Raw genomic sequence first — 72,089 nt, forward strand, 5'->3', positions numbered from 1 at the left:
ACAATTTGGCAAAGAGAATCAAAATGCCTAGGAATCCCAGCTTGCAAAGGGATGTGAGGACTCTTCAGGACAACTACAAACCCTGCTCAATTATATAGAAATAAAGGACACAAACAAATGGAAGAACATACCATGCTCATGGATAGGAAGAATTAATACTCGTGAAAAGTATTACATACTGCCCAAGTTTATTTATAGATTCAATACCATCCCCATCAAGCTACCAATGGCTTTCTTCACAGAATTGGAAAAACTGCTACTTGTTCATATGGAACCAAAAAGAGCCCATCTCCACAAGACAATCCTAAGTCAAAGAACAAAGCTGGAGGCATCAAGCTGCCTGACTTCAGAAAACTATACTACAAAGGCTACAAAGTAACCAAAACAGCATGGGACTGGGTACAAAAAGGAATTCAGACCAATACTGGAACGGAACAAGTCCTCAGAAACAATACCACATCTACAGCCATCCAGTCACATGGAGCCACAGAGAGAGAGCAAGAAATGAGGAAAGGATTCCCTATTTAATAAATGGATTGCTGGGAAAATTGGCTATTAATACATAAGTAAGCTAGAGCGTTCCTTTTTCCCTTACTCCTTATATCACGAAGAAATTAATTCAAGATGGATTAGAGACTTAAATATTAGACCCTAATACCATAAAATCCTAGAGAATTCTAGGTAAGTACCATTTCAGGACATAGGCATGGGCAAAGACTGCATGTCTAAAACACCAAAAGCAACAGCAAAGCCAAAATTGACAAATGGGATCATTAAACTTCCAGAAACTGCACAGCAAAAGAAACTACCATCCAAGTGAACAGGCAGCCCTACAGAATGGGAAAGAATTTTTGCAATCTACTCACATCTGACAAAGGCTAATATCCAGAACCTACCAAAGAACTCAGAAGCATTTACAAAGAAAAATAAACCAACCCCCATCATTGGGCAGGATATGAACAGACATTTCTAAAAGAAGACATTCATACAGCCAACAGACACATGAAAATGCTCATCATCCTGCTGTGCATCCAAGGAGAATGCAAATCAAAGATCACAATGGAATACCATCTCACCCAGTTAGAATAACTGAGAAATCATTAAAAGTCAGGAAACAACAGGTGCTGGAAGGATGTGGAAATAGGAACACTTTTACACTGTTGGTGGGATTACCAAGCCTAAGGTTCCAACCATTATGGAAAACAGTGTAAGCTGATTCCTCAGGATCCTAAAATTAGATGCTTACCATATGACCCAGCCATCTGACTACTGAGAGGATATGCAAAGGATTATAAATTATGCTGCTATAAAGACACATGCACCGTATATGTTTGTTGCAGCACTATTCCTAATAGCAAAGACTTGGAGATCAACCCAAATGTCCATCAGTGACAGATTGGATTAGAGAAAATGTGGCACATATACACCATGAAATAATATACATTACAAAAGAGTGGTTTGTGTCCTTTGTAGGGACATGTGGATGCAGCTGGAAACCATCATTCTTAGGCATAGACAGAAGAGCCAAACACGCGTATTTCTCACTCCTTGGAGTGGGAACTGAACAATGAGATCACTTGGACTCCAGGAAGGGAACATCCCCACACACGGGGCCTATCATGGGGAGGGAGGGGGAGGATTGCATTGGGAGTTATACCTGATGTAAATGGCCAGTTGATAGATTTTTTGACAGCACACCAACTTGTAAGCAAGTATACACTTATGTAACAAACCGGCCACGTTATGCACATGTACTTCTAACTTAAAATTATAATAATAATAAATAAATTAAAATATATATTTGTTTATGGATGAATGAAAAATACATGAAACCGTGACAGAAAGGCCAGATTAACATGTGCTGAGAAGTAAATGCGATGTAAAGAAGCAGAGACAGCCTTATTAAGCAAGCTCTGTAGTTATTATCTTTACATCCTGTTGCCTAACACAAACCATGTTACATGGTACTTATTTAGTATTTAACTATTTGAGTAATTAACTAATAAGAAGAGTGGACATCAACAACTTTTTCTATCATAGTTAATGTTGAAAATAGAACATAATGTAGTTTATCATAAATATGAAGTCTATTGCTTAGTTTTATATTTAAGTGCCACTTAACAATAGTGATACATTCTGAGAAATACATCCTTTGGAAATTTCATCTTTGTGAGAACATCATAGAGTGTACTTACACAAACCTAGATGGTATAACCTACTATACATCTAGGTTATATGGTATCGCCTATTGTTGCTAGGCTATAAATCTGTATAGCGTGTGATTGACAATACTTAATATCGTGGGCAATTGTAACACAATAGTATTTGTGTATCTAAACATACTTAAACAAATCATTGATCAAAATTTTGTTATATGGCATATGACTGCATTTTCACAGCCAGAAAGAGAAAAAAGTACAGCTCTGCAAATGATATACATTAGACATATTATATTACTAGGCATTCCTTTTCTAAATATTTGTATTTCTCTAGCAGTTTTAATGATCCTCTCTCTCTCTCTAATCTCCCAAACATGCATTTTTGCACCCATCTTTTTCACACACCCATTTTAGAGGAATCAGCTTAGTCATTCCCAGAGGTCTCTCTAACTGAAAATCTAAAATACAGCCAGTGACCCAGGTTGTGATGAGGTTAACCAGCAGACAAGGAAACTGAAAAAGGCTTAAGCCTCAGTCTCATCCTATTCTGACTATATTTGCTTTCCCAAACTTCTCTTTAGGTGTGAACTCCTCATCATACTGCTAAGTAAAATTCAAATTATCTTTTCAGAGCTGTTACATACAAGCTACTGATTTGGGGTTAACTATCTCATTAATGATTTGTTAGCAAATGATCACCATGTTTAACTCAGAGGCTGAACTGGGCAGTGGCCTGGGTAGTGGTGAGAATTTCCTTGTCCCCACCTGGTCAGGTTCAGGCCTCAAACCCTGTAATACGGTTGGTAACAGGAGAAAAACTGAAGTATTTTGTACTCACTCAGAAATAAGGGGTTAGAATTATAGTTGGTAAAGAACAACCTAGACTGTCATTTAATTTCTACCTTAAGTCCAGCATTGACTGGATTTTTTTGTAATGATTTTTACATGCTTTTGGCTAGGTCCCATTGGAACAATAACCAGGCTGGAAGGATTGGTAAGGAAGTAATAAATTTCTCTCCTGGGCAATACCTTCGAGAAAACCAATTTTCTCTTTCTGTTTGGGTTTCTGTGTAATATTGGCAGGTAAATCATGATGATTTTCCTAAGCTGATTCCCCGGAACACAATTTTGGCTCAGGTATGGGCTTTAATGAAATCATGCTTAGACAGTTTTAAAATACAAACACATGTGACAGCTTAAGACCAAGACAAATGACTCATTTTCATTAAGGGGATAATACATTTTTAAGGTACACAAAAGTCAAGTATGCTTCTATTTTGAAAGACTAGTATTTTCATCCAGAGCTGTGCCTTCTGCAAAGAAAATCAAATTTTGTTTCTTAGCACTGAATCAACTGGTAGAATTTACTTAGACTACTAGTTACTGGTTAAACTACCAGTTTCATCATATTTGTTTCATCCATTGACTTCCAATCTACTGGCAATGTAGCGATCAATAAATTAACTCTTTTAATTTTGCTCCTGTGTTAGGAAGACTGTTTACCTAAGAAAAATATAGAAGTTTGTTACCTTAACCCTCTCTGCAAATTTATTTATTATTATTATACTTTAGTTGTAGGGTACATGTGCACCAACATACGGGTTTGTTACATATATGTACTTATTGCCATGTTAGTCTGCACCTCAACTGTCCATTTTACATCGGAACAACTCCCAATGCAATCCTCCCCCTCCCCCACCTCCCATGATAGGTTGTGTGATGCGTGGTGAGAACATCGCGATTGTTTGGTTTTCTGTTCTTCCAATAGTTTGCTTCTAAGAATGATGGTTTCCAGCTGCATCCATGTCCCTACAAGGTATAACTCATCCTTTTTTATGAAAACATAGTATTCCATGGTGTATGTATTGCCACATTTTTCTTATCAATCTGTCACTGATGGACCATTTGGGTTGAGGATTCCAAGTCTTTGCTTCTGTAGCGAATAGTGCCTGCAATAAGCATAAGTGTGCATGTCTTTATAGCAGCAATTATAATCTTTAATTATATCCCCGAATGGGATGGCCAGTCCATAGTACATCTAGTTCTAGATCGCCAGAGAATAAGCCATACTATTTTCCATAATGGTTGAACTAGTTTAATCCCACCAACAGTGTAAAAGTGTTCCTATTTCTCACATCCTCTCCAGCACCTGTTGTTTCCGACTTTTTAATGATGATCGCCATTCTAACTGATTTATTGAGATGGTATCTCATTGTGGTTTGATTTGCATTTCTCTGATGGCCAGTGATGATGAGCATTTTTTCATATGTCTGTTGGCTGTATGAATGTCTTCTTTTGAAATGTCTGTTACATATCCTTTGTACTTTTGATGGGTTGTTGTTTTCTTGTAAATGTTGGAAGGTTCTTTGTAGTTCTGGATATTAGCCCTTTGTCAGGTGAGTAGATTGCAAAAATTTTTCTCCTACTGTAGTGCCTGTTCACTCGATGGTAGTTTCTTTGCTGTGCAGAAGCTGCTAGTTTAATTAGATCCCATTTGTCAATTTTAACTTTTGCTGCGTTGCTTTTGGTGTTTTAGACATGAAGTCTTTGCCCATGCCTATGTCCTGAATGGTACTACCTAGGTTTTTCCTCTAGGATTTTTTATGGTATTAGATCTAACATTTTAAGTCTCTGGCTCCATCTTGAATTATTTTCATTATAGAATCAGGAAAGGATCCAGTTTCAGCTTTCTACTTATGGCTAGCCAATTTTCCCAGCACCATTTATTAAAATGGGAATCCTTTCCCCATTTCTTGTTTTTCTCAGGTTTGTCAAAGATCAGATGGCTGTGGAGTAATATTATTATTATTTACAAGGAGACTCTGTTCTATTCGGTGGTCTATATCTCTGTTTTGGTACCAGTACCAGCACTGTTTTGGTTGCTGTAGTATAGTTTGAAGTCAAGGTAGCGTGATGCCTCCAGCTTTACTGATGCTGACAAGTTGCTTGAATCTTCCTGGTTTAGTCTTGGAGAATTAAGCAAGTGTCAGAAATTATCCATTTCTTCTAGGTTTTCCAGTTTATTTAAGTAGAGGTGTTTATAGTATTCTGCTCTGATGTTAGTTTGTATTTCTGTATAGGGTGGTGGTATCCTTTATCATTTTTAATTCGCGTCGTTGATTCTTCTCTCTTTCTTCTTTAGTAGATCTTGCTAGTGGTCTGTCAATTTTGTTGATCTTTTAAAACCAACTCCTGGATTCATTGATTTTTTGGAGGGTTTGTGTCTCTATCTCCTTCAGTTTACCAGATCTTATTTCTTGCGCCGCTAGCTTTTGGAATATGTTTGCTCTTGCTTCTCTAGTTCTTTTAATTGCGATCAATGTTAGAGTGTCAATTTTGATCTTTCTACTTTCTCTTGTAGGCATTTAGTGCTATAAATTTCCCTCTGCACACTGCTTCAAATGTGTCCCAGGGTATGTTGTATCTTTGTTCTCATTGGTCTTGCTCTGTGCCCCAGGCTGGGTGCTGGCGGGATCTCAGCTGCCACCCAGCTCCATGCCTCCCGGGTTCCCGCCATTCCTCCTTTTCCAGATAGCTGGGACTACAGAAGCCATGCACCTAGCCCGGCTAGTTTTTGTATTTTTTTAGTAGAGGCGGGTTTCGTGTTAGCCAGGATGGTCTCGATCTCTCCTGACCCTGCATTTGATCCGCCGATCTCGGCCTCCCAAAGTGCTGGGATTTGGAAAGGCAGGCCACGGCCCGGCCCTCTGCTGGTTTTAACCGACAGATAAATGGGGATGGTCTTGCTATTCTTAAGTCCTACTTAATTGAGAGTCAAATATATAGCAATACTGAGATTAGCCTGCTGTGACACCAATTCTCTGACACCAACTGTGTGCCCTATAATTCAGTTGAATTCTGACACTAACTACCCAGATTTAATGCAGAGCCCACAGGAGCAAGTCCTTCACAAGACCACTACCACCTCAGATGCCAGCTGCAAGTTTCAGATGTGCCCAAGCCAATTACACTTCTCCTTTGTAGTCTACAAATTTAGGGCTTTCTGTAACCTCCTTGGGTTAAATAATTCACTAAAATTACTCACAGAACTCTTGAAAGTGCCACACTGTGATTACCATTTTATTATAAGTAATAAAAATGAACAGCTATATAGGGCAAGGCCAGGAAGTATCCTTAGTGCAGGAGCTTCTGTCTCAGTGGAGACATAGTGTGCCAATCTCCTGGTATATTAATATGTTCACCAACCAGGAAGCTCCTCTGAGCCTTGATGTCCAAGATTTTATCTGGGTTTTATTATGTAGGCATGATTGATTAAATGACTGGACATGTGATTGAACTCAATCTCCAGCCTGGACAAATTTGCTAATCACATTGTTGGACTTTCTGGTGACTAGCCCCCATCCGGAAGCTATCTAGCTGCCCTCTTTCCCTTGAGTTACTTCTTTAGCATAACAAATACACTGTTATCACTCAGGAAATTCAAAGGGTTTTTTAAATTCTATGCAGAGAACTATGAGCAAAGACCAGACATATTCTTTATTATGCCACAGAAACACAAGGAGGTACATATGACACAAAAAAAGTTGAACATATTTCCTCTTAGATATGATTTGAATGGCACCTGAAAATTTTGTAAGACCTTAGGTTAGCACCATGAATCTGAACTGTTATTGTATGCTATGAACCATAAGCTATCAATTGATGTAGCATTTCATAAAAGGAGTGCTGGATAACAGATTTCTGCTTGTTTAGATTTATTATCTATGTATGCATTCAACATACATTTTTTTGTATGTTTACTATGTTGCAGGTAGTGGGCTAGGCATTGCAGACACAAAATGAACAAATCCAATATTCAAGTGGGGCAGACATACAATAAACAAATTTTAAAAATAATTACAAATGAAAAGTCATGAGGGAAAAATTCAAGGTAATGTATTAGAAGTAAACTTGTGCCTCTAGGGGTGGGGAACTCTTTAGCTAGGGTGTCAACTTTGAGAACTGAAGGACTTTTAAAACTGAAGGAAGAGACAAGACAGCTATTGGAAGAACATTCTAGGCAGAGGGAGCAGTTACTGTAAAACACTTTTGAAGTGATTTTAATTCCTTTGAGCAATTAAGTTTGGGGGCAGTGCTATGCTGTATATCTGAGTTGACTCATCCATAGGAGGTTAGAAAGGGAGTGTTGCCTCCTCTCTGGGGACAGAGCAAAGAAAGCATAGGTGGGACACCGACCAATGCAATCATTCCATATGTCCTTGTCTTTGATTTCCCAGCTTGCTGATATTAAACCTTGTTCATACACTGCCAGGGCACCACTGTCATCATATTTTCTAGAGGCTACTACTCTTTTTGCTGTAAGTATAGGTGATATTGGATGGTTTGGATAACCAAACAGGGGAGAAAAGGTGTGGCTTTATTAGAGGAAAGTGGTGGTTTTAAAAAATGGAATGAACATACTAAGGTCTACTGGAGTTTGCAGTTTAGATGGCATCTTTAGGGCAAATGACATTGCTGGTGCCTTTGACATCCCTAGAATGATAGGGACACACTCTGTCCCCATATTTGTTCTTCATTTCTTCCATAATAAAGTAATATCTAATAGCATATGGCCACCTGAATAATGACTATAATTTCTAACCTCCCTTGCAGTTTGGCAGGGCTACATAGCTGATTTTTAGCTAGTAGTTTGCAAGCAGAAAGAATATTCACAATTTCTTGTCATCCACTTAAAGGGAAGAGGCATGCCTCCTTTTCCCCATTTCTCAGTCATACTAGCTACAATGTCCATGTGATAAGATATGATTAAAAGAAAACTTTACACAAATTAAATTTATCAGAGTTTGAACAAAGAGCAATTTGTGAATTGGGCAGCACTCAGAAACAGAAGACGTTTAGGGAGTTTTGCTTTAGTAGTGTGAGTAGCAAGCTTTTATAGGTTGAATGTGGAAGCAAGGTAAAGAAATCACTTGATTGGCTACAGATAGGAATTTGCTTTATTTGAGGTTGAAAGTCCCTAGTTATAGGGTTTTGGCAGTTTCTGATTGGTTAAGTTTAAACTTCATTTTGCTGTTACATTGAGCTTCACTTTGCTTATGTAGGAGCCCAAGACACTAGAGCCATTTCTGCATAAGGATCTCTCATTTATTTATTTATTTATTTTAATTTTCAAAAATGTTTGTAGATGGCCAGTCGTGGTGGCTCACGCCTGTAATCCCAGCACTTTGGGAGGTCAAGGCAGGTGGATCATGAGGTCAGGAGATCGAGACCATCCTGACCAACATGGTGAAATCCCATATCTACTAAAAATACAAAAATTAGCTGGGTGTGGTGGCATGCCCCTGTAGTCCCAGCTGCTCAGGAGGCTGAGGCAGGAAAATCGTTTGAACCTGTGAGACAGAGCTTGCAGTGAGCTGAGATCATGCCACTGCACTCCAGCCTGGTGACAGAGCAAAACTTCATCTCAAAAAATATACATATATATGTTTGTAGGTACACAGCAGGTGTATATTTTTATGTGGCACATGAGATGTTTTGATACAGGCATGGTATGTGAAATAAGCACATCATGGAGAATGGGGTTTCCATCCCCCCAGGCATTTATCCTTTGAGTTACAAACAATCCAATTACACTATATAAGTAATTTTTAAATCTACAATTAAGTTATTGTTGACTATAGTCACACTGTTGTGCAATCAGATAGTAGGTCTTATTCATTCTGTTTTTTTTTTTTTTTGTACCCATTAACTATCCCCACCCTCCCCAACACCACCCCCATCACACTTCCCTGCCTCTGGTAACCATTCTTCTACTCTCAATGTCTATGTGCTCAACTGTTTTGATTTTTAGATCCCACAAATAAGTGAGAATATATGATGTCTGTCTTTATGTGCCTGGCTTATTTCACTATAATGATCTCCATTTTCATCTATGTTGTTGCAAATGGCAGAACCACATTCTTTTTATGCTGAATTTTACTCCATTGTGTTTATGTACCACATTTTTATTATCCATCCATCTATCGATGGACACTTAGGTTGTTTCCAAATCTTAGCTATTTGTAAACAGTGTGCTGCAACAAACATAGGAGTGCAGATATCTGTTTGATAAATTGATGACCTTTCTTTCAGTTATATACCCAGCAGTGGGATTGCTGGATTTTATGGTAGCTCAAGTTTTGCTTTTTTGAGGAACCTCCAAACTCTTCTCCATAGTGGTTGTACTAACACCACTATGTACATTCCCACCAACAGTGTATGAAGGTTGCCTTTTCTCCACATCCTTGCTAGCATTTGTTATTGCCACTCTTTAAGGAAAAAAAAACCTCATTTTAACTGGGGTGAGATAATATCTACTCATAGTTTTGATTTACATTTCTCTGATGATCAGTGATGTTGAGGACATTTTCATATGACTGTTTGTCACTTGTATGTCTTCTTTTGAGAAATGTCTATTCAAAATTTTTGCCCATTTTTGAATCAGATTATTAGATTTTTTACTATAAGGTTGTTTGAGCTCCTTATATATTATGGTTATTAATCCATTGTCAAATGGGTAGTTTGCAAATATTTTCTCTCATTCTGCGTGTTGTCTCTTCACTTTGATGATTATATTCTTTGCTGTGCAGAAATATTTTAACTTGATGTGATCCCCCAATTAATTTTTTAAACAGTATCTTGCACCATTTAGATTAGAAGAATACCCAAGAAATGTTGGTGTTACAGTACAGAAGTCTATGTCCAAAACATCTTGCAAAGAAAAGCCACCATGCTGGCTAATACTTTTCCATGAAAGAGAAATATATTTGTATGTAGTTTAAGCTACATTTCTGTTAACCACAGTTGAATTCATAGCCTAACTAATCCATTCTTGTCAGAAGAAATTGAAAGGTAGAAAATGTGTAATGCTTGAGGGAAACTTTATAGAAGTCTACCCACCTATCTATGAGCAGTATTCACAGAGTACAAATAACTATCGCATAAGCTTCAGAAACATTGCAGAGTGTACATTTACATAGATGCATTCTAATACTACTCTATGAGTATTGTTTAGTGGACCATTTTTACTACAGTGTGGAAATGTAGTCTGTTAACGTTGGTATTTTTATATTCAGTGGAGCTAAGTCTACTGGACTCCTTCTCATGGGAGCCATAATTTGGACCAAGGAGACCCTGAACTGAATTCAACATTAGTCTTCATTACATTTCTGCAGTAGAAGAAACACCTACCTAAAAAAAAAAAAAAAAAAAAAAAAAAAAAAAAGACTCAGGTTAATAAATGATATTTTCTGAGTTTAAACTTGATCAGATTAATCAAAGGGAAATTCTTCTACTTTTCGGAATTTAGTGTTTGATGTAATTACTGAATACATCTAAAATCAGTTTTATTCCTCGGCACCTTTTGATCATGCATTAAACAGTTCATTTAAATGATACTGTGACTTACTACAGTATTCATAGATTAAATTATATAAGGGAAATGCACTTTAATATAATCTGGAATAGGGGATTGGATGCAGACATAGAAGAAAGAAGACTGGGCCATGTGTTGATATTGCTTGAATTTCAATAATGGGAGTTCATTGTATTTATTGTTCTTCTTATGAAGATGTTTGAAGTTTCTCATAGTAAAAAGTTTACCGAATTACTTTTTTCATAGTATTATCTCCTTATATACATTTTAGTGAAAACGTTAAACTCGTTTAATGACAGAGGGCAGTAATGTGATTTCAGAACATTTTTAAGCTGTTATTATGGGTTTTACTTTATGCAAAGATGGTGTGGGTAATTTATAGTATGACTGCTTTCTCTATGCTTCCACGCCAGTGACATAACTTGAACCATCATTTCTTCAAACTATTTTTGTTTATTTTTGTCCTTTTATTAGAGTAGCATTTTAAAAGATAATGAATGCTACAAGTCTTCTTACAAGTTGTAGATACTCAACATTGCTTAGAAATGTCTGAAAAATCTCACTATTATGGGCCAGAATCAAACTTCAAGAACTCTTGCTTAAAAGTAAATGCTGGAGTCAGAAGGGGAGGCCTAATGACAGCCTTTCCTATGGAGCAGTTGTTCTATTATTCTTTGAAGAGATACAAGAAGGCAAGTGGAAGGCGTTGAATAGGGCTATGCCTGTAGCTGAATCAGAAGATATGCATTGCAGTAAGAAGTAGGATGAAGATAATTATTCAACAAACGATAGAAACAATATAGTATTGGCATATTTATATTACTTGAATTATTTGGCAAAATCAAGTAGTGGTTAAGGCTGAAGAAGTTCTGAAGAAGAGGAAATGGTCTGTGAAGTTCAGTAAAATTACAATTTGCTCTCCCCATCCCCATACCACATCCTTTAATAACTAAGAAATAAGCAAGTGAAAATAGCCACATTTACTTGAGAGTTTATCTCATACGCCTTCCTCCCCTACCTCCACCACTCCATCAAAATATGGTGGCAAAGACAGTGAAGTTGTTTCTGGACAGACTTCAGGAGGGCACAGAAGAGGTCTCTATAAAATGTGAGGGCATTTGAAGCATGGGGCATGTCTGGTATCTATATCCCATTATTTTATTCAGGTTTACCAAAGCATCAAAAATTCTTCCTTGGGAAACCCTTCGCCACTTCCTAGGAAAATATTTTTGCAACAGCCAAAATGTGTAATTCCTAAAAATTTGGTTATTATAGAAGATATTTGGGGTCTTGGAAGTGCTAGGGATATAGGCGAGATGATGAGGGAGTTACTGAAGTAGAAGAAAGAGAGCCAGGCTGAGGAAAGGGTCAGAGACAATTTTCCTGACTTTACACATTTTTTTTGTTTAAGTAGATTTGTTTTGAGAAGAGCACGGGGGGACAGTAGAGGATGAGATTTTATTTTCCCCTGACAATCCAGGGGAAAAACTCTGACTGCCACATCTTAACAACCCTTAAGACTAAGAAGAAAATATTCTCTCTGTTCCATCATTACAAATGTATTGCTTTAAGTAGTTCTCAAAAACTTGGTCCACAGTGAAGATGGGGAATAATTTTTAGCAGAATATGAATATAAAACGTCTATCTATGGACGGATTGAGTGGCAAGAGTGGGATAAAGTTGGGGATGTGGCTTATCTTTCCTTTCAAGAATAGACTGCACCTCTAAAAGAGAGAAAAAGCGAGAATAGAGTCTTAGGGAACTTTTATCCATGCATGTGAGAACACTAACAAAGATCATCAAGTCTATCAGTGTGTTGAAAGATGTGACTAAGTACACATTGACTTCTGGACGCAGAAAATTTCTATGTAATTACAAAGACAATCTTTATTATTAAAATGAATATTATAAGTTATAGCCATAAATAAATTCCAAGTGCAACATTTTCACAGTATCTTGGGAATAAAATCAAAATGGGACATAAAATGTAAGTTGCGCAAGAGTTCCACAGATGCACCCTCTCAGCCCAAGGCAGCTTGTTCTGTTGATCCTGGGGCAGATGGCTTCTCTTTGTGGAATTATCAGTTAATAGAATTGGCTGCTTAACTGAGTGACAATGAAAACATATAAACCATTTGAATTCAATAATAATAATAATAATAATGACAATATTTTTACATAGACATCACTACATATTCAAAGTTTTTCTTATTGGAATACTTATGCATTTTTGAATCAAAATTCAACAACTTTATATAGGAAATGTGGAATTATTTATCTTGAAGTATACGTTACTATGGTTGAGGGTGTTTTCTCTCTGCACCACAATTTCATGGAACCCAGAGAGTGATAAATGAGAAGTCTGGAGGAAAGATAAGCCATGGAATGGAGAAGCTCAGAGAAGAGGCTGCTGTCTGGATCGTAGCTGCAGCAGTACTCCTAAATTAGTAAGCTACTAGTTTAGACTTTCCCCTGAAAGTCAGGCCCAGTATAGGAAAGGAGAGTGGCAAAATAAAAAGAGGATGAGCAGACATCTGAGAAACTGATAGCCATGTTCATGGATACATTTCTTAATTTCTTAAAAGTCAGCATTCTCATTATGGCAAGCAAAGTAGGTGTTTGCTTACTATATACAATATGAAAGGCAGTGCTGTAGGACCCACTTTCTTCAAAATATCTTTCCCTCCAGTCTGTCTGCTTCAGTAGGTATTAGCCCTCCATTGAAAGTCACCACTTTGGTTTAATGTGTAGTCCTAAAGCCTGGAATTCAGATATTTCTGGGTAAATTAATATTAAGCTAACATTAGCTATTAGCACCATGGTGTGAATGAATTGATCAGGTTGCTGCCTGGGAGAGCAAGGGAATCAAGCAGAAGACAAAACATATTGATGGGATCGGGGGTGAATAAAGTAAATCAGAGCACTGAATACAAACTTAGATGAGCAGACCTGGGGAAAAAGGGTGTCCTCAGCTCAGCAGCATAAGAACACTGAATACTTGTTCTTTTTTGGAATGATGTAAATGGGCTGCCTAACAAATGGGTCCTACCCTCAACCATTCTTCTAAGAAGGTCAATCATCTCCTGAAAATATTTCCCTTCCTCTTTAAAAAATATGTAATCAAAGTGAAATCAATATGTTAGTCAAATCAAATCAATCATCTTCCAAAGTGACCTTAAGAAGTGTAATTCATGCTAATCGAGACAATAGTAAGCACAAATGGTGTAGATGAGACTCTCACATTACAAGTACCCAGTTATTTCACAATTCCACAAAATTGTTACTTGCAATCCTATTACAACACTAAATTATACTAAAAAAAGACACTTTAAAGCAAAGAGACAAGACACAGTTATAGTTACGCTATTTAAAATACAATTTAACACTTACTGAAAACTTATTTAACACATCAAAACATATACCTTACAATGAATTGTTAGAAGACACATAGATACACTTGCTAGCAGCACAAAGTCAGTTTTCTAATAGGGTATTATCTTAATAACAACATATGTGTAAAATCAACACTTGTCCAAAGAAAACTTTAGAAAACCTTCCATCAGTCTAGATATTAGAATTCATTTTGATGTCACCAGTTTTCCCCTGATGTATTAGTATCATAACTGTATGCCTGAAACAACCCCTTTCCTCTAAATATGATAACGCCTTTGATTGGGTTCTACATTCCTTCTGTGAGACATAGAAGTTATCTTCATTATATAGCACACAGATTTTAAGTAGAACTTTCTTAAAGTTACAGCTTTTTGCCAAAACATGTTTCAAAATATTATCATACTTACAACCTAAGATTTAATTATGACTAATATCCTGGGTCTGTTTCCCGCAAAACAGTACCAAACAGGTAGTAGGCAAGTCATTGGCCATTGGTTGCCCAAGGCTGACCAAATTAATCTTCTATACATTTTTCAAAAGGTAAAATAATTGCCTTCCCTAGCTGCTAAGAGCTAGACTTTGGAGGCTTTAGAATGGTATGTCTGGGGCAAAGCTAGACCAAAAAAAATCAATGTGGATTCTAGGGTCCATGTGACTGACCGCAATATGTATGCAATGATGGGGCAGAGAGACTTACTCTGGCTTGGGTAAGTAACTTGGCAGTCTAAGCTAAGTGTCCTTATATTAGAGTAAGAAATAAAATGTGATGAGAATTTTAAAAGGATTAGCCAACTTTGCTTCATCTTTTCATTCTGACCTAGGTTTAATGATTCATTAGTGCACTACTTCTTCCATAGGCTCAGAAAGTGCAGGAACCTGTCAACATTACCTCAATGTATCTCTAGAAGCATGATTAAAAACTTCCTCTACTAGGCAGGTCCATACATCTCCAGAAATGTTCTTTAGAAAAAGTGTAAGAGAGCCAGAACTGTGATTGTCACCTTTCTGCTTTCTCCTGGGCTTAGAGGCCATTTGAGTCACCTTGTGTGGACTTTGACAAACTACCTGTCCTAGGTAGATGCAACACGGCATCTTTTATAGTCACAGAGGGTTATCATAGGTAAATATGTATATTGTTCTTAGTTTAAATATGCCAGAGGCCTGAGTTCAGATTTTCATTCTGTGAACAGGTGTGACAAATAATGTTTCATGTTGACACAAAAATGAAGAAAATAGCTATTTTAGTCTTCAAACTCTGAAACGTAATCACACTTGAGAGATAAAAATGATCAAATGTTGTAAACATTTTCTTTACACAGGGTAATATATCATCCATCCCACTAAAATATAACCAAACATACGAAAATGGCATGTAAACTGTGATTACTAATATAAAAAGACAACTACATCTCCTCTGAATATAAAGACTCAGTATCTGCTGTAACAAAACTAAATGCTTATGGTGGCTCCAAGCTAATACTCTTTTTGTGCCTGAGGGTCACAGGTAAAAGTACTGACTAGAGTTGAGAGCATATGTTTGTAGGATGTCACAGAAATTTGATATTTTAAGATTTACAGACTTGATGAAAAATTACTACACGGATATGTCAACATCAATAATGGTGGATCATAATGCTCCACATAGGTCCTGCTTTGAAGAAGTGAATTCCCCACAGCAGTAAGATAGAGCAGAACTGAAAAGCTGTGGTTTTTTTTTTGCGAGTTCTTCCCCGTGGCTTGGGTATTGCAGATATGTTCTGAGGTACTTGCATTTCAGGTCATATTCAGCTTGGTTTTTCTTTTAGCATAATTCAGTTGTCACAGTGGAAGCTGTATGGTTACTCACAAAGGATTTTGCATGGAGTTGAATGCTGTCATGCAAATCTTGTCTTGAAAGCCGTCTTCGGAACTCATTAGTGGAAAAGTAGTATATGACTGGGTCAAGACACGAATTCAGACTAGCAAGACACAATGCCACAGAATGAAATATTAGAATCACCCTTCTGGCTAGGCAGCTTTTAATTTCATTGGACTTCACCAGGAAATCTAAAGGAAAACTGAAATGATAAGGTGCAAAGCAAATTAGGAATACCCCCGCACAGGTTAGAATCATCTTCAAGGCTTTCTGTTTCTCTCCAAGATCTTGGGCCATGGGATATTTATCTTGCAGTGATAAAACCGTCTTCCAGGTACAATACAGGACAATCAGAAGCGGAGTTACAAACCCAATCAACTCGCCAATGGTCATCATAACAACGGACTGGGCCAGGTTGACATTCCTGGTAGGAAGATCCACAAAGCATTTGGTCCTATTGCCAGGGGTATCATCACTGGTTCTGAGGAGTGGGAAGAGTACACATGCAAGGCAGATGATCAGCCAGCCAGCAATGCTGATGTACAGGTCATATTTCTGTTTGCAGTCATGGAAGCGAAAGGGATACATGAGAAACCAAAATCGTCGCACACTGATGCAGACCAAGAAGTAGATGCTTGCATACATGTTGACATACTTCAGGTAGAAACAGAACATGCAGAGACCAGGCCCAAATGGCCAGTCATGATTCAAGTAGTAAAAGATCCTCAGTGGCAAGGAAAGAACTTGTAGTAAGTCAGCAATGGCTAAGTTTATCATAAATATCACAGCTCGTTTTGTTTCTTTCATATAACCATAGAATACCCACAGGGCTAATATATTCCCTATGAGACCTGGCACAAGAATGACAGTGTATGTCACTGCATAAATAAAGTAACGAAAATCTGTATTGTCTCCATCTGGCCCGGTACATGTGTAATTAGCAGGCATGATTCTCTCTAGAGAAACTATCTTTGCCTAATGGTGGTTCAAAACCTAAATTCACAATCAACTGCTGTTCGTTCCAAAAGATTGCTTGCCAGTGGGTTGGAGATACCAAGTATAAAATAACCTTCCTTTTTTTACCACGTCAGCCTCAGTCTCTACATATTATTCGAGGATTTTTCAAAGAACTATCTGCATTTTTTATTTAGATTTCTCTAGAGTAACTACATGAAAGTCTAGTGTACAAGCACAGATGACAAGCTGTTACAATTTCCCTCTTGTTTATTTTAAGGCCCTCTGGGACATCATGAGAGCTGATTCTCTCCCATTTGGAAAAGGAATGTACCATATAGCAGCTCCTCAAATTCCTATATGATGATAGCCTTCTCTTTACAGGTGTCTGGCAGGCCGGTTTTCTTTTTTTGGCTCACATAGAAGAAAGGATTGCTTTAGTGCATAATGAGTCCGCCACTCTTCAGGGATGATTAACTTGGAAAGATCAGCTTTCTGGGACTTTTTCAGCTATATGTCAAAATCTAAAAAGTAGGAAACAAAGGCAGAGCTGCAAGCAAAATAAAATAAGTCAATTATTTCCTGGCCCAGCTTTGAAAAAAAAGAAAAGCCTATGTTCAGAAAAATATTCTAGTTTGAATGAAAAATTCTTATGTAAGGGAAGGGTATATGGTGCAGTTTCTACAAGGCACTTTATAATCACAGAAAAATATAGCTTGAAAGAACATGAGAAGTAATCTAGCCCCTTGTTTTATATAAATAGATATATAATTTATATAAATATAAATTAATTTATATTAGTAATATAAATCAAAATACATGAACGAATGACACTTAGGAGCTTGTTACAAATTCAAAATCTCAGGCGTCACCCTGGACCTGATGCCTCAAGATCTGTGTTTTAACAATGAACTCAGATGATTCTTCTGCGTGTTAACATTTGAGAAACTATGATTTGGATTACTGCTTTACTAACCTTACTGATTATCTGAATCATCTGGGGAAGGTTAAAAAATAAAATAAAAGCTTCTGGGTGTTTCCTCCAGAGATTCTGATTGAGTACTCGTGGGGTACAGTATGCCATTTGTATCTTTTCAAAGCTCTCCATTTGGTTTTGATATAGTGAGCCCAGCATTTGTCCTTGAACCATCATTTGATCAAAATCATTCCTATATGTCTAAAAATAAGTGGACAACCAGCTTCTCTTTAAATAATCCCATTTACTGGAGTCATTTAGTCACCTCTTAATTACCTGAGACAGCAGATGTAGCCCCAGAACAGAGAATCAAAATCCATAGAAAGTTGACTCAGTTGGGTCTATGACCCTTGTTCTGAGGTAAATAAATTTTAGCTTAGGTGACTGGATAGTTGCCTCAAGGCTACTGAAATCTAGGAGGACTTAACTAACTTTAAAGATATGTGTGGGAAGAACAAAAATGAAATGGGAATTATGAAACATCCTGCTTTGAATGATCAAATCCATGTGGTTTGAAGTGTGCTTCATTGAGCCCCCGAACAAATTATTATTGTTATTTTACTTCAATTTCATGGTAAGTGAAACAGCACATTTTGTTTACATTTTAGGTTGTGAAGCCCTGTCCAGAAACCATCCCATCACAGGTAACAAGCAACCACTTGCTCAAAATTCAACTATATATTACAGTCTGGTTAGGTGCACACTTTATTAAGCCCAGAAAAAGCAGACCTAGTGTGCTGCAAGTGACTGCAAATGATGTGAAACTGAATAGCTCTGTGCACGTATATCAGAGGAAATTGTACCATTATGACACATGAGTAATCACAAGTTCTGGACAGAAGAGAACAGAACAATTTCCTCCTAATTCTGATCAGCACACAGGCAAATCTCAGGGCTTCATTTTTATTTTTGAAAATCTTCAAAGTAATAAAATGCTTTGAAAAGTATTTGCCTCGTTAGTTCTCCTAGGAAATTCACCAGTTTTGCCCTACTGAGTATTCTATCACTTTTTAAAAAAAATCAGTTTTAAAGAGAGGTGCTCCTGGATGTCACTTCAAACCAGGCTCCCAATTTATCTTAGCTTCAACATCTACAAGTTCCCCCAGGTCAATTTCATGAAGAGAGGAAACACATATGTGTAGACAGACAATACAGTTATTGTGAACATTGCCTTTTTGCCAGGAAGTTATTTTACTTAGCTAAGTCTAAATTTCTCTGCTGAGATCTGAAAGCCATTTCCTCTTAATCAGACTGCATTCTGTGTCTCTGCTCTGAGAAGTACTCTTTTAATTACTTGGAGACAGCAAGAAGGTTGTCACTCAGCCTTACATCACCAGTCATATTGCCTTTTCTCATATATCTTAATTTGTGATCATTTCATATTCTGGAGAATAGGGAAACCAACTGGTATTGAGGACCCCACAGGCTATTCAACCTGTACGAAAATTAACAAGACCTTTAGCTACTATTCGCTTCCCTGCCCCTACCATCCATTGGGGAAAAAAAAAAAAAAAAAAAAGTTAGGCTGTGTATTCTTACACTGCTTTTACCTCTCAGGGTCTATTTTTATTCTTCCCCTTTTACTTAGGCAGGGTTTTTCAACATTTGGCACCTAGGCTAACTGGAGTGCTTATTAAAGATGTGCATTCCCAGATGGATGACTGAATCTTATTTGTCAAAGAGTAGAGCCAAAGGATCTACATTTTAACAAGCGTCACAGATAACCAAATTGGACAGCCTTAAAATCCGAGAATCTTCATTGAGTGATAAAGTGCAATACCAAAACCAGTTCAGTTATTTTGTTAAGCTACATAACCAAACTGAAGTTTTTGCGGGAATTCACTGTTTTCCTATCTTCATTGCCTGTGTTTTTGACTTTCTCTCTGCTTAAATTGCTCTATACCATCCTTACCTGTTGAAATCCTGTCTGTCCTCCAAGGCCACTATCTTAAAATGCTGCCTTCTTCATGAGACTTTTGTGATATCTTGCCTAGTTGTGATCATATCTACCTGTGAACTCCCAAAGCACTTTGTGTCAGAAATATGTCCCTTTCTTATTCATTCCACAAAATTGTGAACAGCTTGCCAGCAAAGACAGTGTTTTCATGACCATTATAATCTTTCACCTCCAAAGTGCACAGCTACTTTACATGTAGAAGAAACTCAATTAGATTCAACTAAATTTAGGTCTAAGTTTAGATCTAAACCAGAGCCTAATGTAATAAGAAAAACCCCTTAGGCCGGGCACAGTGGCTCACACCTGTAATCCCAGCACTTTGGGAGGCCGCATCTGGCGGATCACAGGATCAGGATAGAGACCATCCTGGCCAACGTGGTGAAACCCCGTCTCTACTAAAAATACAAAAATTAACTGGGTGTGGTGGCGCGTGCCTGTAATCCCAGCTACTTGGGACACTGAAGCAGGAGAATCGCTTGAACCCGGGAGGCAGAGATTTCAATGAGCTGAGATCTAGCCACTGCACTCTAGCCTGGCAACAGAGCGAGACTCATCTCAAAAAAAAAAAAAAAAAAGAAAGAAAGAAAGAAAAAGATCCCTTTAAGTCTATACATACTATGGTCTTTTGCAAACAATATTATACAGCCCCATTTTGTTGACTACTGTTTAACTTGTGATTCATAGTGGTTCGCAAACCTTGTTTATCTATACACGGTTAAAAGACTAGTGAAAATATTAAATCACTTATGATGGATACTATGAAACACTGAGCAGACAGTTTAGGATTACATGTAGCCAAATATCTGGTTGGCTATCAGTGTCTTCTGTTTTTAGTACTCCAGGTGTGTATACTCCAGCTCTTAAGAGACAAGTCACAATTTTACAAAGTTCCATTTTACACATTAAATTTCAAATATTTCCACTTAGTTGAAGTGATGAGAAGATCACAAGTTAATATGTTACAGTGGGAAAGCTGTATGTTTCCTGTTCTCCGTGCTGACAGGGCTGTGGGGATTTTCCTCCAGCTTTTCTGAATGTTCACCTTGTGTCTCAGAGAAAACATGAACATTTGGACAAGAAACAGGATTTTTAAAGGAAAGTTATGGGCTTCCAAGCTTACATAAAATAAACTAAGGTCCAAGATAATCAGATTCTTCTGGCCCCTTTCACTTTTTTGCAGTCCTCTTGCAATTTTCTCCTTGAGAGTGTGCCCTATCCACTATTCCACACAATTAATAGCCTGTGAAAAGGGAGGAGTAAACCAACCTTATGGGGTCTGGTAGAAAGACCAAGCATGGAATGGAAAATGAAACCAGTTATCAAGGTCTCACTCCAGGCTCTGGCCAGAATTGTTGGTATAGGTAGCTACCCCATATGGTGTGATTTTAAGGGACTGAAAATCCCTATTTTAAGAAGAAGGAGGGTAAACATTCTTTCCTACTTGGTTTGGGCCCAATTTCCTTTTTGCTTGAGGATAAGCCTTTTGTCCTAGAGAGTTTAGGCTGCAAATGCCAGACTCACACCTTTAAAGATGGGGCCCAGGAACTTAAACCTGGCAAGCTTTCCCTGGAAATGTCAGTGCTTCACACAAACTAAGAATTTCTGGAGCATGTACAATATATCCCAGTAGATCCCAGAGCTTTTGCATCCTTGGCCTCTGTGCTCAGTTACTATATCAGCTTTTTTTTTCTTTTTGTCTTAGTGCTTAGTTTTATTCCTCCACGTTTACTTGTTCTTTACTTATATTCGGGAGTCATTTTCTTCACAATATATTATCCAATATATTATTTTAAATTTCATTTTAAAGAACAAAAAAAAATACAGAAGTCTCTAAGCAGACATTAGGGTTTTCAGAAACTTTTAGAAATAATCCTTATTAAAATGATTTAAAATTTTAAATTTAAATATTAAAATACAAGTGACAAAAACGAATTGTTGGCCTCTCAGTAATTACTCTATAAAGTGCACACGGAGCTTTCAGAAAATACACACAAAAATATGCCCATGAAACATTTTGTGTATCAATAACTACACAATTAATTTAAAATATGGGTATCTCATTCTTACATTTTAAATGACAGACACTAGATTCTGTCCTTAGATTAAGTTTTGAGGAAGGTATGGATGAGAGGTGCAAAACATTGACCACTATTATTACAGATGATTGAAAATAAGCCTCCCTTAGTGGCACAGTTTTATCTTTTGCTAGACTTGTATTAATTTTCTGGATCTTGGTAGCATGTTTCCTCTGCTACTCCTACTAAACAGGATTATGGTTCGTTGTTTCTCAATTTTCTACCATTTTTCCTATACTTTTGATTGAAAAATCAAAAAATTGATTTTTCCTATCATCAATTAGGCAAGACTTTGGAAGAATTCACTTTATCCCTCAATTCAGAAAATAAGCCTCCTTTGTCATTGAGCAGTAACGACATGCAAGGAACCAGTATTGTGGGCCTATATTTCTCCTTCCCGTGTCATAATCCTCCTGATTAGTAGAAACAAACCAAACATTTTGGCAACTTGTGACTCTCAGAACTATCCTTCTGATTAGTAACACTGGAGTGTCATTAAAAATAAAGATGTCTGGAGTCTTTAAGTAATCTTCCACCAGTGATGACAACTCTATGTCTGGCACAAGCCACCTGGCTTTGGTGGAAGCAGAAGGTGACACATAATTTCTAATGCATCTCCTACATGGTCTTTTTCTTTTGTAAACTACTACAGTTGAGAACAGAGCTATAATTGTAAAATGTTAGAGTAGTAGGAGGTACCCTGGAACTATCTCCAAAGGAAGGTATAGGGGTGTGGTGGGGGCGGGGAGAGATTCCTAGATTAACCTTAAAGACTTGTGGTAAATCTATTGTACCCATAATCCAAGTGCCCAGGTAATAACATATTCATTTGGAGCTCACTCTACTACAAGTCTATAATAAGGATGCTCCAAGTATGAAATATCAAAATCAAATAATAATGTAGGTCCTCATTAGAACTGTTGTCACATTTTTCTCAGATAGCATCATATATATTGATTGGAAGGGAGTGGTGAAAACCATTCATATGGGACTATTTCATATGACTCCCTCTGTTCTTCCCACAATAATCTTTTAGGTACTAGATTCACAAAGGCCCACACATTTTGCTCTCCTGTACGAGATGTATAAAGTGTCCTAAATGATAGCAGACTTCATCCCAAGTCTTGCCTGAGATCATGTGGGGCCCTAGAGCTTAATGTATGGACAATATTTGAATGGAATGGTATATATTTGTGTCCGCTGCACAATATTCTGTTACTAAATAAATTTTCAGTAATTTACATTATTTGCAATATTTGGTTCATTTTTGGAGACTCCTTATTTCATAGGATAAAAAGTAATACAATTTGATGTTGGGATCTAATGAAGGAGGACTGGCAGGTCAATGTTGTCTGCTTTTGTTTTTTGGCTTTAAAAACAGAAATATATTATCTCTTCTTTTCTTGTAGTCTACAGTTTTAGTTAAAAAGTATCTAGGAAACTTGAGAAAAATCCCTTCTTCCCAATCTTTCCAGATGTTCTTGCAGAAAGACAATGGACCTCCATTCTGGATTAACTCAAAGGACACAGTGTTGTCTCCTACCTAAAAGTAATAGACTAGTAAATATCCTGCTGGCAAAAGTAAACTTTCTGTACCTTTTTAGCATAATATCAGTAACACTCAGCAGTATTTCAGAAGGCAAAAACAAATTCACGTTTTCTCTTTTTATAAAATTTTGACAAGAGCAATCGCCCTACTTACTTTTTAATACGTTAAATAGCAAGATTTTCTTATTTTAGACTGACATATTTCTGCAATTGCCTTTATCAGATACAGGTTGAACTATCTTATTAAGTTGTGTAAAATCTTTCAAGTGTCCACACTACAATGGCCTAAAAAATCTAACATTCTAAGCCTTGTTCTGCCTTATAGCCTGATTTATTATTACACCTTTTCAAATGCCCTAGGCTTCCACCATGCCACACTGTTCTAGCATACAGCATGTACCTCAATGTCTCTGTCTGACTGTATGACTTTAACTTGAACATCCTTATTTTCCAGCTTCCCAGCAACACTTTATCACCTTGATGGGTGGGAAAATTTTGATTATCTAATAGGAGATATTTTGATTATCTAATTTCTTCCTATAAATCTTCCTTGAATCATTTACATTGGAATTGGCCCTTCTTCCTTTAAATTCCCATAGCATCTTGCATGTACCTGTGCCATAGCCTGATATGGTTCAATCTCTTTAATGATGTAGATAGTTGTCTACACAACCACTAGATTGTAACCTCTTTGAGAGTAGGAACACTGTCCTATTAATTTATGCATTCCTTGTAACAATTAGAATAGTTCTTTACTAAATGCCCATTAGTAGATCCTTAAGAAACACCTGTTAAACAGATACTACATCTGCATGTTTACAGAATCATTATTTTAAATTGTCCAGTTCTGTCTCATCTTCACAGTAGAGCACTTAAAGGCCATTCAAGTTATAAAATCTAAAGGCATATTTAGTAATTGTTAGCTATTGTTTTATTTAATGATATTGGCCACTGAAAAACATTTACATTTGAAAATCCCAAAGTCATTTTTTTAAAAACTTTTTTTTAAACTGATAATTGCATTCAGATTTTTTTTCTTTACACGCTTGTCTCTCCTCTCCTCTCAAGCTTATCTGCCGGGAAATTTGCTCTTCCTTACTGGTCACCTGCCAATGGATAAAAATAACTGCTTTGAACACTGCCCATTGAACTGATTAGGATTTCCTGCATGGTTTCCCCCAAATAATCACAATGTGTTCATTTAAGTGTTTGTGAAGCAAACTGAAATAACTTTAGTAACAAGCAAAATAAACCACCTCCTTTGCAGCAACAATGACCCCTCTAGCTTCACGTCCATTTAACCTTTAAAAAAATCTTCCAGCTAGAAAATTGCCATCTTTATCTGCAATCCATGAGCTAAGGCAGAGTACACAACTCAAAACACAGTTATTGCCTCATTTAAAAATCTCAACTCTTGTGGAGATACATTTATGCAGCCACATCGGATTGCAATCAAAGAAAGTAAAAACGAAAGCAAGTCAGTTAAAAAAAAAAAAAAAAAAAAAAAAAAAAAAGCATCACCTCCTCTACACACACATGCACCAAAATGGAGTAGACCACACTTCTTTGTGGCAATGTAGTGCTATTTTTATTTTCCCTGTCATAGCTTGCTGCCTTCATATGGCAGGAAATGACACATCCCTGCCTACCATAGCTAAAGGACTTGGCAAGTACCCCCAAAAAAAGTTGAACAGACACTGGCCTCCAAAATCTGCAGTTTAGAAAAAATAATATTTTTAAAATTAAATGTACCTGCTGGTTTGCTCCCTTTTATTTGTGCCACGGGCTAATTGTTTATCCCCTACATCATTATCCACTCAGAGAATAAGGCTAGATTCCTGAACACCAGTGGCCCTATGGAATTAATTTGGGCTAGGGTGACTTTATATGTAAGTTAAGCATTGGCTTGCTATTTACTTATATCTAACTTCCTTCCCTTAAATATATGGTGTGAAAATCTAAACAGAGAAAGTATTTCTAAACCATAACTTAGGACCATAAATAAAATAATTGTTAATGATGTTATTTGCAATATTTGGTTGCTTTTTAATGATTTTCTTTCATTAGAGTGAAAACTAAGCAACTAGCCAATTATTGAAATTGATTTAAATCAAGTTCAATGTATTTTTTGCCTGTTTCTTTTGTAAAATTTAAACAAGTTTTAGGGGAATGATGTTTACCTCTAAGCTATGGCAAAGAGCCTGAGTTCAGATGTCCCTTTGGCGTACCTAACAACATGAGTATTTGTCAGGTGCAAAGAGATTAGAAACATAACTCTTACGTTCAGAAACCCAATTGTTTGTTTCAGTGATTGTATCAGTAACAGTTTAATTACAAATATGCACTTTCTGGTTATTTTTATTTTAAAATAACCATCAAGTGGTTATATACTTTCATCATTTGTTCTGTGATAGGCCTCTAGTCTACTTACCTACTTAGCTATCTATCTGTCATTTAGACAAGCTTTTCCAGATAGGATCAAGGAAGGTTAAAACAAATAGCTAGCAATCTTAAGTGGAAATTTATCTAAAACTGGGACACTTCTATTTCCCTGCCCTTCCCAACATTAGGAACATCACTGATAACATCAATAGCTCAATGTTTCAACTCTGAAGTATTCTTTAATTCCTCCCTTCTCTCTTCAATGCCTTCTATTTAGACTTCTACTGAGTTTGTCTGACCTTCTCCGTAATATTAGTCTGATTTAACTTGTGCTTTGCCTATTTTCTTGCTCTACTTACCTGAATTATTTAACTCTCAAAACCTCTGTAGGTATGCTATCATCACATTCTATATACCACACCAAGGTATACATCTTCATGAAATCTCTTTTGCCTGAGAGGATGAGTAGTAATCTTCATTTGGAACCTCTAAATCTGAGAAAAGTTACCCAAGAAACACATCCTACACACCACACACAGTTAGTACTTTCTATACTTCATAAGTGAGTTCAAACTTTTAGGACATGGGATTCCCCACAGTGATAATGTTTTCTTTAAATAATAAATTTTTAAAAAATCAGGAATCCAAATGAGTTTGTCTCTCCAAACCTGTCACTGTGAAGGTCTATATGCGTATTTCAATTTTTGGAATTCTCTTTTAGAATTACACTCAGAACATGCATCATATTCTTTAGAATAATTTTACTGGTGACAAATCTTTGATTTTTAAGGGTAGGTAAATTATTGGGAAACAATCAAAAGCCATTAATAGCCAGTCTGAACAGTGAAGTTAGAGATCAAGTAGAAAAAAATGTCATTTTTATTCAAAAGCATGATATGACGACATTGTTTAAAGACTCATTTTTTCTTGATTAGATCAAACTAATTCCAAAGACAATTTCAAAGAGTATGAGAATATTTGGTGAAATACAGCATCATTAAGATAAGCATACAGCCTTGTGAAGTCACCTTCAAAATGGTGACATTTATTTGAAAGTACAAGTTGTGGTCTTTACTTAAATTAGTCATAGACTGAGAATGAGAAGTCTTGAATTCTTATTCTACCTCTGCAATTGAATGCCTGTGTGACACTGAGAGAGTAACTTAATTTCTGTGGGTCCCCATTTCTTCTCTAAAATAAGCATGTTAAACCGACAACTTTTAAAGGGAATTTTAGCTCTAATATTTTGTCATTTTACTTCTGGGTTTTAAATAGCCTTGGTTCTCCATGCCATATACATTTATTCATATGTATGGGTATATAATATTATATAATATCCAAATATTTGATAAATAATAAGGCATGATTTACAGTAGGCAAGAAGAGCATGGACTCTGGAGCCAGTCTTACTGGATTCAAACCTTGTCTCTGCCACTTCTTAGTTGTGAGGCTTTGGGCAGGTTATTTAAATATTTCTGTGCCTCAGTTGCCTCATCTGTTAAGTGAGATGATAATAGTACCTACCTCTATGAATATTTAATGAGTTAATATTTATAAAGCTCTATAGTAAGTATTATATAAATATATAAAGTAAACAAATTCTTAGCATTTTATGCAGTGGAAGATAACTGTGTGCATACACAAATGTTGTGGCCAAAGGTTGAATGCTATCTAAGGTATCTAGGAAAAAAAATTTAATAAATTTTCATGAATATCTTTATACATCTATGAATAAATGTTTTGCTGTTTTGGTTTGTTTTGTTTTTTGTTTGGTAGTAGTAGTGGTTGGGTCTCTCTCTTTTACTCTCTCTTTCTGTAACTAGACTTCATACCTTGATTAGGGATTTTCATGTCTATTAATAAATGGAAATGCACTTGAATTTCCCCCAGTTAATTTGAATTTTGTATCATAACAGGATTGCAAAGATGAACCGGCAATTTCTCCTGTTAATACCTCCAACAGAGGTATAGTACTTCATTTTAGCCAATAGATTATTACTTTTTCCTATGTTTAATCTTTAAACATTTTTCTGGGTACATAGTAGGCATACATATTTGTGGGATACATGAGATATTTTGATACAGGTATGCAATATGAAATAAGCACATCATGGAGAATGGAGTTTTCATCCCCTTGAGCACTTATTCTTGGAGTTACAAACAATCTAGTTGCAGTCTTTACATTACTTTATAATGTACAATTGATCATAGTCACCCTGCTGTGCTATCAAATAGTAGGTCTTATTCACCCTAACTTTTTTTTTTTTTGTACTCATTAACTTTTAACAATAGAAATATGCCACTGTCGGCTGGGAGCAGTGGCTCACGCCTGTAATCTCAGCACTTGGGGAGTCTGAGGTGGGCGGATCACGAGGTCAAGAGATCGAGACCATCCTGGCCAACATGGTGAAACCCCATCTCTACTTAAAATACAAAAATTAGCTGGGCGTGGTGGCACATGCCTGTAGTCCCAGCTACTCAGGAAGCTGAGGCAGGAGAATCGTTTGAATCCAGGAGGTGGAGGTTGCAGTGAGCCGAGATTGTGCCACTGCACTCCAGCCTGGCCAGCCTGGCGACAGAGCAAGACTCTGTCTCAGAAAAAAAAAAAAAAGAAACGAAATATGTCACTCTCTGTGTAGGCTACCCTACCTAACATGAATCACTAATATATTAATATATGAATGTTACAAACAATATGCTTCAGACAGGTGCCTACTTTTTTATCCCTGTCTCACTGAGCTTTCAACTGTACTCATCCTGATTACATCAGGGGAAAGGGCTCAATTGGTCTTGAACAGAGGTTCATTTCCCTTTCATGAGAAAGTCTCACTAGAAAGAAGTAATGGGGTGGCCTAAACGAAAAAACAAAAAAAAGAAAAAAAAAAAAGAAAAGGAAAAAAATGGGGCCGCTTTAATTTGGCTTCCAGATACCCATAAACCCATATATTAGTTTGGTGCAAAAGTAATTGCGATTTTTGCCGTTACCTGTATTAACTGCAAAAACCACAATTATTTTTATATCAAACTAATATTAAATACTTGTATAAATCATGAAGGAGATATGTGCACTACAGGAGTTTTATTAGCTGTTAGAACTCTTACCTCCTGGTTTGAACTATAACATAATGCTACAATGATTGGGGTGTTTTTTCCCCCATGTTTAGGTGAACTGTACAGTCATTTGTTCATGATTTTTCAAACTAGGCTCAAGCATTAGACATGTTCCTTTACAATGATTAGATATAAAGGTTTGTGCTTGGGCAATACACTTCTTCTAAAAAGAGATTCCAGACAAAGAACTAAAAAGCAAACAGCATAAACACTTGCTGCTCTGAAATCTGCATCTTCCAAATCTGCCCCTAACATAATACTTACCAATCAATGAATAGAAATTTGCCAAACATTCAAGTGATTCACCTATGGCTACTGTAATTTTTCTTGTCCACAAACAGCATCAGCTTTCTCAACATACACACATATTATAATATTGTATGCATGTAGAGTGGCCAGTGTGTGCTGAGTGAGATTATATTATATAAGTTTAACATTGAAAGCATGTATTTAATCTGTGCATAGACTTACTTTCAAAATGGGAATAAACACTGTGTACCCTAGTTTCCCAAATCACCTTTTGAAGCTAAAAAGTAGGTCAAACAGCCCATAAAAATCAGCGCCAGGACTAGTGTTAGATGAGTGAGGCACTTTCCTTGGACACAAAATTTAAGGGGTTGAAAAACAACTCAGTAATGAAGAGAAATAGTATTTCAATGCAGTATTTTTTAAATTGAAATGGATAGAAATATTCACAGTAAACAAAATGTCAAGATAGTAAATAAAGACAGGATCAGTATGACTGAGTATTTTTTCTTTGTCTCAGGCAAAAAAGACTCAGCAGAGCACTATTGAAAAGAATGCCACATTTTATCAAATACTTCAGAAACTACAGCTTTTCATGTTCTGTAAGAGTGTACATCTTGATTGCTAGAACCAGGATATTGCCTGGTAATGGTAATCTATCAAGTAGACCAGCAAATGTGCAACATGTGGCTAGCAAAGGCTCTAATTATCTGTCCAGGACCCACAGGGTAAAACAGTATTATTTTAGGAAAGATGCCGAAATAGAAGTCAAGATCATATTTGACTACCTGCTGTTTCCTTCGGTGCTGATGGAACTTCTTAATCAGAGCAATAGGGTCTCCTGACGAAGCATTGGAGAATCTGGCTCGATTAATTCATTCATGCCTTAAAAGACATAGAAAAGCAATCGTCAGGTGCAGCATGGAGAAGACGCTCAGAGAGGGCTGGGAAATTTCAGCAAGTGGATGCTAAGATCTCAAAAATCAATTACCACAGGAAAAGGAGAGTATATTGAGTTACACTTAGTCATTAGTGGTAGTGAAGTAGAGTGAGTGAGAATCCCTTTAGCAGTTGGCATCTCTTTTTGACATGGCAGCTTTTGGAAAGAGTGAGCGAAGGTAGGAATGTCGGTGGAAGGGTTCATGTGTCACTTCCTGGTCACAAGGAGCCCTTAACTATGGTGAACTATGTTAGAAAAATCACACAGCCTCTTGTTAAACTCATAATAAAGTTGAAGTGTAAAAGCTGTCTTTTTCTCAGTTAGTGATCTTTTCTAAATAGTTGGCATGACCACAACTGTTTCATTGATTATTAAGTACATGTGGAGGGAGATCCAGCTGGCCAGTGGTTGTCAGCACAGCTGATGCTAGGAGACAAATTAATTTCTACACAAAGCTGTCTTACATGTACCCTTAAAATGCTTGTAGATAGTTTCTTGTGTACAGTGATTTAGGGACACCAAAAACCATACCCCAGCTTCCTCTGCTCTGCTTTACCTAATGATCACTTGCTGAAGCTTGTCATCTTGCCAGAAATGTCCCATTATAGATTCAATCCTTTAAGAAACTATGTGTCCAGAAATCTACTGATAAAGTGAAAATACTACAAGAAGGGATTATGTATTAGACTATTAACTGTAATCAATCAGCTAAGCTAGATTTTCCTTTAGAAAGTGGAAGAAATGAAATACAAAGAATACATTTTACTTGGTAGAATGAATTAAAGGAACATAGAGTGGGACAGTTTTAGGTGGGTGACATAGTAGGATTACTTGAGATGCCAGATCATAAGGGTTAGCAAAGGATCTTGCAAAGGGAAGGAGAAGAAGAAGGCAGGAAAGACAGAGGGAAGGCATCCAATGCAATATTTTCCACCTACACAAATTTGCTTCAAGTTAATCCTTTTAACACGATGATTTTTATTTAGAATGATAACTTTTGAAGGAATCCTTTGAAAGAGACTTGCGTTCTAATGCCAGCTTCATTTGAGTAATCTTCAACCAGTCGTTCTGTTTTTCTCTCTCTCTCTTTCTGTTTCTTCCTCATGTAAAATGAACAAAATAATAATGCCTACTCCTGGGGAACATTGTTAAGATTACAAGAGATATCATAAGTAAAAACCAATAAGTCCGGGTTTGGCACATAACAAGTGCTCAATAAATACTACGTATCCTTTTCTTCTTTCCTCTAGCACCTAGTAAGTAGAGTACTAGACACATTAAAACTTTAATAAATCTTTTTTAATAGAGGAGGAAAAAATAGTGATCAGGATTTAACACACAGTAAAGTTAATTTTAAATTATTTTTGTCTTTGAGAGAGGGTAACAGAGTGGGAGAAACAGACCAAGTAGAAGATGGGAAACCAAAAGGCAGGTCCAGAGGCCCAAGAATCCAAAGCAGCTTATCATGGGGACTAGGAAAGAAAACCTAGGCCGTAAGTTAAAGTGACAAAGTTATATTCCTTGCTGATAGTTTGTTGTTTGTGAAGACAGAACCAGAACAGCTCAAGCACCACTTTAGTGTGTCAGATATTTGAGATCAAACTAGAGTAATAGTCTGCAGGGACAGAGTTTAGTGACTGAGCAGGATCATAGATTAATCATAAACACCAGACAAACGTAGCTGGCTAGAAGCAGATTTTATTGAAATAGTGAATATTCTTAGGTACTTTTTAATTTTTAATCATTTGATTTGTTATACTTTATGAACAGGAGTCAGTTAAGATATCAAAGAATGGATTTTGTTTTAGAGAGTCACTTCATTATTTTTTTTTCCAGGATAGCCATATACTTTAAAACTAATCTGCTTTACTTGCAAGCTTTTACAAATCCCAAGATAGGTGATTTAGGCTGAGAGAAACAGGGTGTATGGAAAAGAGCACTAATCAGAGACATATGACACCTACCTTTTAGTCTTGATCTTATCACTAATTAGTGGTATGACCTTGGGAATGTCCCTTCTATCTCTTGATCTCGGTATTTCATCTGTGGAATGAGGGAGCTACTAGATTATCCCTAAGGTTACTTTGCACTTTTATAGTCTAAGTCTAGTAGAAAGATTGATTAGACAGATGGACCCAATTCTTGATAAATATTGGGGAAGATGCAAAGAAACCCTGTGTTCTTCCTCCCCAGTGCATTATCCTTCAAGCCTGACTGAATCATCACACCACAACTTTAACTGCCTGGGCTCTATATCCAATCCAAGACCCATAGTCGTAAGCAGGCTTTTCTAGTTGGCACAGATTTGTTCCTCTCACGGACTACTTCCCATCAAAATATCCCTTATAGCCAGTGTTTCTACTTTTATGCTTAAAACTATTGAGATGTGATAAGTGGATTTAAGCTAATACATTAATGAGACAGAACTAGAAAATAGTATCTAGGACATTCACAGGGAGTGTGTAGGAATTTTCCTAGCAGCCTTTCTTAAATAAAAACATAGGTACCATTGCAGTTCTAGACCAAATGGAGCACAGTAGCATGAAAGGAGAGTAGGGGAGAGGTTATAGTCAGCTTGAATCCCTCATATCATACACTGGAGCCTTTTCAACAGCCTATATATGGAGTAATTAAACAAGTTCAGTCAGTGCATATTTAATGAGCACCTTGGGTAGCATGTCGTATCCATTGATAAGTTCAATGGTGATGTAGATAACGATTAATGAGCCTTATAATATTTTCTCATTTTCTGGAAGAACTGATTCAACATTTTAAATAAAAATTAGACTTTATTAATCTTGATTAAACCTTCACTAATTTTGTATTAAGTTCTATGAATGCTCTGCTTTATACAAACAAGGCAGCTGAGGCCCAAAGAAAGTAAAACTCATCCTGAGTTATATAACAACTTAATGGCACAATCAGAACTAGAACCTAAGTTATAATTCAAAAGGCTTTTGTTCATTTCCTCACATCACACTTCCTCCCTACTACACATTCTATACTGTGTGTGGCTATTTCTCTTTCCTTCATATGGTCAGACTATCTAAATGTAACCTTTATGTTGTTAAAGACTGTCAATTTTTTACGTCAAATACCAGTGTACAAATCACCAGCAACAAGTGTCCCTTTGTTTTTTTTCTACAATGGTATAGAAACCAATATTCTTAACTATGCAGAAGAAACCACAACCTATTCCTGTCCGTTCCCCATCTCTCTCTCTCTAATTCTACCTTACCCCATGCAGAAACAAAGATATTCTCTTTACATTGAGTTCATTCATTTCTGTTGGCATTCAAGACTGGAAGAAAGTGACTAAAATAAGACAAATGTTATTTTTACTCTTTGGCCCATTTCCTGCTGCTGCAGTTTGCTAAACTATCAAGCTAGGACAAAATAATGGAGTGATGAGATGAACAATACCTTGCTGTAAATCAAGTAATCATGCTATATATCGCAGAAGATAACAAGAAATGAGACATGGCCCCCACCCTGGAAAATCTGGCAGAAGTGACACAACAGAAAAAAAGAGAGATGTGTAAAATCAATTGCTAGATTGGGCAGGTCAAATGTTAAGCTTGTAGAAAGCTGCCATATATTTAGAGTAGAAACATACAACATACCTTAAAGTGGTTGGACTATTCCATACAGCATTTCTAAAAACAGCAATTCACTCATCCATAAAAGTTATGCCTCTATTTCTCATTTATTCAGCTGCAAGCCTTAGAACTATTTTGCTCCTCATAAGCACTTCAATCTGCAAGCTTAACCAGGCATAATGCTGACATGTGCAAAGGGAAATTTGTCAGGTGAAAGGCAAGTACAACTCAATGTTCCTAGAGTGATTTCAATCCATTAGCACAAGGTATTTTGCAAATTGCACAGAGGAGCTCTGGCAAAAGAAATACAAAGTCCCTGTTCAGTATCTACATGGTGATCCATACCCTTAAGAGAGAAGTGTCCTCAATTATACCATTTTCTCAGATAGAGAAACTGAAAAATGAGGGAGCTTAGTGCCTTGTTCAGGATATACCTCTAATCAGTCCCAAAGGAGCATGAGTTCAAGCTTGTGATTGGTGCCTGCTGAAAGCATAATTTAGAAGAGAGTTTAGAAATTGATGTCCCAAGGTTCTTCCTCTATTTCCTCTTGGATAGGGAGCACAGACAGAGGAGGCGAGTGTGTAGAAAGCAAGAGAATATGTTGGGAAATAATTAGCATTATCAGGAGACAGACAAGCCTAAAACTTTGTTATTGTGTTTTTGTTCTTTTAACTCAAGATTTGATAACTCACTGGATCAGATGGTTACCACACTGAGCTCCTAAACTTAAGTATGCGATTAGATTCCAGTTAATTCTCTCTGTAACACAGACACAGAGTATGCTCTGAAACAAGAACAGGTGTCGTATAACTCCAAGTCCTTGATCGTAAGGAAAAAGCTTACTCACAAATATAAAAATAGTTCTCTCCTCTTTCTGATGGTTGATGTGTAAACTTGATTTGCATATGAAGGATCCCATGTTTTCCCCCAAATTCGAATTCCTTATAGCCAATATAGAATGCACTAGGAAGCCAGCAAACAAGTAAACACATAAATTAATCTATTGCTGCAGAACTGTTTAGGAGAGCCTCTGTGTACAATTTTTTGAGCCCTTTCCTTTTGTTGATACTAACTTGCATCTAAAACCACACATTGTGTTCTAATTTCTAACACAGGCTTATATCTGGAGTTTAGAACCTTTGCTCTTAAACCTTAGCATGCCATAAATTAGATTACACAGAATAAAGCAAAAATTCTAATATGATTTTCTTTTTCCATTATGTCAGCTTAAGTGTAGATGAATGGTGATTCTGTTTAAGGCAAAAAGTTCCATGAAGTCACACACCTTCTTCCTAAATCTCTTTTGTATAATCAGAATTAATTTGTGTTAGCTTATCCTCCTCAAGTAAGTAAGTTATAAGAGGCAGTGGTTATATCTCGTAAAAATAGAAAACACATCATAAAGAATGGTTGAAGACAAATAAAACATTTAATTTTTGCTTTTTACAATTCTCAATTTTATTCATTTCATTCCCTATTCCCTGCCTCCTTTTCCTTGTTCACCTAGCCTAAATTCAATAAAATGACAGCCTGTTTTGAAATGAGTACATCCTGAATTCTTCTATTACCACCTCTCTTGATTCTCAAGTGGAAAGGGACAAGATAGTGAGTTATAGCTTTATCATATAGAGACAGCATAATATAAAGAAAGAGCTTTGACAATCAACAGAATTGGGTTTGAAACTCAACCAAGATAGGTATGTTTATCGCATAGATTGTGGTGGTGGTTTTCCAGGTATATATTTATCTCCAAACTTACCAAGTTATATATATTAAATATACACAACTTTTTATATGCTAATCATACCTCAATAAAGTGGTGTTGAAAAAACAGTTGTGTATCATTGGACAAGTTATGTAATTTCTTGAACATTAGTTTCTTAATCTTTAAAATGGAGAAAATAAATATAGTTGTTGTCAAAATGATATAAGGCATCTTGCCCAATGCTTAGCATATCATAAGTGTACAATTTTAAAAATATATATTACTTTTGATGATAGGACACTAAAAATAAAAGAGCCAGTAGTAGATAAGCTCAAAAAACCTGCTAAATCTTAGTTTCTGAGTAGCTGCTTAGATATTTTATAGCTTTTTCTAGAGTTATTACTAAAAATATACCTGATTTAGAAAAGAGTATAAGCTCTACAGGAAAAAAAATCTGTATCAAGGATGGTTTGAATCTGATGCTGACCCTTAGTTCATGATGAGACTTTGGACCTGCCTTGAAACTCATGTATGGAGCTGTGAGAAGGCTCTGGGAACACATACATGTACGTCCAAAATCCAATATCATATTTGAAAACTATTATTTTCCCTTTGCTAAAGAAACTAGACTGAACTCCCAGAGATACGGGAATAGAAAAAGGCCAAAGACTCAGAATTCCCCATGAAGAAAATAAAGTCATTACGCTTATGAGTGAGACTGAGCAAACCAAACCTAATTTTCATTCTACAATAAATTATTACAATCTAAATGTAATTCCTCACTCAGGAAAGGGTTGTATGAAATTAAATTTTTATTTTTAAAACAAATTTTTAGATACGAAACCAAATCAATTCTTTTTAATTAATGTGCTGAAATTTTGCAGGAAAATATAAAGAACTGATCACCACTTCTTAGAAGTATTTCATATTATTTGACCCAATATGACAAGTGGGTTAAAGCATGCAAATGTTAAATAGATTAAATTTAAAATTTTCAAAGCAACATCATACAGTCTTTAGAGGGTCTATATTTGGGTGATTTACTATCGATTTTCATTTCTATTGTGTGTCCAAAATTTTTCCAATGAGTGTCTAAGTGTGTCACTAAATGAAAATTATGAAGAGAAGATTGCATCTCTATGTATTGTGTTCAAGAAGCCCATACAACAGAGGTTCCACAGCATTTGAGGAGGAGCCAGCCTGGTTAACCACCATGCCCATATTCTTCAGATACTGATTTAGCCTATAGTTTTACTCTGGCCATTAATGTTTGGCCCAAGTACCAGTCAAGGAATAACTTATAACCTGGGGTGATCAACTTTAATAATTTTTCTCTATTGGACTATGTCACAGATATTTTCAAATTTAATGATTCCCAGAGATCAGTTGGTTTTAAAGTTTCTGAGTAAATTTTCCCCTGGAAAAGACCCAAACAGACACAAAGATAATATTTCTTAATGTAAAATTCTTAAAACTGTAACTTAGAACTAAAGCAGTCGTTAACAAGTAATTATACATCAAATATAATCCAGGTTATAGTCTCTATTCTGAAAAACAGCCCTTTTCTCTCCGCAGGTTACAGAATGCCCTCATAGGGTTTACTTAACCAAACTTCCTGGAAAAAAAAAAAAAAAAACTGAGGGAGGTTTAATCTATTCTCTATAATCAAAAAAGCCTTTCAGCAAGATGTCAGAGCAAAATTGGGTATCCCCAAATCCAATATATGATCACTCACTCAGGATAACTTGGGCCACAAATCTGCCTTCTCTAAATAAACCGGATGGATTATCTAGACCAACCAGTTTACATTCTAGTCTGTTACATTCATACTCTGCTTCAGCTAAGTAGAATTATTTTTTTTAACCCTAATAAACTTTTAAAAGTTATAGCATTTCAGAGAGAAAGGTATTACTATACCAGATGTCTTCATATGCACTGTGACTGCTTTTGATACAAAACTCTATTTCTACGGTCAGTAGTTCTTCTTCAGAGAGACTAATGCTAGGTCAAATCACTGAACTTTCTTTTGTTAAATTGAGTTAGTTTTATGAAGTATTACAAAATCAGAACTACGTAGTTTTAGCCCTAACTTTCTTAGAAGAGAGAGAAGTTAGCAGGTAATTTATAATTAGAAGGTATAAACATAAAGGGGGAAAAAAGGTAAAAATAAAAACAGATCCCAATAAAAACTGGACCAAAGAACACAAAAGCAGAATGCTATTGTCATAAGGATGTGGGAAAAAAAAGTTAAAGAAATATTTCTTTAGAAAATTAAAGGAGTAAGTCCTTCAGTATGAAAATTAATAGGGGCCATGAAACTATAGATTAAAATAAAATGCAAATTTAAAAAAATAGACTCTGTGGGCTTTTTCGTCTCAGAATATATTTTGCTTATAATATTTAACTGTAAAAACGTATCTGAGAAATAATAAATCAGTCTATCTTCTACATGTTATTCATTTTTCAGCACACCATTTGGCCTGACACTTCAAATAGAGTAGACACCTAAAATAACACACTTTTAGTTTTAAAGAAGAAGTAACTTGTAGGTCATCAGCATTACCTAAAATAGATTAAATACTTTGAACAGTAAAGGATTTCATCACCATCATCCTTTACTTAAGTTGTTAGAATTATTTTATCATACAGAAATACGTCACTGGGGCCAAGTGCAGGGGCTCATACTTGTAACCCCAGAACTTTGGGAGGCCAAGATTGGGAGATTGCTCAAGGCCAGGAGTTCCAGACAAGTCAAAACCCTGTCTCCACAAAGAAAGTACAAAAAGTAGCCTTGCATGGTGGTGCGTATCTATAGTCCCAGCTCTTTGGGAGGCTGAGGTAGGAGAGTCATCTGAGCCCGAGGGGATCAAGTCTGCAGTGAGCTGTGATCACGCCACTGCATTTCAGCCAAGGTAGTAGGGTGAAACCCTGTCTCGAAAAAAAGTCATTTATTTATAAGAAATATCCGGTAACATGTGATTGACTTATAAGAAATACTTGAATCTCATCTGCCAAGTAAAGCTGAAAAAATTTTTAGCTAAATAATAATAACAATATTAAAGCCTTTCATCATTGCTGAGAATGTAGATAAAATCTTATTTTCTGCCCTAAGTAGCGTGACATTTTGTAAAAGCTTTTTAAAGAAACAAATATTATGTCAGGAAGTAGGAAAGGCGTTGATGGGCATTTTTGACTTGGTGAGACATTTGCATATATTTTAGGTTTCCAGTGAGGTAGTATTTATGCTATCCAAGACACAACTGAGTCTGAATTGGCAACCCTGGCTCCCACGGTGGGAACAAGTCACGCTTTTGCATGACCCACATAATTGAACCTGATAATGGTTAAATTTTAGTTTCCTCACTAGATAACTAAATTTAGTGAACTTCTTGACCCATAACCAAGTTTCCAGAGTCTATACAGACTTGATTTTGGCTAATATCTTGCATATCTGATTATTTGTCAGGAGCTCTGTCTGCATCTTGATCTCTGGCTGCTGCTAATGCAGCTGTTGCTGCAAAGTAAAGTGATGCCTCTGGAACACACTCTTTGTTAATCTTTCCAAGACTACACCAGAAGAACCCACTTTAATTTTCAGATCTCAGATAGCCCTTTGTTATATGACAAACATTAGTAATATTCAAGCCACTAATTACTGCATTCCTTTTCAGGATTCACATACTATAACATACTGTATGTATTTATCTTCCTCATGCTCTCACCTTAGTTGATCAACCGTATGTGCCTGTTTCTGTCAGACAAGATACCCTAAAATCTTCACTCCTTTCTCAAATCTGGAATCTCCTATACCTCAGGACCTCCTGGATACTCTCTCTTGTCTAATGAACTGGCTGCATTGTTGCTCTGACACTCAATACAGCACATACACTTCTAGTATATGGCCAGGTCTTTCTTAATCTTGTATTACAGCATCTAGCATCAATTTGCACTTTGATTTTTGTTTGTTTTTGTTTTGTTTTGTTTTGTTTTGTTTTCTATGAGCACAGTAGGAAAAACTCTTTCCTATTATTGGAAGGAAACAGTGGTAAAGCCCAGCAACTCAAGGTCTGTTACAATATTAGGGCCTTTGGGGGAAACCTGAAGTGTGCCTGATATTGAGAGATTCTTGAATGCTCTCAAAATGAAATCTTTTAATATTTCCCAATGAATAATGCATGTCTCTTAATCCATAAACCTTGATAGTCAGCAAGGAGAAATGAACAGAGCACTGGACAAGGTATGAAGAGACCTGGATTCTACCTTTGTCTCTGTCACAGACACACAGTGGTACTTGACCCAGTCACTTCACCTCTATGAGTCTCATTTTTTTCCAGCTGTACAATGTACACTATAAACCTACTTTAATTCCCAAAGCATAAAAGTCTCAGATGTTTGCCATTGCTCTGAAAGTGACCAGAGCTGAATCTGTTTCTGACTATTTCTTATTCTCTGACTAGGGATCTGGAGACTGATTCTTGAGACCTATAGCATACAAAGAAGGTTTTGGGTGGGGAGTCACTTTAATGGGCAAGGGAAGAGGCACCTACTGTGCCCCACTTTTATCAAGATTGGGTGGAAATCAGGAAAAGGAGTTTACTTCCCTTTTTGGTTCTGGGTAGCTCATTGGTGCCAAAGTATCTATGAGCAGAATGCAAGTGTGTTTCTTTGTCCTCTTCCTTTCAGTTACCTAGTACAAAGGGCCATAATGAAGTGCATTCATTCCTAGGGGTCTTCGGGTGAAATTCAGTGAGATATTGGGAGCAGTCTATGACTCGCTTTGTGTTTATTCATCTTTACATTATTCAGCATCATATTAATCTGGCCCCAACCAAAATAGATACACTAGATAGTTCCTGTCTCATACACATATTATTACAAACATATAGCAAAGTAGAGCAGTACACGTGTTCACAAGTGCAAAGCACATTATCTGTAATTAAGAGTATATCCTCCTTGAACACAAACTTCTTGGCATACTCAAATGTTTGCTAGTGTGACTGGTATAATCTTGCCCTGGGTGGAAGAACTTTAATCCTCTCTATAAGTTTAATGTTTTTGTGTTTATATCTGATATTTACAGAAGCTAAAGGAAAAATGAAATACTCTTTGCTGAATGATCCTAAGCTCTCTAAAGCATATAGTTCTGCTTATTGAATAAAATTATAACTTTTTCTTTTATGAAAAATTTTGAGCAGTATAAAATAAAGTCCATGTACATTACTGTTGACAGGAGAGGATGGAGCAGGAAAGTTATTTGAGATTTAATCATGGGTCATGTTGTAACACATCCCTCCTCATTTCTATCTCTCTCTCACATAGGAATTCATGACTTTTTTCTTTTAGTCTCTGAATGCAACTCCTAGCAGTTACACACCATTTATAGTGTCATCATATGGTTTAAAGTCCAAAGGCACCGTCCTAAACATTTCCTCTTGGAGCACAAAAAGGAGACAACATCCAAACAAGGAAATAACTTCACTTACATTTTTCAAAGTCAATTTTGAGTATCTAGAAATGTAAATTAAATTCAAAATCATTTTAACCGTTGTTGATTTTTTAATGTGCTGATTACTTACTTTCGTAGATAGAGCTTATCTATGAAAAACAGAGCAACTGTGCCTGTTATCTTTCTTATTTCCCCTTTCTCTCATTATAAACACGTTTTCTTAAACGTGTTTGAAAGCAGAATCTTTATATCTATCATTAATTACAACAATTAACTTTTACAGTGAAAATAAGTAACTTACACAAGCTGATAGGAACATGCATTTATATTAGCTAAGGTCCTGAAATATTATATCTCTCATTTTTCAAATAATCATTCATTTTGAAAAGGACACAAAGTTAACCAGTTTAATTATGCAGCAGATAAAAATAGCACCCCAAAAGAGTTATAGCAAAGAGTAGATAAAAATTATCCTGCACCTTTATGTAAGCAACTCTACTTAATACAAATGGGTTAAATCGCAAATGTTCATAGGACTATTTTATTCAATATCAATTGAGCTAAACACATTATTAAAATATCTCCATGTCAAACTTAAATTTTCCCAAGTTTAAAGTTGCCTCCCTCCTCTGGCAGCCCATCATACACTTGTTTTTGTTTCTTCAGATACCAAGGAAATGACATTTTAGGATGGTCCAAGTTCATTATATCCATAACCATCCTTAGACTTGACAAGTTATACAGATCTTTGTGTGAAGAGTCCAGTTCTAGATATTAAGGGAAAAATGCACAGATGAGAGCTAATTATGCATAAATAATTAGAACCTACCATTTCAGTTTCTTTCTGTTTTCTTCAGAGATCTCCAAAGAATTCATGTGACGCCCACTCCAACAAGGATGCTACTGATCTGTGCATCAATTTAAGCTCCCTGTTCTGAAAATGACCAATCCAATTCTCCTTCACTAGCCAAAGAAAGAAAGAAAGAAAGAAAGAAAGAAAGAGAAGAAAGAGGAAGAAAAAGAGAAAGAAAGAAAAGGAAAGGAGAGGAAGGAAGGAAGGAAGGAAGGAAGGAAGGAAGGAAGGAAGGAAGGAGTGAATACGGGAGAGAAGGAGGGAGGGAAGAAAATAAATAAAAGTAAAAATAATACAAAATAAAAGAAAGCCAAAAGAAAAATTATGAAAGCAAAAGGAAAAAAAAATTATCAGGAATATCTAACCACTATCATGTTGAACATAGTAGTAAGATGTCAGAGTGAAATATGCAAGCCACTCTCTGTACACTGAACATTTCCGTTTTCCAGGGGGCAGCCAGCGTGCTCTTTTGCTTTCATTCTCTCCGCCCCCGCCCACCCCCGTTAATGATGCAGGGCTACACTACTGGCTGCATGTAGAGCCTGCAAAGCTTCACATTTAGGAAAAGAAATTCTTCTTTCTATTTCTAGGGCCACAGTTCATTGTCTTCTGTGGTTGCACTCAGCTTTGAGCTCATGATAACACACAGCCTATTTGCCTATTGAGTCCTTTGCTGAAGCTAGGAGCCCTCGAGTTGCTTCCATAGATAGTGGACCACCGCAGTCTTAGGGTGATCCTTTCTCACAGCCTCTCACTTGCATTCAGTTACCAAAGCGAAAATTCTCAAGAATGTTCCCTAGAAAGCTGCCAATAGAAGAGGTAAAGGTGAGCATGATCTCTGCTTAGGGCATTCTTGAATACACAAACCTCTAAAATTCTCACATTGAATTAAATACCGCACTCCTTAAGAGGAATCTGGAGCTATAATCCACCTTCCACTTGCTGTCCACCCACTTCCCATTGCCCTCAGGGTCCCTGTTACCAAGAAGTGCAGGTAAATCTCCATTTCTTCTTAGTAGTTAGGCAGGATCCAATGAAAAGAGGTTGGTTTTCTGCAGCCCAGACCCATTGCCACAGGCTCTTGATGATGGTATTCCAAGGAGTCACAGAGTTCCAGACCCCTGAGACCAGTGCCACACTGTATTAGGCACTTAACACCCCCCTTCCCCACTCCCAAAGGTAGATGAACAGGAAGCAACTTGAGGTAATACCCATGACTTGGGTAATATCTCTAGATCAGAGTAAAGGGACTTTTCACATAGGCCATGGAAGAAGAAAATATGTTATTGCAAGTCCAGTCTCATGCCAGGACATACCTGTGTGGTACATTATAGGGAATACCTGGAGGGCTCTCCACCTCAAAATATCACCTCCACTTTGCCTGAAACACCAATATTCTAGAGGCAAGAATTTCTTTCTTCCTTAGGTCTTGATTTTAAAATTCTCATTCTCCTAGAAATACACTTACTTGAAAATCTTGGTATGAATGAGTTTAGAGCTGTAAAGGTAGGAGTACATGTTGAGAACAGGATATAAAGGAAAACTGAAGAGATCCAAGGATAGGAAAACTGAACTGTCAAAAGCAAAATAACGATTTTGTCATAGGCTAGCTTTAGTGAGAATTGTCTTGAGCAACTGGAGAAAAATATAAGGGGAAAAAGGGTTTTTGTTTTTGTTTGTTTGTTTTGTTGTTGTTGTTGTTGTTGTTGTTGTTTTAGGACAGCTTCTTGCTCTTTCACCCAGACTGAGGTGAAATGGCCCGATCTTGGCTCACTGCAACCTCTGCCTCCTGGGTTCAAGCAAATCTCATCCCTCAGCCATCTGAGTAGCTTGGGATTACAGGCATGTGCCACTACTCCTGGCTAATTTTTGTATTTTTAGTAGAGATGGGTTTTCACCATGTTGACCAGGCTGGTGTTGAACTCCTGGCCTCAAGTGGTCCACCTGCTTCAGCCTCCCAAAGTGCTGGGATTATAAGCATGAGCCACTGAGTCCGGTCAAAGAGTAAATTAATCTAAATGTGTATTGAGTCAGACACATTTACAACAGACAGAAATATATTGCCCTGGCATTGTCTTCTGATTCTGTGTTTTGGGGTCTGGCAGATGATGTGGGTAATACTATGTTTGCTTGTTTATAGAAATATTTTTTCGACCTCCTTTAGTGTGTCTAGAGTTTATTGTGATGTGCTCTTTCCTCACACAGCCTTAGCTCCATTCAGCAAACATATATTGAATAACTCTTAAGTGTAGAGCAGTGGATCAAATTCAACTGGGGAGGTGAGAATAAAGGACAGAGTGGCAGAGGGCTGATGGCACTTAGGATACCATGTCCCAGCAACTCTTTAGAATCCAATTAAGCAGATAAGGTATATATATATATATATATATATATATATATATATATATCTGCAATTGCCCCAAATATAAGGCAACATGAATATAATAAAGGCCTAAGAACGTCATATCTAGTGCTGTAAGATTTCAGAGAAGTCAAGGATCTCAGAGAACTATAGTAATGGGTACAATTTTATTATAGAAGTTAGGCAAGTCTTCCAGGAGAAGAAGGGTTTGGGCTGCGCCTATTAAGAACCACAAGATTTTAGTAAGTAAAGAACAGAAATATTATTTGTATTTCTTAAAACCCATAGCTCTTGACGGGTTTTACTGGCTCACCTCTTGGTATCCTCATTTTCCTCCTGCTTGCTTCCACCAAATAAGCTTTGGATGCAGGCATGTCTTTCTCCTTTTGTGCAACACATCTTTTGAATTTTCAACCTCAGATGGAACTCACAGGAGCCAAACTTCTTGTGTTTTGAAATAAAACACCCAGTAGTCAAATTCCCTGAGTGATACTCTCTTATCTTCTCTATTTACATCAGGAAACTTGAGCCTGACTAGAACCAAAGGAAATAATCCTACAGGAACTTCTGAACTTTCACTCCAAATTTATTCAGTTATAACATATCAGAGTTGAAGGGGATATGAGTGATGTTATAGTCTAAGCTCTCATTTTAAAGATGAAGAAAGTAAGAAAGAAGGAACCCAGTTCAAGTCTTATAGTTAATTAATGATAAAGTTGGGATCTGAAGCAGGATTTTTTGACTCTCAAGAGAATGTTTTTACCAAAATCATTTCCATTTGGCCAATGTCTCATGGCATCTATGAAACAGGTGACTTTTTTGTAGTTACATTATCTGTGGCAAGGGTTTTTCTTTGGTTACGGAGGCAAGGTCAAATATTAAGTGGACTCAAAAACTATACTTCATGACTTTGCATATATATGTGTATATATGTATATATATTTGTGTATATATATGTGTGTGTATATATAAATATGGAGGAGACGTTTTGACTCATTTAGATCTTCTTAAAAGATCTAGAAAAAGAAAAAGAAGAAAAAGGTTAAGTCTTCTTAATTAAGAATAGAGATCCAGATAATTATTTTATTCTTTCCCTGTAGAGCAACTCCGAAATATAAAATATATTAAAGTGGAAGCAAAGTAAAATTTCAGCTCTTAATATTGGTTTGAGGAAATAATTTCCTTTATAATGAATGTTTCATTATTATTTAATGTTTACCTTGTGATTCTAAAATTACTAGGTCTCAAGTTGACTTCTTTGTTACACTGTAAATAAAAGATTACATGGTACAGCATAGATTATGATTAATGTAATTTTTCTAAACAAATTCATACCATCAGGCCTACAATTTTAAATACAAGGGATCCTCCCATTCCAAGAATTTTTAATATTTTTAATAGTTATGATTTAATCATGACTAAAATTTATTTACCATTCTGTAGTATGCAAAGTGCTTTATGTCTGGCCATGCAATTACGTAGAATTAACTCATCAACATCAATAAAATATGAGTGCTACAATTAAAGAATTAAAAAACATTTTAAAGATCAGATATTCAAATTATTTTGGGTGGGAGTTATGAGTTAAAGTACTAATTGTATTCTTTCCTTGTTTAAGTAAAATATTTTTTTGTGAATGACAAAGGTATTTTATGGCCTGAGAGTTGGCAATGTGCCAGGCATTGTGTTTGATATGAATGTGTTTTACAATCATTTTATTTATTCATCAAAACAATGCTATATTTTAGATTTAGTTCTGACCCCATTTTATAGTTGAAAAAACAGGCTCAGAGATGTTAAGTAACTTTCCCCAAATTACAAAACTTTGATAGTAAAAAAAAAAAAAAAAAAAAAAAAAAATGCTTAGTATGGATTTGGAGTTTTGAAATTAAGGAGATTTCAAGCCAAAAATGTCACTGCCAATACTCAGGTTACAGTGATACCTTTGGTAAAGTGCAATATTGCAACAGAATTTTATTAATCATTATTTTTTAAAAAATCAGAAAATAAAGGAGGAACTTATTAACATAGATTCAGCGAATTCACAGGGCTAAGAGAAAAATCCCCAGGCTTGGGATGATGGGGTTATGGCAGCATTAGAGAGATCCTGTATTACTCAGTACCACAATTTCAAGCAGTTACAGGGTAGACCACCTGGTAAACTCCTTCCTACCTTGCCAAAGTTTTCAGTTCTATCTACTACCAGTATGTTTTGTTTTCCCTTAAGGGATAGTCTCTGAATTGATTACAGAAGATGGTGGGAAACAGAATTTATTTTGCAGAAATACACTAAGTCTAGGAGCAAAGTGAAAGGGAATAAGTGGAAAGTTGTTTCTATACCAGATAAATGTTCCAGTGTCCAAACGCAAAATGCCACTTTACTCAAGATCATGATTCTTTGCAAAACCAATGTAGTAAATTTTAACTTGCTAATTGAATTTCTATTTTTTTTGCAAAAGATAAAGGAAGGAATAAATGGTTCAAAATACAGTGCCCAAAATAAAAATTAATGATGTGACTGTATGTTAGGGCAAGTTTGCAGCCTGAAAGGAACCTAATATATTATTGGAAAAATGTCCAGAATATATTATACTAAAAATTATAATTTAGGTGCAAATGAACACTGGATTTTCCAATCGAAAGTAATACTCAGGGGAATAGAGCAAAGGAGTGTTTTTTGGATATACATACTAAGACAAAAATCCAAGCCAGGAATGGTTTTATTTTTATTGATTTTAAGTCCTTACAATTAGCAATAAGCAGAACTTGGTGATAGGAGATTCAGCTAGAACCCACAAAAGTCACTTTATACAGCCTGCATTCCTGTATGCACATGTGGACAAGGCCCTACAGAGAAAGAAACACTGTTATGAATAGACAGAGTGGAAGGTCATCTGTCACACACAATAAAATACTCAATGCAAGTGTTATAACCCACAAAAACCCACTCACATACCTGCCACTGGTTTGAAAAGCTAATATTTCAAGTGTGTTCTTTTTGACTATTCCCCTTCTGCGCCCTTTTTGCAGAAGTAAACTCTGTTGGGAAGGGTAAATGTGTAGCCTCAAATTCCTCATTAAGATTTTATTTTATTAGTAGTTAGTGTAACTTTATCAGGTAAATCCACTCTCAGTAGAGACCCTGACAATTTCAGTACAATTAACAAGAAAGGAATACTAAAGAGAAATGAGAAGAGTATGGAGAAGTATTTACCACACAATTTTTCTTAAGCCAAATATGCTGACCACATTAGAGACTTGTGGAATATTGGAAGTAAAAGGATTCTTAGACATCTTACTGGGCATAGGTTTTTACTGGTTAGCCTTGCGTACATTTCAGACGGTCCTTGAATCCCTGAAAGCATTTATGAAATCTGTGTGCACTCTTATGTGCATTTTTCTTAAGACAAAGTTCATAGTTTTAATCAGATTCTTAAAGGAGTCTGGGATCAAAAACATGTTAAGCGTCACTGGACTAATGAACATTGCCACCTCAGACTCTCTGCTATCAGGAAGTGCAACCTGGCAGGAAGGGCCTACCATAAGGGTTTTCAGATAGTAACCCCCCGAATAGTTACAAACCGCTGATCTGTCCAACTTCCTCATTTTACAGGTGATGAAATTGAAGTCCAGACAGTTACAAACTTTGTCCAAATATGGCATAATCAGAGTTAGTTCAGTGTTAATTATTTTGAGAGATGATCTCTCATATGTACATCTTTCTAATTGCCTTGATATTTCTTCTGAGAGTCACCGTCGGTGCTAAAGTGAGTACTTCTTGTTTTAGATGCAGGCTTATGATGGTACTTTCAGACCTGAGTAAAGGCAGGAGAGGATGGGTGATAAAAAAGGAAAGAAAATATTGACTGCATTGGCTATATCCATGATATTTAATGCCGAGACCAGATCGGTGGGGAGACCCTAACCCAGCAGCGCTAGAGGAATTAAAGACACACACACAGAAATATAGGGATGTGAAGTGGGAAATCAGAGGTCTCACAGCCTTCAGAGCTGAGAGCCCTGAACAGAGATTTACCCACATATTTATTAACAGCAAACTAGTCATTAGCATTGTTTCTATAGGTATTAAATTAACTAAAAGTATCCCTTATGGGAAACGAAGGGATGGGCTAAATTAAATGAATAGGTTGAGCTAGTTAACTGCAGCAGGAACATGCCCTTAAAGACACGGATCACTCATGCTGTTTTTTGTGGCTTAAGAATGCCTATAAGCAGTTTTCTGCCCTGGGGGTGCCAGGTGTTCCTTGCCCTCATTCCCACAAACCCACAACCTTCCCCCTTGGGCGTTAGAGCCATTATGAACATGTCACAGTGCTGCAGAGATTTTTTTTTTATGGCCAGTTTTGGGGCCAGTTTGTGGCCAGATTTTGGGGGACTTGCTTCCAACAATTTAATGTAATTTTAAGCTTAAAAATCTCAAATTGTACAAAAATGAGTGTGTGTGTGCATGTGTGTGTGAAACAGAAACTCCGTGTATGTATTTTACTAAAAAAGATTCTATTGCTACCATAATCTTCTTTATAGTACATGATCCAAAAAAAGTTAGAAATTACTGACCTTATTTTAAGATAACTAAGTCCCAGAGAGAAGAGACCCACTCATTTTCTATAGCTTGGAAGTGGAAAAGTCAAGACTAGAACCCAATCTCTCAAATTTGCTTTGGTTGTATTTACGTTGTCCCAGACAGTCTCTTTCTTCACTACCATATCTCTCTAAATAGTATACATTTTGGCCTTTCCCCTATTTAATATTTGGGAAAGGATCTGATCAGATGTCCTTAAGACTAGGGACATCATTGACAAAATACAGAAAGGAGTTTTTAAATAATAAAGGATTTTAAAATGAGGAATATTTTTAAAGGGCTTATTTAAAAAGTCTTTTCTGTATTTAGTCTATGGTGTCTCTAGCCCTTTCTGTGCAGGGAAGTCTTCTGAGCTCTAAATCATTCCACTGATATATTTTCAAATAACTCTAACCACTATTGCTGGGGTAAAAGGTTTAAGCTACACAGGTTAGGTTTTTAATTATAGACACTCTAAAATGAACTCTATTTAATTTAGACAGAAAGTGATTGATTAAAGATGATTAGATAAATCACCAAATCTCTAGGAGAGACAAAGAACCAAGCTTAAATGTCACTCAGACAGAAACAACTTAGCCAAGATCAATGCCCAGTCATACCATGAGAGTATTCTAGCAAAAACACTAGTATAGTCAATATCCACCATTCAATACTTATGACATTTGGGAATGCATGCAATAGTTTTCCCAGATTCTCTAAAGGAATGAAATGACTCACTCATAATTATTTCCAGAATATTCAATCTTCCCATAATGGCTCCAGCCTCATATTGCTTTCTTCCATCTCCAGGTATCATAAATATTTCTTCACTTGACCAAACCTGAGTAACTTGATTATGTGGCAGATGCATATATATATATATATATATATATATATATATATATATATATGTATGTATGTATGTATGTATTTTGTATCCTTGTAATGTAGATTTTAGTTTTTCTGACTTAATAGTACAAGAAGCCAACCTAGAAAGGTGTTGAAATGAGTGTTGGGGACCCAGTATAGAATGTTTTCCATGAGAGCTAAGATTGGTCAACTCTACTTTACACTGCAGCATGTAACAGGGGCTGGGATTAGTGGGAGAATAAGAAAATCTTTCAAGAAAGAATTTAAAATCAAAATTGACTTGTTGAGAACCTTAGGGAACTCCTCAACCATCTACCTTCATAGTGAATTGGTCTGATAGAAAACTTTTTGGAATTTTAGCTTAATAGGATTAATAAAATAAATATTCAAAAAGGTAAATTAACTTAAAGCCATGTCTGCAGTCCTTAAATTGGAATATCTGTTTTTTAAATAATTGTCTGTACTTCTGCATGTGCCCACAAAGAATTGATTATGTCAGCTGGGTGCGGGGGCTCACGCCTGTAATCCCAGCATTTTGGGATGCCGAGGTGGGCGGATCACGAGGTCAAGATATAGAGACCATCCTGCCCAACATGGTGAAACCCTTTCTCTATTAACAATACAAAAATTAGCTCAGCGTGGTGAGGCGTGCCTGTAGACCTAGCTATTCAGGAGGCTGAGGCAGGAGAATCACCTGAACCCAGGAGGCGGAGGCAGAGTTTGCAGTGAGCCGAGATCACACCACTAAACTCTAACCTGGTGACAGAGACACCACTAAACTCCAGCCTGGTGACAGAGCAAGACTCCATCTCAAAACAAACAAACAAACTAAAACAAAACAACAACAACAACAAAACCAGAATTGGCTATGTCAGGAATGTAAGAGATGAAAGAGGCAAAACCCCACCAACTCACGAATGCTTGCCTGGTCCTGTTTCAAAAGTACAGTGAGGTAAAAATAAATTAACAGAAGAAATAGAATGAGGATAGATAATTGGGGGCTATGTATGAAGGGAATACAAAAAGACTGAGAATTGAGGAAAAAGAAAGAAGAAAAGATGAATTAATGGTGGAGATGGTGAACAGATCCATTTTAGCCAGAGTGAAGAATAAGAGAGGTTCATAGGCAACATTCTCTGTATCTGTGCAGAACTCTGAAAAGGGACAGATATTCTTGAATGATTAAGGAGGTAGAGCTGACCGTAGGCTACAGTGTATTGATTTTTCCACCTTGTACCCTAGCTCTGACTTAAAGGGTCAGAGATCAGTAGATTTTAAAGATGCTTTTTTTGGGACATATGGAGGTGAAGTATTTTATAGGTATAGTCTCCGTATATTAGTTAAATACAGTAGAAAATCAAGAATGATCAGGAATAAGCAATTCTTCCTTGGGTTAGAGAACTGGGCTAAGTTGGTTCTATTGCTCCCTTCTAATCTCAAGGGTTTACTGAAGCTCCTTTTTTGGGGGGAAAAGGAAACTAATTTGAAACTTTCGATTAGAGTAAAATAATCTCACCCAAAACAGCTGTTTATATTTCAAGTCTTTTGTGCACATCGCCAGTCTCCATCTTTAAAATCTGGAATGCACCTACATGTTTTGAGCACATTTTCCCAGTGTTTTTGCTTTGGAAATTATACTCAGCAAGAGATGATATCTTTGATGTTGACCTGCTTTCTAATTTTTATTAGATCAAAGCTACTTGAAACCATTTATCAACATTTATTAGCATTTACCATTTTATTTTTGTTTCCCCTCACCTAATAAACAAAGGTCATGTCTAGAGACCCAGATGGAGCACAAACTCAGTTCTTTTCTGTTAGCCCGACAAGATGCTAGTCCCACAGTAGTAACAAAGATGCTCCCCTTACCCCATGTAGGAAATAGCTGAGTCCATGGTTTCCCATCCCAAAAGGCCATAGTTTCTGTCAAGTTATTAATCAGCTATTCAATAGGGGAGCTCCAAACCATCTGCCAATTTATGGAGCCTCCCCATGTATCCATCTCATCACTGTTCTTTTTGTTCTGTTTTCTATATGTCTTCTGTGAGAGAAAAAAAATAGTAGGCACTCTAATTCACAGGGATTATTATTACATTGACCCAGTCATCCTTTGACCAATCCCAGATTTCAGTCAGGACTCTTTCATATTCAAGTGACTGAAATCCAATTCAAATTGCGTTTACCAAACAAAAATATGTTGGCTCATCTACCTAAGAATTTCAGGACTTTAAGCATTGCTGGATTCAGGTGCTCAAACAATGAAAACTGAAATATGTTTCTTGTCATATCTTGTCTCTTATTTCCTCTGTCCAATAACCCTACAAGACAGAGCAGATTACTATACTCTCTTCATACATGAGGAAAATTAAGCACAAAGCATTTAAATGCTTAGAGGACTCTTCAAGGTGATAGCTAAGTAAGGTATGTATTAGATACTTCCCATCTTTTCAGACCTACATTTTATTATGGAGCAACCAGCTGCACACAGATATAAGCTGACAACACTGTGTCTCAATTATACCATGGGTCTCATTTTTTGCCTCCGTATTTCTCTGTGCTACAAAAAAGGCCTACTAGCAAACTTGGAACTGTGATGGAGTTTGGTAAGTTGTATCATTGCAGATCCAGCAGGATTTTAACAAGGGCTGGCTACAATAAAATCGACTTCAAATAAGAAAAATGTCTTACTTGACTCTCATATCAAAAAAAAAAAAAGTGAACGATCACTTAAAAACAGGAGAGATGTGGGTAAGCAGTATCACATGTAGAAAAGATTGATAAATTACAGCTGACTCTTAGCTCAAGCTCAGTGAAAAATGATCAGTAGCCACCAAAACCCACAAAAAACTAAATATTACCTTAGTGTGCATTAATGAAAGCAAACTGTCTAGAACAGTGGAGGTAATAGTTCTATCCTATTCTGATATAATCAGACCACTCCTAAAATAGCTTAAGTTCAGGCAGCTACATTTCAGGAGAGAATACAATAAGAAAGCATCAAAAATGGTTAAAAAAAGAAGTCTTGACAAGATAAAATAGTTGAAAAAAACTGAGGATGTTTAGTGTGTAGAAGAGAAGAATATGGGAGTTTTGAATGGAGCATATCATAATTACCTATAAATAATTCAGTGTCTGTTAGAAAAAATAATAATAATACCTTATTGAGTAAATACTATACACCAGCTACAGAGCCAAGTCCCTTAATGTGAACAGATTTATCAACACAATCCTAAAGGGAAGAATTATAAGCTGTGTATACAAACTCCCAAAAGACATATACTTGCTGAATGTAAGAAAGACCATTCAAATTATTATTTTTGTCAAAAGCTATTAATAACAAGGACAGCATAGGCAAGCAAATACTTGTCCTTCTCATGAACATATGAAAACAGAAGCTAGAGTATTTATGATTGGGATTGCTATGGACTGAATTGTGTGTCCCTCCCCCAAATTCATTATGTTGAAACACTAACCCTCAATGTGACTGTATTTGGAGGTGGGGCCTTACAGGATGTGATAAAAGTTAAATGAGATCATAAGGGTGGGGTCCTAATGTGAAACAGCTGGTGGCCTCGTAATAAAAGGAAGAGGCACCAGAGCTTGCTTGCCTGCTCTCTCTTGTTCGCTTTCTCTCTCTCTCTTCCATGTGATGACATGGTAAGAAGGCAACCATCTGCAAGCCGGGAAGAAAGCCCTCATCAGAAAATGAACCCTGCTGGGACATCGATATTGGACTTTCTGGCCTCCAGAACTTTGAGAGAATCAATTTCTGTTGTTTAAGCCACCCAGCCTGTGGTATTTTGCTACAGCAGCCTGAGCAGACTAAAATAGAAATATTATAGAAGAGATTTAAGTAAAGGAAGAAAATTTAGGCTACATCACATTCTCAAAATGTTTGAAAAATCTCTGGGGGATCCACAAAGGCAGGACTCCAGGCCATCAACTCACTGGGTTCCATGTTAGACCAACATGGCACAAGTATACATATGTAACAAACCTGCATGTTATGCACATGTACCCTACAACTTAAAGTATAATAATAATAAATAAATTTAAAAAAAAAAATAAAAAAAATAAAAATAAAAAAAATAAAAAAAAAATGTTTTACATAGATAATTTTTACGTAATATTTTATTTGAATAAATATTTTGAATAATCTTAAACTATTTGAAAAAATAGTTGAATTTATTAAACTTTTTTATCCTTTCCAAACTTGAAATCATATGGTCATATAGCACTGTGGCTAAAATTAAAGTGTCTGGAGTTCTACTTGTATTCCAAACTTGATTCTGTTACTCATTAGCTCTTTGATCTTGGACAGGCAATTTAACACCTCAATGCCTTATTTTCCTCATTTGTAAAATGTAGATAATATAGAATCTACTTTAAGTTGATGTCATGAGGTATAAGCAAGTTAATATAAACAAAGCACTTAGCAAACTTTAATACATGTTAGTTATTATTAACATTATTATGTGAAAAGCTACAATGTTAGTGTATAGGAATTTACAAATTCACTCTGTGATTACATAGTTTCTCATTCTTCAGGTATCCATCACTAATATAATCTCTTTGCTACCATATACAGGGATCTCATCACCTTCCTTCTGAAAAGGACAAGACATGTATTTCAGTAGCACATGACTGTGAAGGAACTAAAATAGTTAGTAATTCTAATGCTGGATGTATCTTTATTGGGGAAAAGTAAGAAAATCTACTTTGCTTCATTTTCTGTATTTGTATATATTCACCAATGTGATGTGTCTTAGAAAGTACTAGGCCGGGCGCGGTGGCTCAAGCCTGTAATCCCAGCACTTTGGGAGGCCGAGACGGGCGGATCAGGAGGTCAGGAGATCGAGACCATCCTGGCGAATATGGTGAAACCCCGTCTCTACTAAAAAATACAAAAAACTAGCCCGGGAGGCGGAGGTGGCAGGGCGCCTGTGGTCGCGCCAGCTGCACTCGGGAGGCTGAGGCGACAGAGCGAGACTCCGTCTCAAAAAAAAAAAAAAAAAAAAAAAAGAAAGTACTAAAGAATTCTCTTCTCCAAAACATTTTCCTATCCCTGCCTATTATTCTTTCCTGTCCCACTAATTGGAATTCTATTACTTAGGTCAGGAACTGGTAAAGTATGACATACAGACCATATCTTGCCTTTATATACCATAAATAATCTGTTTAGAGTATACAATTCAATTATGTTTACAATATTTACAGAGTGATGCAACTATCATAATAATGAAATTTTGGAACATGCACAGAAGGCTAAAAATAAACCACAAGCAGCCACTCCGTATTCCCCTCCCCTCCCCACTCCTGGACAACAACTAATATACTCTCTGTCTTTATAGATTTGTTTTTCCATTCTGAACATTCCATGTAAATGGAATCATACTATATGTTGCCTTTCTGTGACTGAATTATTTCACTTTTGTAATGTTTTCAAGGTTCATCCACATTGTATCATGTATCAGTACTTCGATATGTTTGTTGCCTAATAATATTCCATTTTATGGATAAACCATATTTCATTACATCATTTGTAAGTACGTGGATATTTGCATTGTTTTCACTTCTGAATTATTATGAATAAAGCTGCTGTGTTATGCCATTTTTGCATTGCTATCAATAAATACCTGAGGTTGGGTTATTTACAAAGAAAAGAGATTTCTTCAGATCATGGTTCCTCAGACAGTACAAGAAGCATGGTGCCAGCATCCGCTTCTTGTGAGGGCCTCAGGAAGTTTATAATCATGGCAGAAGGTGAAGGAGGAGCAGGTTTCTCACATAGAAAGAATAAGAGCAAGGGTCAGGAAGGTGCCACACACTTTTAAACAAGCAAATCTCAAGTGAACTCATTTATCACCTAGGGGATGGTGCTAAGCCACTCATGAGGGATACACCCCCATTATCCAAACACTTCACATCACGCGCTACTTCCAACACTGGGGATTGTATCTCAACATGAGATTTGGAGGGGGCAAATATCCAAACCATATAATTCTGCCCTTGGCCTCCCAAATCTCATGTTCTTCTCACATTGCAAACTACAACTATCCTTTACCAATAGTGCCCCCAAAGTCCTAACTTGTTCCAATGTCAAGCATAAAGCCTAAGTCTCATCTGAGAATCAGCCCCTTCCACCTATGAGCCTGTAAAATCAATACAATATTTTTACTTCCAAGATACAATGGTGATACTGGCATTGGATAAACATTTCCATGTCAAAAGGGAAAAATCAGCCTAAAGAAAGGGGCAGTAGGCCCCATGCAAGTCCTAAACCCAGCAAGACAGTCATTAAATCCTAAAGCTCCAACATAATCTTTGACTCCAGACTGCATCCCTTGTTAGAGTTAAGTGTCTGTGGCTTTTAGAGGCAGAGGGTGCAAGCTGCTGGTGAATCTACCATTCTGGGGTCTGCAGGACAGTGACTCCCTTCCCACAACTCCACTAGGCAGTGCCCTGGTGGGTAGTCTCTGTGGGGGCTCCAGCCTCAAATTTATCTCCAACCTATGAGAGCACAACAAGGGCTGCAGCCTGCAAAGCTACAGAGGAGAAGCTGCCCAAGGACTTGGGAGCCTACCGGTTGCACTAGTGTGTCCTAGATGTTGGACATGGAGTCAAGGATTATGTTGGAGCTTTAAGATTTAATGGCTGTCATGCTGGGTTTAGTATTTCTGTCATTGCTCCACCTCTGTGACAAGCTTCTGCCTGAGCACCCAGGCTTTCTGATACATTCTCTCAAATATAGGTGGAAGCCACCACAGTTCCTTCATACTTGGCATTCTGAGCATCTGCACACTTAACACTATGTGGAAGCCACTAGCGCTTATGGCTTGTGCCCTCTAAAGCAGTGTCCTGAGTTGTACCTCAGGTATTTTGAGCTATGGCTGGAGCTGAAGCAGCAGGGATACAGGGTGCAGCCTCCTGTGGTGGTGCCCCAGGACTGTTCAACAAAACCATTCTTTTCTCCTAGGCCTCTGAGTCTGTGATGGGAGGAGTTGCCTGATCTCTGAAATGCATTTGAGCCCCTTATCCCATTGTCTTGGCTATCAGTACTTGGCTCTGTTTTTGTCATGCTAATCTATCTAGCAAGTGGTTGCTCCACAATCTACTTAGATTTTTCTCCTGAAAACAGGCTTTTTTTTTTTTTTTTTTCCTACCACATGACTAGGCTGCAAATTTTCCAAACTTTTATGCTCTGCTTCCCTGTTAAATAGAAGCTCCAAATTTAAGTCGTTTTTTGCTCCCACATCTGAACTTAGACTGTTACAAGAAGTTAGACCACATTTTGAAAATTTTACTGCTTAGAAATTTATTCCACCAGACACCCTAACTCATCACTCTTAAGTTCAAATTTCCACAGATCCCTAGGGTATGGACAACAGTGCAGCCAAAATCTTTGCTAAGGCATAATAAAGGTGATCTTTGCTCCACTTCCTAATAAGTTTCTCATTTCCATCTGAGACCTCATCAGCTTGGACTTCACTGTCGATCGACTGTCAGCATTTTGCTCACAATCATTTGACCAGTCTCTAAGATGTCCCAAACTTTCCCTCAGCTTCTTGTATTCTTCTCAGCCCTCCAAACTTTTCCAACTGCAGCCCTTTACCCAGTTCCAAAGCCACTTCCACATTTTCAGTTATCCTCATAACAACATTCCATGCCTGGTACAAGTTTTCTGTGCTGGGCCATTTTTGTGTTGCAATAAAGAGATACTACAGAAAAGAGGTTTCATTGGCTCATGGTTCTACAGATAATAAAAGAAGTGTGGTGCCAGCATCTGCTTCTGGTGGGGGCTTCAGGAAGCTTACAAGCTTGGGGGAAGGCAAAGGCGGAGCAGTCATCTCATATGATGAGAGCAGGACCAAGAGAGAGAGTGGGGAGGTACCACACACTTTTAAACAACCAGACCTTGAGTGAACTCACTCATCATCAAGGGGATGACACTACACCATTTGTAAGGGATACAGCCCCATGATTCAAACACCTTCCACTAGGTCCCACCTCCAACACTGGAAATTACATTTTAACATGAGATTTTTAAGGGACAAATATCCAAACCATATCAGCTTCTGTAAACATTTATTTGTGTATGAGATATTACATGACTATGTTTTCACTCACTTAATGATGGGAAAATGTTCTCAGAAATATGTCCTTAGGCGATTTCATCATTGTGCAAAACTCATGAAGTATACTTACACAAACCTAGATGGTATATCTGATTTGTTTTATGCGACGACCAGAGCAGGCGCCAGAGAAAAGGCAAGTAGGCAAGGTAAAAAGAAACTTTATTAGCTAGCCAATGTGAAGGAAGAAAGGGCGAGGTTCACTGGTCTCAGGCGGTGGAGGCCGAGGAAGTCACTCCTGCATTCTCGGGTGAGGTTCCTAGGTCCGCATATGAGGAGGGACCGAGGAAGTTCGCTCCGGCGTTCTAGGGCGAGGTTCCTAGGTCCGCATATGAGGAGGGGCCAAGGAAGTTCGTATGGCGCACCTGCGGGGAGCAGCTTTTCTGTCTAAGGCTTGGGAGTGGGAGGGCAATAGGCGGGACACCGGCATGTTCGGGGCGTTCTGTAGGTGTCGCCAGGTAAGTTTCGGTTTCCTCCATCGGACGCCATGTTGCGCCTGCGCAGTTGGTCTGTATTTTTCCCGGGTGCAGGCTGCATTTTCCCGTGCTGGGGTAAGTTGGTGATGAAGAACCCAGAAATGCGCCATCTTAGTCGTCTTTGTCCTCTCACCCCGTCCAGACAATATCCTACTACACAACTAGGTTATATGGTATAATCTATTGCTTTTAGGCTATAAACCTGTACAGCATGTTACTGTGCTCAATACTGTAGGCAATTGTAATGAAATGGAGAGTATCTGTGTATCTAAACACAGAAAACGTACAGTAAAAATATGGTATAAAAGATGTCACACCTCTATAGGGCAGTTACCATTCATAGAACTTGGAGGCGTAGAAGTTGCTCTGGGTGAGTCAGTTAGTGGTAAGTGAATGTGAAGGCCTAGGATATTATCATACACTACTGTAGTTTATATGAACTGCATATTTTTTTTTTTTGTTTTGTTTTTTTATTTTATTTTATTTTTTTTTAAATTTATTTATTATTATTATACTGTAAGTTGTAGGGTACATGTGCATAACGTGCAGGTTTGTTACATATGTATACTTGTGCCTTGTTGGTGTGCTGCACCCATCAACTCGTCATTTACATCAGGTATAACTCCCAATGCAATCCCTCCCCCCTCCCCCCTCCCCATGATAGGCCCCGGTGTGTGATGTTCCCCTTCCCGAGTCCAAGTGATCTCATTGTTCAGTTCCCACCTATGAGTGAGAACATGCGGTGTTTGGTTTTCTGTTCTTGTGATAGTTTGCTAAGAATGATGGATTCCAGCTGCATCCATGTCCCTACAAAGGACACAAACTCATCCTTTTTGATGGCTGCATAGTATTCCATGGTGTATATGTGCCACATTTTCTTAATCCAATCTGTCACTGATGGACATTTGGGTTGATTCCAAGTCTTTGCTATTGTGAATAGTGCTGCAATAAACATACGTGTGCATGTGTCTTTAGAGCAGCATAATTTATAATCCTTTGGGTATATACCCAGTAATGGGATGGCTGGGTCATATGGTACATCTAGTTCTAGATCCTTGAGGAATCGCCATACTGTTTTCCATAATGGTTGAACTAGTTTACAATCCCACCAACAGTGTAAAAGTGTTCCATTTAGGCTACACTAAATTTATTCAAAATATTTTTTCTTCAATAAGTTAACCTTAACTTACTGTAACTTTTTTACTTTACAGACTTTTTAATTTTTAAACATTTTGACTGTTTTGTAATAACACTTAGCTTAAAATACGAACACATTGTACAGCTATACAAAATTATTTTCTTTCTTTATGTCCTTTGTCTATAGGCTTTTTTTCTATTCTTATTATTTTCTTTTTTACTTTTCAAACTTTTGTTAAAAACTAAAGTCACAAAACATGCACATTAGCTTGGACCTCAAAAAGGTCAAGATCATCAGTATTATTGTCTTCAATCTCCACCTTTTGTCCCACTGGAAGGTCTTTAGGGACAATAACATGCATGGAGCTGTCATCTCCTATGATAACAATGCATTCTTCTGGAATACCTCTGAAAGTACCTGCCTGAAGCTGTCTTACAGTTAATCATTTTTCTAAGTAGAGGTATATGCTAAAATAAAGACAGTATATACATCCTAAAATGAGTAGAATATATATATTAATCATAAAACAGTCATCTGTTATAATTATTAAATATTATATAATTTACATAATTGTATGTGCTATACTTTTATATGACTGGCAGAGCAGCAGGTTTGTTTACACTAGCATCACTGAAAACAAGAGTAATGCATTGCACTATGATGTTAGGGTGCCTATAATGTCACCACGTGATAGGAATTTTCAGCTCTATTATAATCTTATGAGAATACATTCACATATGTTGTCTATTGTTGACTGAAATATTATTATGTGGTTCATGATTGTATATAAAAAGGTGGAATTGCTGGATCCTATGTGTTAAACCTTTAACCTCTTGAAGAATTGGCAGACTCTTTGCCAAAGTAACTGCACTGTTAAACAATCCCTCCCGTAATATATAAGGGATCCAGTTATTCCAGATCCTTGTTAACACTTGTTGTCTCTCTTTTGCATTATAGTCATCCTAGTGAGGGAGAACTGGTACCTTCTTATGTCTAGATTTGCATTTTCCACAGTGGTTAGTAATACTGAGCATAATTTCATATGGGTATTGGTTATTTGTTTATCTGCACTAGAGAAATATCTATAAATGTTCTTTGCCAAATTTTTATCCATTTGCTTGTCTTTTTCTCTTGAATTATAGGAATTCTTTATATATTCTGGATATAAGACATGTAGGAGGTATATAATTTGTAAATGTGTTCCCCCAGTGTATGAATTATCTTTTTGTTTTCTTGATGGTGCCCCTTGACATTTAAAGATTTTTCATTCTGATAATGTCCAACTTGTCAGTGTTCTCTTTTATCATTTATACCTTCCTCTCTTGTAACCAAGAAGATATTTTAAAAAATCATGATATATTGCTATGTTTTCTGCTAAGACTTTATAGTGTTAGCTATTACGTTTAGGTCTATGATCCATTTTTATTTCATTTGTTTATATCTAATACTTTTACATGTGAACATCCAGTTCTCTCAGCACCATTTGTTTAAAAGGGCTATTTTTCTGCAGTAAATTGTCTTGTCCATAGATGTACAGGTTATGTTCAAACTCTTGAACCTATTTCATTGACTAATATGTCTCTCCCTGTGCCAGTGACACATTGTCTTGATGGCTATTGCTTTCTATTAAGTTTTGAAACCTCGAATTGTGAGTTCTCCAAATTCACTCTTCATTTTCACGATCATGGATGACTTTTCTTTATTTAATTTACCTATACCTTTTTTCATGATATTTTGCAGTTTTCAGTGCACTTCTTTGTTAAATTTGCACTTCTTTGTTAAATTTATTCCCAAATTTCTTTATTGTTTTAAATGTTTTACAAATTATTCATATTATATAAATTGTATATAAATGATTATAAGTGAAATTGTATTCTTAATTTCATTTCTAGATTGTTCATTGCTAGAGCATAGAAGTATAATTAATTTATGTATAATGAACTTGTATAAGGCAATCTTGCTGAACTGGTTTCTTATGACAATTAGAACTATTATTACCTCTAATAATTTTGTAGTAGATTCTTTTTCTTTGTACAGGTTTTGTCAATTGCGAATATGGTTTTTAAAATTTTTAATTTTTATTTTGGGTTTGGAGGCTCATGTGAAGATTTGTTACATAGATAAATGCATGTCATGGAGGTTTGTTGTACATATTATTTCATCACACAGGTAGTAAGCCCAGTACCTAATACTTATATTATCTGCTCCTCTCCTTCCTCCAACTCTCAAGTAGAATACAGTGTCTTTTGTTTCCTTCTTTGTGTTCATAAGTTCTTATCATTTAGCTCCCAATTATAAGTGAGAACATGTGATATTTGGTTTTCTGTTCCTGCATTATTTTGCTAAGGGTAATAGCCTCCAGATCCATCAGTGTTCCTGCAAAAGACATGATCTCATTATTGTTTTATGGCTGCATTTCAGGTTGTACATGTACCACATTTTCTTTCTCCAATTTGTCATTTTTGGGCATTTAGGTTGATTTAATTTCTTTACTACTGTGAATAGTGCTGCAGTGAACATTCACATGCATGTGTCTTTATGGTGGAATGATTTATACATCCTTCTTTCTAATCTGGATGACTTTTCTTTCTTTTTTCCTATTTTCTTTGACTAGGACCTCCAGGATAATGTTGAATATAAGTGGTGAGAGTGGACGTCCATATCTTGTTCCCAGTCTTGGGGGAATGACATTCATACTTTCACCCTTTCATCATGAATATAATTTTAGCTGTGAGTTTTTTTTTAATGTTCTTTAACGTGTAGAGAAAATGTCTTCTCCTATTTGGTTGCGCATTTTTGTCTTAGTAAGGTATTGGATTTTGTCAAATGATTTTTTTTGTGTCTATTGAGATGTTTATGTGTTTTTCCCTTCAACTGATATAATATATAACATTGATTTTCAGATGTTAAAACAATCTTCCTTTCTGGGATAAATTATATTTGTTAATAGCTTATAATCCATTTTATATTTTTTGAAATTCATCTGTGTCTATATTTATAAAGAATATCAGTTCATTGTTTTATTTTCTTGTGATATCTTCATCTGGCTTTGAATGCAGGGTAATGTTGGCTTCTTGGAATGGGTTGGGAAGTGCTTTCTTCTATTATTTGGAAGGGTGGGAAAAGGACTGGCATTAATTTTTTAAACATTTGATATAATTCGCCAGTGAAGCCATGATGTACTGAGCTTTGCTTTGTAAAAAGTTGATTATTTTTATTTTTATTATTGTTATTATTATTAATTCACACTCTAACTTTGTTATATAGGTCTATGCAGAGTTTCTGTTTCTTCACAAGTCAGTTCTATAGTTTGCGTCTTACTAGGAATGTTTCCATTTTATTGAAGTTATCTAATTTGTTTCTAATTTGCCATAGAGTTCTTCACAGTATGCTTTTATAATCCATTATATTTTCATAATTGATTGCATATTTTATCTGCAATTTTAGTAATTTCAGTCTTTTTTTGATTAGTATACATAAAAGTTTGTCAATTTTTATTTTTTCAAATAACCAACTTTTAGTTGCATTTATTTTCTCTATTGCTTTCCTATTCTTTCTTTTATTGATTTCCACTCCTACATTTCTAGTTTTCTTCCTCCTGATTGCTTTAGGTTTAGTTTGATCTTCTTTTTCACTGCCTTAAGGTGAAATATTAGGCTATTAATTTGAAAATGTTTTTACATGTAGGAGCTTATGGCTATATATTTCCCTCCAAGCACTACTTTAGCTCCATCTCATAATTTTTGGCATGTTTGTGGGGTTGTTGTTTTATCTCTCATTCAACTCCAAGTAATTTCTATTTTTTTCATGTTATTTTTCTCTCTGACCCATTGGTTATTCACGAGTCTGTTGTTTAATTTATACATACGTTTAAATTTACAAAATGTTCTTCATTGTCTATTTATAAATGATTCCATTGTGATCAAAGTACATACTTTGTATAGTTTCAATAATTTTAAATTCACTGTGGTTTGGTGTATGGCCAAGCACAGCTTTGTCTTGGAGAATATTCCATGCCTACCTGAAAAAAGAAGTTCTCTGCTGTTGTTTGTAGGAATTTTCTATAAATGTCTATTATCATGTTGCTGACATCTTCTATTTCTTTGTCGATATTTTTTTGCCTACTTCTTTTATCAGTTATTGAAAGGGGAATATTAAAGTCTCCAACCATTTTTCTTAAAATACCTATTTCTCTCTTCAATTCTTTCAGTTTATGTGACATGTAGTTCACAGTCTTCTTGTTAGATACAAATATGTTCATAATTGTTATAGTTTACTGATGAATCGACCCTTTTCATCATTATGAATGTCCTTCTTTATCTTTAGTGACAATATTTATGTTAATGTCTGTTTTGTCTGATCTTAGTATAGCTCCCTAGCTCTTTTTTGGTTAATGACTTCTATGGTATACGTTTTTCCATTCCTTTACTTTCACCCTATTTGTAGCTTTGAACTTAAAGTGTGTTTCCTGTAGACAGAATATATTGGGATATTTTTTTCTATTTAATTAAATCTGCCAATCATTTTATTTTGATTAGATAGTTTAATCCATTTAAATTTAATGTTATCATTGATATATTTGGATATTTGTTTGCAACTTACTAATATTTTCCATGTCTCCTGTATTTTGTGTATCTTTCTTTCTTTTAATACTATGTTTTGTATCAAATATTTCTGAATTTATCACTTTAATTATTTTACAGATTCTTAATGATCTTACCTATATTTTTAAAGTTATTTGCTTATTTATAGTTTTAGGGCTTAGAATATATATTTTAACTTACCAGAGTCCGCTTTAGATTTATACCATTTCAATTCCAGTAAAACGTAGAAACATTACTCCTATATAGCTTAATTTCTTCTTTTATTTTTTGTGTGTATATAACAAATCTATTATACCCAGTTACAATGATTACTTTATAAAATCATATTGCTTCTAAAGCAATATGAACACAAATTAGAAGCAAGAAGAACACAAATATAGGAGTTTTTAAACAGACATAATAAACTGCCTTTTTTTTTTTTTTTTTTTTTTTTTTTTTTTTTTTTTTTTTTTTGAGACAGAGCCTCACCCTGTCATGCAGGCTGGAGGGCAATGGCATGATCTAGGCTCACCGCAACCTCCACTACCCAGGTTCAAGCAATTCTCCTGCCTCAGCCTACCTAGTACCTGGGGCTACAGGCGCACACCACCATACCCAGTTACTTTTTGTATTTTTAGTAGAGACGGGGTTTCACCATTTTGATCAAGATAGTCTTGATCTTTTGACCTCATGATCTACCTGCCTTGGCCTCCCAAAGTGTTGGGATTACGGGCGTGAGTCACTGTACCCGCCCATTAACCTGCTTTTTAAAATTATTTCAGTTCTTTTCATTACTTCCTGTGGATTTTTAAAAACATGTTTTATTTTAGATTCAGGGGCACACGTGCATGTTTGTTACATGGGTAAATTGCATACTGGTGGGGATTGGGCTTCTGATGTACCCATTACCCAAATACTTAGCACTGTAACCAATAGGTAATTTTTGAACCCTCAAGCCTTTCCCTTTCTTCCCATTTTTGAAGTTCCCAGTGTCTATTCTTTCTGTCCATGTGTAACTATTGTTTAGCTCCCACTTACAAGTGAGAACATGCTGTATTTAATTTTCCATGTCTGAATTTGTTTACTTAGGATAATGACCTACAGCTGCATCCATTTTGCTGCAAAGGACACAATTTCATTTTTTATGGGTGCATATAATTTCACAGTGTATATATATCACATTTTCTTTAGCCAGTCAACCTTTGATGGGCACTTAGGTTGGTTCCATGATTTTGCTGTTATGAATAGTGTTGCCATCAACACACAAGTACTAATATCTTTTTGATATAAAGATTTGTTTTCCTTTAGGAAGATATCCAGTGGTGCAATTGTTGGGTCAAACAGTACTACTTTTAGTTCTTTGAGAAATTTACACACTGTTTTCCGTGGAGGTTGAACTCATTTATATTTCACACTGACAATGTATATGGTCCCTTTTGTCTGCATCCATGCCAACATCTGTTGTTTTTTGGCTTTTTAGTAATAGCCATTCTGACTGGCATAAAATAATATCTTATTGTTGTTTTAATTTGTCTTTCTCTAATAATTAGCAATACTGAACATTTTTAAATGTATTTGTCTGTTCATGTCTTTTGCCCTGTTTTTAATTTTTTTTTCCTCTTGTTGAATTGTTTGAGTTCCTTGTAGATTTGAGGTATTAGCCTTTTGTCAGAGGCATAATTTGCAAATATTTTCCCCCATTCTGTTGGTTTTATGTTTACTCTGTTGATTATTTATTTTGATGTGCAGAAGCCTTTTAGTGTAATTATGTTTCATCTGTCTATTTTTGTTTCTGTTGCACTAGCTTTTGGGGTCTTTAAAATAAATTATTTGCATTGGCCAATGCCCAGAAGAGTTTTTCCTAGATTGTCTTGTAGGATTTTTGTATTTCAGGTCTTACATTCAAGGCATTAAGTCATCTTGAGTTAATTTTTCATTATTCTGCATATAGCAACACAATTTTCCCAGTACCACTTATTAAATAGAGTCTTTTCCCCATTGTTTATTTGTCAACTTGTCAAAAATCAGTTGATTTTAGGTGTGTGGCTTTATATTTGGGCTCTTCATTTTATTCCATTGATCAATGCATTTATTTTTGTACCAGTACCATGCAATTTGAGTTACTATAGCCTTATAGTATAATTTGAAGCCAGGTAGTGTAATGCCTCTGCATATGTTTATTTTGCTTAGGCTTACTTTCACTATGTGAAGTCTTTTTTGTATCCATATAAAGTTTGGGATTTTTTTCTAATTCTGTGAAAAATAACATTAGTTATTTGATAGGGATTGCATTTAAATTGTAGATTGTTTTAAGCAGAATGGTCCTTTTTAACAATATTGATTATTCCAATCAATAAGCCTAATCAATCATCTGCTTGATCATAACACAAGTATCAATAAATGCAAAAATAATCCAAATCATATTAAGTATCTTGTCAGACCACAGTGGAATAAAATTAGAAATCAATGCCAAGAGGAGCTCTCAAATCTACACAAGTAGATGAAAGCAAAACAAGTTGCTCCCAAATGACTTTGGGTAAACAATTAAATTGAGGCAGAAATAAATTAATTTTTGAAAAAATGAAAATAGAGACACAGCATACTAAAACTTCTGAAAAATGGCAAAATCAGTGCTAAGGGAGAAGTTCATAGCATTAAATGCCCACATCAGAAAGATGGAAAGCTCTCAAATTAACAATCTAACATCAAACCTCAAGGAAACAGTAAAACAAGAACAATCCAAACCCAAAGCTAGCAGAAATAAAGAAACAGCAAAGATCAAAGCAGAACTAAATAAAATTAAGACCAACAAAGGATACAACACATCAATGAAATACAAAGTTGATTTTTTGAAAGAATAAATACAATTGACAGGTTACTAGGTATATTAACCAAGAAAAATCAAGATAAGATTCAAATAAGAACAAAGAGAAATTTGAAAGGGGACATTACAGCTGATACCACAGGAAAAGAAAAGATCATCAGGACTGCTATGAACACCTATCAATGTCAGAGATGGCTATGCACACGAACTAGAAAACACAGAGGAATTGAAAAAAATCCTGGAAATGTACAATCTTCCAAGATTCATCCAGAAAGAAATAGAAATCCTGAACAGACTAATAATGAGTAATGAAATTGAATCAGTAATAAGAACCCTTACAATAAAAAAAGCCCAGGGCCAGGAGCATTCACAGCCAAATGTTACCAGATGTACAAAGAAAGCCTAGTACCAATCCTATTGAAACTATTCCAAAAAATTTTAAGAGAGAAGGATTCCTGCCCAACTCATTCTATGAAATCAGTATCACCTTGATACCAAAATCAAACAAGGACACAACAAAAAAAGAAAACTATAGGCCAATATCTCTGATAAACATTAATGCAAAAATCTTCAACATAATACTAACTGAATGCAACAGCACTGAATGCAACATAATACAAACTGAATACAACATAATACAAACTGAATGCAACAGCACATCAAAAAAAAAAAAAATTCATCACAATTGAGTGGGCTTTAATCCAGGGATCCAAGGATGATACAATATCTGCAAATCAACAAATGTGATTCATCTCATAAACAGAACTGAAAAGGAAATTTTTAAAAATGTGATCATCTTAATAGATGCAGAAAAGGCAGTCAATAAAATCCAGTATCTTTTCATGACAAAAATTTTCAGCAAACTAAACAATGAAAGAACGTATCTCAAAATAATAAGAGCCATCTATGACAAACCAATACTGAATAGGGACAAGTTGCAAGCATTCTCCCTAAGAACTGAAATAAGGCAAGGTTGTCCAGCCTCAAGACTCCTGTTAAACATGGTACTGGAAGTACTAGCCAAAGTAGTCAGGAAAGAGAAAAAAATAAAAGGCGTCCAAATTTGAAAAGAGGGAATCAAATTATCTATGCTCCCTGATGACACGATCATATACATAGAACATCCTAAAGACACCTCCAAAGCCTCCTAGACTTCATAAACACATTTATTAAAGTTTCAGGAATACAAAATTAACATACAAAAATCAGTAGCATTTCTATACACCAATAGCACTCAAGCTAATAATCAAATCAAGAACTCAATCCCATTCACTATAGACACACACACACACACACACACACACACACACACATACCTAGGAATACAATTAACCAAGGAGGTGAAAGATCTCTATAAGTAGAACTACAAAACACCTGATGGAAGATACCAGAGAAGACACAAACAAGTGAAAAACAGCCCATCCTCATGGATTGGAAGAATCAATATCCTTCTTGTAATTTGAATTATTATGTAAAATAATTTTCTTACTGTCATACAGTTATTCTCAATATGTTAAATATATGTTTATAATCTCTACAATACGATTACATGCATATTGTTTTATGCACTTGCTTTTTAAATTATTTCAGGAAAGGAAATATATATGTAATCATGCTGTCACTTTTGCTTACCCATAAAACTGGCTTTATTTAAGTTCTTTGGTTTTATATGTGGACTTGAATTATAATCTAGTATTATTTTCCTTCAGCCTGAAGAACTTTATTTGGTGTTTTTTTGCAAAACATGTCTTCCAGAAAGAAAATATCTGTTTTAGTTTTTCTGGCAATGTTCTTAATTTTTTCTTCATATTTGAGGGATATTATTGTTGGATACATAATTTCTCAGTGATCATTTTTTTCTCTTTCAGCATTTTAAGTATGTCATCTCACTGCCTCATGGCTTCTATTGTTCCTGATGTGAAACTCATTTTTAATTTCATTGTGGCTTCTTGAACATGAGTAATTGTTTTTCTCTTACTGCTTTCATTATTTTCTTTTTACCTTTGGCTTTCAACATTTTGACCATGAGGTGGCTGGTTGAGGACTTCTTTCTTTTCATCATTCTTGGAATTCACTGAATTTCTTGGATTTGAAGATTAGAGTTTTTATCACATTGGTAAAGTTTACAGGCATCTTTAAAATTTTTAAAAATATTTATAATATTTTAAAATATTTATAATAACTGCTTTGACATCTTGGCTAAGAGCTGTCCAAGAGGCTCTCCAAGATTCTTTCTAATATTTGTTCTATTTCTTGTGTATAGATCACATTTTCCTATTTCTCTACATATTGTGATTTTTCTGTGTAAAACTAGAAAAAATAATAGTTTGTAGTAACTCTGGATACTGAGGCCCTTTTATTTCTGGTGTGGTTTGCTTTTATTATTTGTTTGGCTGCTCATTATTTTGTTAGTGACTTGGTTGCACTGTTTCTGTGGTGTCTATTTTTCCTGCATTGTGCAGTGTCTGGCGTCCCTCTTCAGATGCCCTCCCCATTTTACATCATTTAGACTGAGTTCCTCCCTGGTTCAAAAGAAACCACTTATGGTTGGACTTAAGCCTGTTGAACCAGTTATATTTTTACTCCATACCAATGTGTATGCATGGCTTAGATATTGTTCTACTATTCAGGGGACTTGTATTTGCTTCATTTTCATTCTGGAATAAATGGTTTCAAAAATACTTCCATGACCACCCCTGAGAGAAATTCCCTCTCTTGTTACAATCTTGGGCATGTACAGTCTTCCAGGCCACCAGAGTTTATTGTGATCTTATTTTTATGCCTAGATTCTTAGTAGCCACCATGAAGTGACTCAGTAGTAACCACAGAATAGTTTATTATTCAGTCTGTGATTGGCCAGAGGTTGTGCTTAAGCCCCTTGAGCCAGTAAGTTTTCACTTTCTACTGATTGTTCAGTGTGGGGCTTGAGGAATGTTTTCAAGTTGGCCTATATCCTGCTCTGATGCTGATATGGTTTGACTCTGTGTCCCCACCCAAATCTCATCTCAAATTGTAATCCCAATGTGTTGAGAGAGGGAGATGATTGAATAACAGGGGCAGTTTACCCCATGCTGTTTTCATGATAGTGAGTTAATTCTCATGAGATCTGATGGTTTTATAAGGAGTTCTTCCCCCTTTGCTCTCTCTTCTCTCCATCCTGCCTCCTTGTGAAGAAGGTGCCTGCTTCTGTTTTTCCTTCCACCACGATTGTAAGTTTCCTGAGACCTCCCCAGCCATGTGGAACTGTGAGTTAATAAAACTTCTTTTCATTATAAATTACCCAGTCTCAGGGAGTTCTTTATAGCAGTGTGAAAATGGATTAATACGGTAAAGTGAAAATGGATTAATACAGTAAACTGGTACCTTGGAGATAGAGATAGTGCATAAAAACAACCTGAAAATGTGAAAGCAACTTTGGAACTCGGTAAGAGGTGGAGGTTGGGACAGTTTGAAGGGCTCAGAAGAAAACAGGAAGACGTGGTAAAGTTTGGAGCTTCCTGGAGACTTGTTGAATGGTTTGGGCCAAAATGCTGATAATGATGTGGACAATGAAGTCCAGGCTGAGGGAGTCTTAGATAGGGATGAGGAACTTCTTGGGAATTTAAGCAAAGGTCACTGTTGCTAAGCTTTAGTAAAGGGACTGGTGGCATTTTGCCCCTGCCCTAGAGATCTGTGTAACTTTGAACTTGAGAGAGATGATCTGAAATTGTAACCTTTTTTTTCTTAGAAAATGTTTTTATTACTTTGAGAGGAACTTTGGAATTGAATCAAAAAATGAATTGCAGCCCCTCCCAGCTTAGAAGTTTTGTTTAGATTATTAAAAATACTTAGCTAGTGTTAGTGAAATTAAAATGAAAAATATGCAGTGCCAGTTCAATATAAAATCTATACAAGTTTCCATAAATAAGTCATGTACGAATACTTATTTACATATCTTGTAAGATTTATTTCTATTATATATTATTAGAATAATGACATTAGAAAATGGTCTAGCCTCAGTAGCTGTGGAAGAATTAGATGCAGATTTTAGTATGAAATGATTTAACCATGCATGCATTCTCAAAGTTTTCTTTTCCATATTCCCTCCTTATATTGTCAAAATTTGTTTGAAAAGTACATTATAATAAAATACCAAATAAAGTCACAGTAATACTATAAACTTAACTTTTTCTTTCTAACCGTACTACATTTGACGTGTCATTATAATTACAATTATACACTATACATTATAGTGACAATCAGAGTCAAATTTTCTTGAGCATCTAATTTGTGCAAAGCAGACACACTCATACTCTGAAGAAAGTAAAACAAACATGACCTGTGTGCCCTAGGAGCTCAATTTAGTAGAAGAAAGCAGTTCTGGCATAATTGAGGATCACAAAACATGACCAGGGAATTTGTGCAAATAACACTAATTCCTAGTATGTGTACTTTTCCACCATCATGCTGTGTGGAGAAACATTTCAAATAAACATTTTAGATTTAGGGTTAGGAGATATGAGGTGGGCAAAAGAAAATCACTATATCAAGCCTATAGCTGTACCAATGTTTAGAAAATATTTAAATCAACATAAATCCTTTCATTTTGAAATGCAAAGGAAGACACAGGTTTGTACAAAAAAGAAAAGTTCCAGAGGAATAGGTGCCTGAGGGTGAATGTAGTCTCTTTTAAAGGTGAAGCCTCATGAAACATTTATCCTTTGGTGGCTGTCTGGCCAGAAAGGTCAGACTCAGGTAGCATTTGTTAATGATTATCTAAGTGCATAATTGTTTTGGAATGTGTCTAAAGCTAACTTTCAAAGCAGGAGTAAAATATGAGATTCATTGAGAAGACAATAACTATTTGAAAACGAAAGGGAAAAATAATGAGTGAGAGAGAAAATACACAATTCCACAAGTAGCTGGGTTTTTCCCCTCTATATTTTAGTTTCTGATTATTTGGAATATTTTCCAATGAATTCACTTCTCTGTATTAACAAGCAACATAAAATAGTGCATTCATTTTACTTTTTGTGCATTTGTCTGACAAAAATTGGAACTTATTTTTGAAAGGAAAGCAGCACATAAAAGTCTGGAAAATTTGCAGCCTGACTATACAATAGAAAAGAAAAACCCATTTTCTGGGGAGAAATTTAAGGCTGCTGCAGAAGTGTTCAGAAGTAATGAAGTGCCGAATATTAATCTTCAACACAAAGGGGAAAATATCTCCAGGGCATGTCAGAGATTTTGGCGGCAGCCCCTCCCATCACAGACTCGAGGCAGAAATGGTTTGGTGGACCAGACCCAGGGCCTTGTTTCTTTATGCAGTTTTGGGACTTGGTGTCCTGCATACCAGCCATGGCTAAAAGGGGTTAATGTACATCTCAACCCATTGCTTCAGTGGTGCAGCCTCAACACTTGGTGCCCTGTGTCTCAACCACTCCAGTTCCAGCCATGGCTAAAAGGGGCCAAGGTACAGCTCAGGCTATAGTTTCAAAGGGTGCAAGCCCCAAGCCTTGGAGGCTTCCAAATGGTGTTGGGCCTGCGGGTGCACAGAAGTCAAAAATTG

General features: G+C 36.3%; 1 protein-coding gene across 3 annotated transcripts; it reads right to left on the minus strand.

Moving 5' to 3' along the window:
* Positions 1–12,394: 12,394 nt before the first annotated feature.
* On the minus strand, positions 12,395–42,180 carry GPR174 (G protein-coupled receptor 174). 3 transcript variants are annotated; one of them, XM_021932900.2, is made up of 4 exons: positions 41,551–42,180; positions 30,909–31,066; positions 29,819–29,915; positions 12,395–17,285 (listed from the first exon to the last, which is right to left on the minus strand). In XM_021932900.2, the coding sequence occupies exon 4, from the start codon at positions 16,727–16,729 to the stop codon at positions 15,728–15,730; it is 1,002 nt and encodes a 333-aa protein (XP_021788592.1). In that variant the 5' UTR covers positions 16,730–17,285; positions 29,819–29,915; positions 30,909–31,066; positions 41,551–42,180; the 3' UTR covers positions 12,395–15,727. The 3 variants fall into 3 exon arrangements, with proteins under 3 accessions (XP_021788592.1, XP_021788593.1, XP_003917974.1); XM_021932901.2 differs by having other exon boundaries at positions 30,909–31,070; XM_003917925.4 differs by lacking the exon at positions 30,909–31,066.
* Positions 42,181–72,089: the final 29,909 nt, after the last annotated feature.

This window comes from Papio anubis, chromosome X (genome assembly GCF_008728515.1).
Source record: "Papio anubis isolate 15944 chromosome X, Panubis1.0, whole genome shotgun sequence".
Taxonomy (NCBI): domain Eukaryota; kingdom Metazoa; phylum Chordata; class Mammalia; order Primates; family Cercopithecidae; genus Papio; species Papio anubis.

What these genes read in the sequence shown, in the direction of transcription:
- GPR174 (XM_003917925.4), bottom strand. Translation starts at nt 16,729, where the DNA reads ATGCCTGCTAATTACACATGTACCGGGCCAGATGGAGACAATACAGAT.